Source organism: Bidens hawaiensis, unplaced genomic scaffold, assembly GCF_021521415.1.
Source record: "Bidens hawaiensis isolate Kalapana, Puna unplaced genomic scaffold, B.hawaiensis_p1.1 tig00040073_1, whole genome shotgun sequence".
NCBI classification, from domain to species: domain Eukaryota; kingdom Viridiplantae; phylum Streptophyta; class Magnoliopsida; order Asterales; family Asteraceae; genus Bidens; species Bidens hawaiensis.
Window position 1 is genome coordinate 1 of NW_027505644.1, and position 56,137 is coordinate 56,137.

Below are 56,137 nucleotides of genomic sequence, written 5' to 3' on the forward strand. Positions count from 1 at the left end.
ATCTCAAGAAATTCTTACTCTTTACCACTAAATCTATTATTATTTCTGAAATTTCGATTTTTACTCAGAAAGCTAGGGCTTTTATTTACAAAGTTTCGATTTTGATCCTATGTGTGTGAGGCCGCCAAGCAAGATTGTCCACATCTATTATTGATTTTGAATCATTGTTCTATTGATCAAGTATTATTTTAATTGGGGTTAGTGCTCTGAAGGACCTGATGGTGGAGATGGCGGTGATTTCAGGTGGCGGGGTTATTGCGGAGATCGGTTGCGTTTTAGGGGGGGGGGGGGATTATTTATTTATATGTTTAATCTTTTATTTAATTAATAAAATGTTTTTTTAATTAGATGGATAAAAAGACCAATTTGCCCTCATGTGCAAGGCGCATGACAGGACTTAACGAAAAAATATAACTGGGTTAGGGCTAAAGGATAAACGCTGTTGGATTTAACGTAAAGGATAAAACATATCAATTTTGAAGATAAAGGACAAACAATGAAATTCAGTACAAACATAAATGACAATTTCTGTAATTTTGTCTATATATAATATGTGTGTGTCAGTTGAAACTATCAAAACTTATAAATTCTATCATTTTGTTTTTGTATAGCATGGCGAGTCACCTCATGTCATTACTATTTATTCTGGTTGTGGTAAAATTATCTGATACTAACAGATTGAACTTGTTCAATTCCTTCACATCGGTTATCCAACCGAAAGCCGATAGCACGACTTGGGCCGTTCTAGTAGCCGGTTCAAATGGGTACAACTATCGTCATCAAGTTAACATCATTTACGATATTTATGTATGTGATACAAGATTTCAAAAAGTAAAAGCTAACACCTGGTATATGTTATGAATTCAGGCAAACGTTTGTCATGCGTATCAAATCCTTAAAAAAGGTGGGTTAAAGGATAAAAACATAATTGTTTTTATGTTTGATGATATTGCAAATAATCCAAGAAATTCTATGCCCGGTGTCATAATTAACAGCCCCAAAGGATCAGATGTGTACGCTGGTGTTCCAAAGGTATGAGAAAATTGTCACAATTATTTTTTTGTTATAGTTCTCAAAAGAAAGACAGTTTAATATTAACACTGACATGCTCTTTGCAATAATGAAATTATCAAACTTTTAAACCTGCTGAAGCTTTTGATAATCTATAAGTAAAATAAAAAAGAAATTAAGGAAGATGCAATAAGTGAATAAATATCTATCCTTTTGCAAAAGCTATATTATTTGCCAATGTTTAAGAGTTGGTGGTGGGAAAAAAAGCTAGCTAAAATTTGTACAATAATGTTTAATATGGTTGCTTCAAATGTGTTAGGACTATACCGGAGAAAGTGTGACCGCCGAGAATTTCTATGCGGTGCTTCTTGGCAATAGTACAGCGGTAAAAGGTGGAAGCGGGAATGTGGTGGCAAGCAAACCTAACGACAGGATCTTTGTGTACTACACAGATCATGGCGCCCCTGGATTACTTGGTACTGGGTTACAATTTTTTGTATAGTCAACCAAGATCAAAATGTCAATTTATTATATATTAATTCCTATGTCAATATATTATATTAGGTATGACATACACGCCCGTTTACGCTAATGATTTCATCCAAGTTCTGATTACAAAGCATCGAGTGGAACATATGATAAGATGGTAAGATACATTTTGCTCTTAATTGATTACTCTTAAGCTAATTTTCAGTGGTGAGAAAGGATACAGTCATTTGAATGTTAAATGCAGGTGATATACGTTGCAGCAAGTAATAGTGGAAGTATGTTTGAAGGTTTGTTACCAGACAATCTGAACATATATGTATTAACATCAGCAAATGCAAACGAGGGTAGTTATGCCACATATTGTCCGTATGATACGGAAAATCCTTCACCTCCAGATAGAGATGTTCAAAACGGTTTGGGACTAGGAACCGGAACCGGTTCCTAACCGGTTCCTATATTCAAAACCACCTTTTAAACCGGTTCCAGGCTCGAACCGGTTAGGGAACCGAACCAGTTCTCCCACCCTCGGACCCCTAACCTATCTAACCGGTTCTTACCGGTTCCTAACCCGGTTCCTGTACCGTAACCGGTCAAAAAAACGGCTATTTTTGACCCCAACCGTCAAAAAACGGCCAAAAAACGTTTAGGAACCGGTTCCGGTTCCAGAACCGGTTCCGGTTCCTACCCGCCCCCACTCAGAAATGCAAGAACCGGTCACGGATCATCGGGTTGAATCAGATAGGGTCCGGTTCCTACAAAAAACGGGTAGGAACCGGTTCGGTTCCACCGGTTCGGTTCCACCGGTTCGGTTCCAGGAACCGGTTTTTTTGATCATCTCTACCTCCAGAGCTTCACAATTGCTTAGGTGACTTGTTCAGTGTTTCATGGTTGGAAGACAGGTATTTTCTCAAGCACTACTTTTGTTTAGTGAGCGTCTTGTGTATTAAATTATTGTTTAAGCAATTGATTTAGTCACATCTTCTTAATGTTTTAGTGACTCACAAGATTTGAGGCATGAAACCTTGGAACAACAATACTCCAAGGTTGGCATCATGATTTACTTATCTTTTAGTTTTCTTGATTTAAAAGGTGTGGATTTACTAGTATTAATTAGAGGTGACAATGTGAGTGGGTTGGGTTGGGTTGGGTTGGGTTTGGGTGATGGGTCAGGATGGGTAGGTGTCAGGATGGTATGAGGTCAGGATGGATTTTTTAAATAGAGGGTTAGGATGGATATGGGTCAAGATGGGTAAAGCTAACCCATCTTGACCCAAGTGAAGGTTGAAATACAAAGTGTTTTAAAAACTCCTCAAAAAAATATTCAAAAAAACTATTAAAAAAATAATAACTCAAAATATAAATAAAAAACGCAAAATGTAAAATAACTAAAATGTTTCCCCCGTCATCCTAGTTCATTAAAAAAAAACCGTTTTGTGCCGGTTCAGGTTCGAGTTTTTCGGGGTTTTTTTTCGGTTCGGTTTTGTTTTTTTTTTTTTTTTTTCATTTCGGCCTGTTTCGGTATTTGCTCGGTTTCAATGATTTGGGTTTCGATTTCTCCGTTTTTTCGCTTTCAGTGTTGTTTTGTTTTAGTCAGTTTTTTCGGTTTCATTTCGTTTTTTTTGTTTCGTTTCGATTCATTTTCTTTTATTTTCGTCGGTTACATTTCAGTTTTTTGGTTTCGTTTTGGTAAGCTTTTTGATTGCATTTCGCTTTTATTTGTTTCGTTTTGGTCAGTTTTTCGGTGTCATATCGGTTTTTTTGTATCGTTTTGGTCGTTTTTCTATTTTGGTTGAGTTTCGTTTAAGTTTTTTTGCTTCGTTTTGGTCGGTTCGGTGTTTTTGATTCGTTTTGATCCGGTTTTTAAATTGCATTTAGTTTTTTTTTATGTTTCCTTTTGGTCAGTTTTTCAATTTCAATTATGTTTCTTTGTTTCGTTTCGGTCGTTTTTCTATTTCAGTTCAGTTTTGTTTCGGTCATTTTTCTATTTCAGTTCAGTTTCGTTTCGGTCGTTTTTCTATTTCAGTTCAGTTTCGTTCCGGTTTTTTTGTTTCGTTTTGGTCGGTTCAGTGTTTTTGTTTCGTTTTGGTCGGTTTAGTGTTTTTGTTTTGTTTTGTTTTGGTCAGCTTTTCAGTTGCATTTCGCTTTTTTTGTTTCGTTTTGGTCGTTTTCTATTTCGGTTAAGTTTCGTTTTTGTTTTTTTGTTTCGTTTTGGTCGTTTTTCTATTTTAGTTCAGTTTTATTTTGGTTTTTTTTGTTTCGTTTTGGTCGATTCAGTGTTTTTTTTTAGTCAACTTTTCATTTGCATTTCGCTTTATTTTTTTTCGTTTTGGTCTACTTTTCGGTATCATATCGGTTTTTTTGTTTCGTTTTGTTCGTTTTTCTATTTCGATTTAGTTTTGTTTCGGTGTGGTCGATTCAATGTTTTTGTTTAGTTTTGGTTAGCTTTTCGGTTGCGTTTCGCTTTTTGTTTCGTTTTGGTCGTTTTTCTATTTTGGTTCAATTTCGTTTTTTTTTCGTTTTAGTCGGTTCGGGGTTTTTGTTTCGTTTTGATCGTTTTTTGGGTTTCGGATGAGTTTTGTTTCACACGTGATAGTTTGAGTATTTTGAATTAGATAAATTTTGGATAACTTGGATATTTTGTTTTGACCCATTTTAACCTATAAATGAAACTCACTTGTATATTTCTAACCAATCCTGACCCACTTGAAGAATTGTTATGATCCATCCTAACCCATTTAACTTTTAAAGTTTATCCATCTTAACCCAAAACAATCCATTTGGGTTGGGTTTGCCACCCTTAGTATTAATTGAGAAAAACTCACCCAAAATTATTTTAGGTGAAGGAGAGGACTTTAAATAAACAACACCCGTCCAATGGATCTCATGTAATGCAATACGGTACCCTGAGCATAAGCAATGAGATCGTTTCACGTTATCAAGGTTCAGCAGCTGGGAAATATTCTACGGACCAAATTCAAACATTTGACTCCCTGGGTGTTATCGACCAAAGAGACGCGGATCTTTATTCAATGTGGCATAAGGTACTTACTCTCAGATATAATGTGACACTTGATATGATAGCATATTGATGTTATCTCATATTATGTACAGTACAAAAAATCAACAAAGGTAACACATGAAAAGGAAGAACTACTCAACGAAATCAAAGAAATAACGGCATATAGGGCACAGATAGATAGCAGTGTCGATATGATCAAACGCAATTTATTAGGTAGTGGACATGGACAAGCGAGAGATGAAGGACTCGCCCTTGTTGATGATTGGGATTGTCTGAAATTTATGGTGAAGAAGGCTCACAGTTTCTCATTTAATTAGTATATCGTAAATTTAACGCGTGAAGTTTTTTTTTTCTTTTTGATTCTTAACTTCTTAAAATTGTTAATTGATTCAGGTTCGAACATTTGAGACATACTGTGGATCCTTGACTCAATACGGCTTGAAACATACTCGAACATTTGCTAACATATGCAACAACGGTGTTACAAAGAAAGCTATGGATGAAGCTACAAAGAAGTCGTGTAGCACATTTAAAATGGGGCAATGGGATCCTGCAACGGTAGACTAGAGGAAGAAAGTACACGATAATAATCGGGATACTTTTCAAGGGAGTTATGTATTTAAAAACTTATCAAGCCCAATTTAATAGTGTTGGGAAAAAAAGTTTAAATAATAAATCAATGATTCCGTAAAACAAATCGTAATTATTATTCTCGCTTACAATATAACATCTACCTATTCAAATAAAGTAAAATAATTGTAGACACGTATCGGTTTGTTATTAATCTTCACAATTTTTCCCCTCCAAAACTAATGTATGCTATAGACCTATAATTATTCAATATCCTTTTACACACCATTTATATTATATCTATTACATGACTAAGTTATTCACTTTTATTTTTAAACTTTATTTATATTATATCTACAAACTTTTATAAAAATAAATATTTACGTATTATACTACTATACATTGTTAGAATATATTTCACAAAATACTTGGTGAAATCCAAAAATCATAGGTATATAAATAACTAATTAAACAGGGTCGAGGGATATGAAGTCCATAAATAATTTTAAGGACGATGTTCTAAAGGAAATTATATTGGGCAATTAATGTGTTTTAAATGAAATTTTTTCTATAAAAAGGAAAGTGAATTAATATGGAAAATGAAAAAAAACAGTAAACATGGCAATCACTAAAATCATGTCTTTTTTATTAATGTATTTTGGGAACTTTTAATATCACAAAACAATATATATAGAAATAAGTAAATAAATAAATCAAGGATTTTATGTTATTAACTTGTTATTATGTATTTATGTTAAGTCTTCTTTTTTTCTTTTTCCTTTTTTTTCTTTATGATCAATGATACTCAAGTTAACAACTCACAACGACAAACATTATAAATCTATACATACTATTAAAGTAGGACACAATTTCCACATGACACCATTTTAGGGTGTTCACATAGGATGTCACCTCACCTCCATGTCATCCATTTCCTTAATCATTCCAACTCAGCAATTAAACCACATTTAACCCATTAACCCATATTAGCTTAATTTCTCGCGGGTCTTCATTATCCATTAACCCATTAACCCGTAAATTCAAATACTGTATTTAAGTCTAAATTCTTCTGCTTACACTTTTCACAAACCCTAATGGCTGCTCTTAGCCTCTTATTTCTGCTTAATATTTCCGATCCAAGGTAAACTACAATAAATTAATTTCCGGCTACCTTATTATTTTTTCCGGTTATTCTTTCTTATAAGTTTTATATGTTTATTTCAGATATAACTGATTTCAAAAAAATCAGTTTAGGTTGGTGACATGATACACGGTCATGAAGATGATATGTGGACGTTTTAAGTTTTTCCGGTAAGTGTTGCCGGTTTATTTTTCCTATCATGTTTATAACGATGATTTTTTTATATTTGTTTCAATACTTCATTTAACTTTGTTAATTAATCAAAATATGAACTTTCATGATTAATAGAAGTTTCTTTCTCTTTTCTGGTATACCATGGTCATTCTTACAATATCGTTTTTCCGGTAACATCTTTTAAATTTTCCTTCTTTTAATTATTGTTTAAAAATCCATAATATATATATTAATTGTCTAATTTATTATTTCAGGATATTGTTCGACTCATCTATACTAATATCGCTTTTCCGGTATACCATGGTCATATATTAATATACTAATCAAAATCATATATTCCATTGTTTCGTTTTTCCGGTTAGTATTTCCGGTAAGTTTTTTTGGTAACTTTTTCCCTATATGAATATTAATATTCTTTTTTATTATTTTAGGTAACATTTTTCGATAACATTTTCCGGTGAGTGTCACGGCTTATACAATATTTTTTCCGGTAACGCCTTTGAATTTCGTTTTTTCGTTAACACCGTTTAAATTTTCCGGTTATTAGTTAGAATTAGAATAATCCATAATATCAATATTAATATTTTTTTTATTATTTCAGGTAAAATCCGACTCATATAATTTAATTTCACGGAATGATTATGAGTGTATAGTATGTATAGATTTTAATTTCAATGTTGATGTATATGTATATTTTATTTTGTTAATTTGTTAATATTCATGTATATTTGTTAATATTCATGTATTTTATTTTGTTAATTTGAATTATTTGAATTATCTTATTAATAACATTTATTATGTTTGACTTATTTAAATTATTTCATTAATAACATTTTTTTGTTTGACTTTCCTTAATTTTATAGTCAACGTGAATATTAATTAATTATTTTTATAATAATAATAAAATAATTTAAATGTTATATTCTTAGTTCAAATATTAAAGTTTAAACGTTAATATTAAAGTAAATAAGTAAATAAGGAAATATGTAAATCATTACACGAATTAAGGTAATTCGTTTGAATATTAAATAAGGTAATTTTTATCATAAATTTACATAGCAATAATATATCATTTCTACTATAATTTACATTAATTTGAAATCATTTCTATTTATATTATCATTACATAAATAAGTAACTAATTTGTACTATATATCATAAAAATAAGTATTCATATATTTTTGGTATATAACCATACTTCGTGGTACAAATTACAAATTACAAACTAATTAGTATATAGTCAACGTGAATATTAAATAATAATTTTCATAATAACAATAATTTTTTTGGTATATAATCATACTTCGTGGTACAAATTACAAATTTCAAAATTTTAAACTAAATAAGTAAATATAAATAAGTCGATTAATAATGAGTAAATATATAAATAATTAGACGAATTAAGGTAAGTCGTTTGAAAATATTAAATTTAATTGTATTGATTTTTAACTATATGATTTTACATAATAGGGAACTATATGATTTGTATTTATATTACAATTTTACAGTATATTATAATTTACGGATTTATTTATCATTTTCAAATTTGAATTATTGACCAATTATATTAAGTTTAACAAAATATTAACTTTATAAAAATAGTTTAGCTGTTTTGGTATATGATTTAGTGATTTTTTAAATAATTAATGATTTTACTCTAATTTTGGTAACAATGTTTACAAGATTATAATTTTAATAAGTAATAACTAATAATTTAATAATAATAATAATTAATGATTTAACTCTAATTTCGGTATATGTTTATATATTATAGTTTTACACACGGGTTGATTTAAACTTTGACTATATTTTTAAAAACCTGGTTTTAATAAATTAATCATTTAACTCAATTTCACTCAAATTCTTTTAAATTTGAACATAATTTTAACTTTAAATATTTATTCTCATTTCTATTTATATTATTTTTTACATAAATAAATTAAATACTTTATACTATATAATAAATACATTTCTTATAATTTTCTCATCACTTTATACCCTTACAACCTCCATTGTTTTTCTCCATCCCAGTTATTCTAAATTTTAACTTTTATTGTTTAATACAATCTACTCCCGTTTACATTTAGCATAATTACAGTTTTCTTAGTTTAGTAACCTTGACTAGTCTTCTAAGTTACAATTTTGTTAATATTTACAAACCGAAATTCAAAATTATCTTATAACCTATTTCAATTTTAAATTCAATATTATAATCTTTACAAAACAAAAACATATCGAAAATAAAATCTTATGAATCATTTTATATGTTATTATTATAATATGTATGTTTATTTCAACTTTTGTAATTGTTTATAACATATAAATCCATTTTGTTTATAACATATAAAATGTATTAGAGTTGTACTTTTAATTTCAAATGATACAATTACCGTTTAATTAGTATTCATGATGTAATACCTTATAATTTATCTAAAATAATCAGTTCTTATTAATATAGCATTTACAATTCATTTAAATTTAAAACACATATGTATATTTTACGTTTTTTTATAATTCCCGTTCATGTGTTACACGGGTCACTCGCTAGGTTATTTAATTCAAAATTCAAAAGTGGATTTTTTTTCAAGATGGTAATTTAGTAACTATATATATATATATATATATATATATATATATATATAATCCAGATTAACCTCTGTTAGAAATAATTCGAATTTGTAGCAGCCAAACAAGTCCAAGAGTCTCACACTACAAAGTTGATTATTCATTTCAAATTTTGTATTGTTTGAAGAAGATGAAGGTTGTGGGTTGTACTTTACTTTTAATTGGTAGTTTTGTACCATATTGTTCTTTTGCATTATTAGATTATAAATATGCTTTGGTATATTATTAGTTCAAATACTAACTGGATTATTATGGACTTGGAACTATGATCAGGGTTTGAAAAAATTAAGAATATTTTTTACAGGTTCTTATGTTATTGTTTATATATATATTCAACCGTGTGTAGCACGGGCTCTAATCTAGATATCAACAATAACAATTAAATCAATAATAATCGTCTTAAATATATTAAACTTTCATTTGTTCATTTTGTGTAAATAATAATCGTTTTACCAAAACTATTGTTATATTAAATACAATTACTTAAAAAGTATCATTTATTTATAAGTACAACATTTACATTTCATTAAATTTATATGATGTAATATATATATATATATATATATATATATATATATTATGTTCCATCATGTGTAACACGGGTACTATCCTAAATCAATATTGGAATCCAATTATCTGTTTCTTTTAAGATATTTGGATCACTTGAAGATTGCTAATGTTAGAAAAGAATGGGCACATTTAGATTTGAAAAGTGAAGTTAGTGAGAAAGTAAAATGGTTGTTAGAGTGTGAGAACTATTAGTCAAATTTTGATGATATTTCAAACTCTTTCGAATTTGAAGATGAAATTTAAGGTAACACTAATTCAATAAGTTAGTTATGTAGTTGATTACTCTAAATTTTTTATTTTCATTGTTTACTTTGTGTTTTCTGTTTAAGTTATTAGTTTAGTTCATAACTAAAAACTTCCAAAAACGTAGAATAAACTTCCATAATCGTTTATTATGATTTTGATGACCAGCTTGTTGCGTTTTTTTTAAAAGCATATGAATTTCTAAGATTGTGATTATAAAGTTATGTTAAATTTTATGATTTTTAAATGTTTTCTTATGAAATTTTATGATTGTCTATATTATATGGTAATTATTACATTCACACATTTTGTTATTAGTTTTACATAATCTTTTAGATATTAATGTTAACATAAACCCATCATGACATACATTAACATTTTAGTTTTATACATAAACAGGTTGCATGGGTTGTTTTGTTTTTCAGGTTCTATAGCAAAATGTTTTTGTTTTTGGACGAAAATTTTTTAAGTTTATGATGGGATAATACGGTTTGAATATTTTCATGACTCTGCTAATATAGACAAGTTTGTGTAATTATTAACATTTTATGTATACAACGCTATTTTCTATATCTCCAATATAGAGATATATGATATCTTTTTGGTTGTAAATTTTATGATATCTTATGGTTGTTTATATACACTTACTTACATATCAAATTTCAACCCGTGTGTAACACAGATGCTATCCTAGTTAAGAATAAAAAAGTAAAAAAACCAATAAGACATTTAATTTCTTCGTCTTTGATTAGTTTTGGTTGCGTGTTCCAGACGATTCTCCTCTTGTAGCTTTCACCACCATACATTCATACAATGTTTGGTCAAATGATTTTTTAAAGTTGTGCCAGCCATATACTTTGAGGAACACGCTAAATTAATTACTTGCAACGAGCCATTGTTATCTTGTCTGGCATTAAACATAATCATCTATTGTAATTTCCGGGGGTTTTTTCACCTTCTAGGCGCCCGTCTCTAATAAAATCTTTGTTGTTAAACCAAAAATCTTAAAGAAGTAATACCTTTTCAAGTGGTGGAATATATACAATCTTTATCAAGTTAAGCACATGTCACATACAGTAGATTATTGAAATTGTTAGTGCTGGGTCCTCAAAAACGTATGAACGATAAATAAAAGTCGTTTTGTGGTTGTTTGGCCCTGCTGCGTTTGGCCCGGTTTTAATCCGGTGTAGTTGGGTCATGTTTATAATACGTAGCCATTCAAAAAAGAAAAAAAGTCGTTTATGTTATAAATAATTATAGTGGATAAACATAATGTACCACTATTCTCCTACTTATGATGCAAAATCAGTTACATATAGTTCAACATGTTACATTTGATAAGTATGTGTAATGTATGCGACGTCGATCTAATACTATTGAACTAAAATGAATATGATGAATGATCTGTGATTAATGTTTATAATGTGATTAATGTCTGGTGTTAAACAAATGTGTCTGATAATTCATATAGTTCATACATTTAGTTGTTGATTTGTGTAAGTTGCTATAAAGACAAAACTCATAGACATACTTCAGTGGCTACAAGGTAATAATCGTCCTTATTTTAGTATTTTGTTTGTATAAGATTCAAATTTCAATTTAGTATTATGTAGTGACTGTCATTTGATATGCTAAAGATTAACCCTGGAAAACTAGGTGGGTTCGTGTGACTTGCCAAAATAGGTTCGGGTTAAGTCTTGTTATGAGTAAAAAAATATTTTGAGTCATATTGGGTTATATATGATTTCGTAACTTATATAAAATTTGTTTCTTTAAACCTTTTAGAAAAGTCTCAATTTAGTTGGGGTCAAAACTGGTTCGGACCAAATGGAGTTTCGGTCAAAACGGGTTCCGACAAAACCAAGGGAGGGCTGACGGCCACAGCCAACCCTAACAGATACATTGGGCTGAGGCCCAATTATTCAACACACAAAAAACAAGCCCACTTCAAGTTTTAATAAACAGGCTACGCCTTCCTTCGTATAATACCACTTCAAAGATTTAACAAATAAACCACTCAATAATCAATATTCCTTCCGGTGAAAAAAAAAAATAAATAAACCCGAACCTGGAACCGGACCCAATAAAAATACCCGAAACCCGTGCCCGACTCAACCCGTAGGGTACGGATAGGGTATGCATTTCAGTACCAAAACATGTACCCAGAACCAGACCTGATTTGTACCCGGTAATACCCAAAAACCATAACCGGTTCCATACCCGAACCGGATTTTACAAACACCCGATATTACCCGAAAAATACCGTAAAAAAAGCCCTAAAGGGTGCAACCTCTTAAAGAATCCAATATATATCCGAAAAATACCCGAAAAGCCAGAAAAAAACCCCTGAAAATAGGGTTTTTGAATACCCGGAAATAGGGTATTCAAATACCCTGTTCTATGCCCGACCCGAACCCAATACATAGGGTATGGTTTTTAGAGACAATAACTGGACCTGAACCCGACCCGGGTATTGTCAATACCTGATTTTCCATTACCCGGTCATACCCGAACCCGGTTACATACCCAAACCCGGGTTTTTGAAAAACCCGATTTGTGCACCTCTACTTCCAATCAAGAGATATAAGCAACTATCTATCGTAGGATCCCATCTGCCCATTTTATATGAGCTACACGACTTCCTTGTAGCTTCACCCACGACCTTGTTTGTAACACCGTATATTGTTGCACATCTTAGCAAATGTTCCCGTATGTTTCAAGCCATGCTGATTCAAGGATTCACAGTATGTATCAAATGTTCGAACCTAAATCAATTTTCAATAAGTTAACAATAAACAAAAAAGCTTAGAAAAATAAAGTTATCTTTTAATAACTAAATGAATAACTATAAGCTTTGTAATTTACAGAAGATAAATTCTCGCTCTTTGGTCGGATTTTATATTTCTTTTGACGCGAATACTTTAACTTGAAAATTAGTTCCATACATGATTCGAAAGATATACAGGAATCAACAAAAATCCAACAGGCTATGTAGTACTAATTACCTTATCTAGTACTTGTTAGTCGGTAACTCAGTGACAATTTATTTTATAGTGACTAGATGATGCTGTTGGTGACAAGAATATTGTTCACACTATAAAACCAGTCACAAAAGATGGTTTTCTTGTGTGTCCAATTTTGAATCTTCTGTCTAGCATGTATTATTTATTTAAAATTAATAGCTTTATTTTTTTATATATTTATCCTGCTTTTTTCTGTACTTTTTATTTTCTAGAAGTTGATTGATGCAAAGCATTAACAAGAAAATACTTTAGACAATGACTATTTTGTTTATTTATTCTAAATCACAACAATAACAGGCTTATTAAAATGATCTTAAGGACTAACATAGGTTGTATGTCAAATCATTATTACATACTTATTGTAAAATACCAAATTAAGTATTATATATATATATATATATATATATATATATATATATATATATATATATATTGTAAATGTTTTGGGGACCAAAGGGATAGGTAGTTTATGAAGATTCTCTTAACACATCCAAATCATAGAAATATAATAAAAGAGTATACATGGATGCATTACTTTCTTAACTTAATATCGAACGAGTCAGCTGAGAACGAAGTCTTACCACATATAGTGTATTTGGCAATCACTTCTGTATAATAAACAAAACAATATAAAATATTAGTAAACATCATTTTTTTTTGTTTTTCTTTGCAACCGAAAGCATGAGACTGATGGGACCAAACAAATATAAAGTTTATAGTCGATAAGTGATAGTTTGTTTCATTGGTACATGTTTATTCCTTGGATGTTGAAACGTGACCAGTTAAGCGTTTATGACATTTGAAGTAAACTAAAACCTACGGTTACTAATTTCATTTTGCTAATAGTTACAATATTTAGTATAGCTGGAATTGTGTCAGTTAGAGAAAAACTTATTAGTCTCGTGGTATGGTTGTCATGTTTCTACAGGGCTGTCTCAGACCCTATCTATATATACAAGGATCAACCAGCGTCTAGGACATGGTCTTGGTAAGGGCTCGGAAGATTAAAAAAAAATTATAAATATAAAGTTTTTTTTAACTTTAAGTGGTGAATTGGGCTAAAAATGACATAAAATAAATCAATAAGGGAACAACATTTTTTTAAACAAGTCTTACAAACATTAAAGAATCTAATAAAGTCTAGGCCTAGCTAGTAATGAAGTATTACAATTATCGTCAATCTTTTGGGATTTTTTTTATAAAAGGTACATTTTTAGTACTCGTCTCGGGCACTGATCAAATCTCGGAGATGGCCTTGTTTCTGCGAAGAAAGGCTGAAATAAACTTGGTTTTTATCATGACTCTCAGATTACTCCATGCATATGCTAGTAATATCTTGTAACAGTCTTTATATCACTAGCTTTCAACACCTGAAGATTTTTTATGGTTGTGTAAATGAGCTGGAACGGTGAATTTGGTTAAGTATATCATGATTAATTAAATAATTTGTAGCTTTAGGTAAATGGCATATTATATGTCCACATTCAGACCTGATACTATTGATTACCTTTGAGTTAGTTATATATACATATTCAACTCAAATTTTTTAAGAATAAGTTTTTTAATTCAGCCATTATTATTCTCTCACTTGTAAGTGATATTTAAAGCACTTGGATATAATAGAGGCTGATTGAATAATGAATGAAGGGAGTCCAGACATGAAACCAGAAAAAAAGATGTCATCGGTACCAGTCCCGGAAACAAGAAATAAAGATAATGAAGCAGATAGTGAAAATATAGCCCCATACCACAAGCTTTTTACTTTTGCGGATTCCACTGACTGTGTGCTTATGATCATTGGAATAATAGCTGCCATTGGAAACGGGATCGCCATGCCTCTTCAGTCACTGATATTCGGGGAGCTAATTGACACATTTGGTGGGAATCAAGATGACAAGGATATTGTTCATCAAGTCTCCAAGGTTTTAAAAGCCTGAATAACTTTTGAGTAATTTTTTGAATATTGAGTACTTCTATTCATTGTTTCATTACTTTTTATTAAGCAAAAGCTACAACATTTCGTGTTTTTATTTTCTTTTTCTTGTGTTTATATAATTAGGTATCACTTAAATATGTTTACTTGGCTCTGGGGACTGGTGTGGCTGCATTTTTCAGTAAGTTTGTTATTCTCATCCCACCATACACTTGCTTGATTGTGTAACCAAATTTGTAACTATGTTGTAGCTGTGGTTTGCTGGACGGTGAGTGGGGAGAGGCAGGCTGCACGAATCAGAAGTATATACTTGAGAGCGATATTGAGTCAAGAAGTGGGATATTTTGATCGGGAGAGCAAGAGCGGAGAAATTGTGGAGCGTATGTCTGGTGACACTGTCATTATTCAAGATGCAATGGGAGAGAAGGTACATAGTACATACGTTAAATATCCGCATAATTAATTTACTAGCATTTCATGATTTTGGAGTATAAAAAGTCGTATAAATATCCTGATCAAACAGGTTGGAAAATTCATACAACTGATTTCGACATTCCTTGGAGGATTCGTGATTGCTTTTTCACAAGGGTGGCTTCTTTCCCTTGTGTTATTATCGGCAATTCCTCCTCTCGTGATCTCAGCCGCCTTCATGACTGTCCTTATAGCAAAGCTAATGTCTAGGGGACAGGTGGCATATTCTGTTGGAGCAGCTGTAGTTGAACAGACAGTTAGCTCCATTAGAACCGTAAGTGAGAATTAATCAACTATTAATCAGTCGCTCTTCATAACGACTCATTAATAATTTATACAGGTTGCATCGTTCACAGGGGAGAAACAAGCTATTGCCAAGTATGAAAAGTCTCTTGAAAAAGCTTACAGGGCTGGGGTCCAAGAGGGTCTTGTCACCGGACTTGGCGGTGGCGTATTTATGTTTTGTTTCTTCTGTTGCTACTCATTGACCGTATGGTATGGTGGCAAATTAATTATTGAAAAAGGATACACCGGAGGACAGGTCATAAATATAATGACGGCTGTCATGATAAGCTCTCTGTAAGTTATAGCTGGATATATGTGTGTGTGTGTGTCGGTATGTATGTTGCATAACTGAAATACTTGCCATGATCATCAGTTCCTTAGGACAGGCTTCACCATGCTTGAGTGCTTTTGCCTCTGGAAGAGTTGCGGCTTTTAAACTATTCAAGGTAATAGATAGGAAGTCAGAAATAGATCCATATGACACGAGAGGTATGACACTCGACGACATTCGTGGGGATATTGAACTAAGGGAAGTTAGTTTTAGCTATCCAGCTAGACCAGAGGAGAAGATATTTAACCGGTTTTCTCTTGTTATACCAAGCGGTACAACCATGGCTCTAGTAGGAGAGAGCGGGAGCGGGAAATCAACTGTAATTAGCCTTATAGAGAGGTTTTATGACCCCCAAACTGGTGAAGTTTTAATCGACGACATCAATGTCAAAGATTACCAACTGAAGGGGCTCAGAGGCAAGATAGGTCTTGTCAGCCAAGAACCTGTTTTGTTCAATTCCACTATTAAAGAAAATATCGCTTATGGGAAGGATGGTGCAACACTTGACGAGATCAAATCCGTTGCTGAGCTCGCCAATGCTGCCACATTTATTGACAAATTCCCCCAGGTTTGATTTCATACTCATTTGCATATGCTAAATTAAAATCTTGATGTTCCACTTATTGTAGTGTTACCAACTTTGTTTCTGTTTGTATGTTGAGTAACCGAGTAGCCACCTATGCTTGCACTATAGAAAACCACCTATGCTTGCACAGTAGAAAGGGAAAGTTAAGGCATGTTGACCATAAAGTATCCAAAATAGGCAAGAAAATCTCACCTTTTCATATTAGTCATGGAATAAATTGGGCCAATTCAAATAAAAATACATAGGCTAGTTAGACACCATCTGGGGCACCACTAAAAATCTGATGTGATAAAACCATTATGTGGCACTAGCTTATCACGAACACGCTACAAAGAAGCCTAAAGAGGAATTATTAGAGGAAATAATTTGTGAATATTTGTATTCATTGTGTTTAAACCTTTTCCTTGTATAACGTTTGACTCTCCATAATTATAGGAGAGATTTTTGTATCTATAAATAATACTTCTCCAAATCATTGGAGGTTGATTTCTTACATGGTATCAGCCTTTTCTCTCCTCTCCTTTATTTTTTTAATTTCCTTCCTAGGACCTCCCATGGCATCCCAAATAACCGATACCACCTCAAGCCCCCACTTCTCCCCTGTCAAACTTTCATATGACTCTTTTAATGGCTCTTCACAAACTATATGCTCATATTGATGGCTCTCCCTCACCCTCTGAAACCGTAACTTCCGATAACAAAACCGAGCCCAATCCAGACTATGCCGCTTGGCTTGCTGCAGATCAAAAGGCTGCCCTTCTTCTCCTTTCTTCCTTAACTGAGGAGGCAGCCACAGAAGTACTTGGCGTAACCGGTGCTCGCCAAATCTGGATCACCCTTGAGAACACGTATAGCAACGCGTCTATTGAACGTGTTCAGTCTTTACGGGACTCCCTTCAACAACTTACCAAAGGTTCGTCCTCCGTTACGGATTTTTCCCGAAAATTCAAACTCATCTGTGAACAACTTGCTGCAATCGGTCATCCGGTTGCCGAAACGGACAAGACCCATTGGTTTCTTCGAGGACTTGGTCCCTCTTATGAGAGCTTCTCTATCGTCATTCGAAACATCAAACCAGCGCCTTTGTTTCGGGATCTCGTTGTCCAAGCGGAAAGTCACGACTCGTTCACTCAAAATCTTCATGGCACCTCAACACCCCCTGCTGCGTTTCATGTCCAAAACAAACGTGATTCTTCATCACAAAGCCGCGGTCATAGTTCGTACCGTGGTTCTTCTTCTCGGGGCAGGGGTCGTTTCTCTTCTTCTCGCGGTAACAACAATCATCAGCCCCGTTGTCAACTGTGTCGGACATACAGCCACTACGCTACGGCGTGTCCTGATCTTCGCTCGTATGCCACTCAATCTCCAGCCTTGGATGACTCCTTAGCCAAGGCATTTCATGCTAAGTGCCATGTTACAGAAGAGACTCCTGATTGGACCGGTGATACGGGAGCCACAGATCATATGACTCCAACTCCAGATTGCCTTCACCATTCCACTTCCTACAAAGGTAAGCAAGAGGTTATTTTCGGAAATGGTAAGTGTCTTCCAATAACGCACGTTGGATCCTCAAAACTTTGTGATAAGATTAATATTCGTAATGTGCTTGTTGTTCCAAATCTTACCAGAAAGTTACTATCAATAAGCAAGCTTACTGCTGAACACCCGGTTGACGTATTATTTCTTAACATTATTTTCATATCCAGGATCGGAAAACAAAACAGGTGCTTGCTCGAGGGAAATGCGTTGATGGACTTTATGTGCTTCCAAATGAACCACAAGCCTTTGTTGCGGGTGTCTCAAATAAAGCTTCTTACGAATTGTGGCATGCTCGTTTAGGTCACGCATCGTTTGATGTCATTTCTATTTTGAATAAATATGGTTTTTTGTCGGTTACTTCTTTATTACCGAAACCGGATATTTGTACTTCATGTCAACTTGCAAAAGGACAAAGATTATCTTTTATCTCAAATGAAAAACGAGCATCTTTTCCGCTAGATTTAGTTCATTGTGATCTATGGGGTCCCGCACCTATTCCCTCCACAGAGGGTTATCGTTACTATGTTGCTTTTATTGACGATTACTCAAGGTTTACGTGGCTATATCCACTTAAAACAAAAACGGGGTTTTACGCGGTTCTACCTTCTTTTATTAAACTTGTGCAAACGCAATGTTCGCGCAAAATTAAAATCTTTCAAAGCGATGGTGGAACTGAGTTTGTGAACCACACCGTTCGTAAGATTTTTGAGGAAAATGGAACATTTCATAGGTACTCATGTCCGTACATGCCTCAACAAAACGGACGTGCCGAAAGGAAACATCACCATATTGTGGAAACCGGTCTTGCAATGTTGTTCAATGCTCATGTGCCCGCTTCTCTTTGGGCCGACGCCTTTGCTTCGGCAACTTATATTATTAATCGTGTGCCTACTCCACTTCTTGAGAACAAGTCACCCTTTCAGGTTCTGTTCAATCAAGAGCCAAATTTCTCAAATTTTCGGGTTTACGGGTGTCGTGTTTTTCCGTACCTACGTGACTATGCCAAGCATAAACTCGAGCCACGAAGTCTTCCATGCATTTTTATTGGTTATTGCTCCTCTCATAAAGGCTTTCGATGCTTGGATCCTACCACCAATCGGTTATTTATATCCCGACATGCTCGTTTCAATGAGTCGTCATTTCTGTTTAAAGATTCTCATATATCCACGAACCTAAATCACCTAATGCTCACATCTTTTTGTGAGGACATACCAACCGGCCCAACAACCACTCGCCCACCACCCAGCCCATCACAAACCAAACCCCACGGCCCACCTACATCACAATGTTGTCCTATTTGCACTTCAGCTCATCAACCCGCTGAAGCCCAAAACCAACAAAATAACCATCCTCCTCCTACACAGCAACCTCAAAACTCCACCAGCTCCCAACCCGACTCCTCTGTTGCAACCGACCCACCCGAACCGTCCTCCCCTGCTGCACCCGAACCACCCGAACCGTCATCTCCTGCTGCACCTGAACCACCCTCCTCTTCCATACCCGAACCACAAATGGTTGTCCCACCTGTATCTAATTCTCATCCTATGACGACTCGAGCAAAAGCGGGAATTTTTAAACCAAAGCATCAAGCAGACCTCGCAGCTCTAAATTCTTATGCTTTACATGTGGCTTTGGCAGCCGCTACGGAGCCGCGTGGTTTCAAATCCGCCGCCAAAGATCCAAAGTGGATGGCGGCAATGGTGGAAGAAATTACGGCTCTTCATAAAAATAACACGTGGACACTTGTTCCGAGACCAACATCTGTGAATGTTGTGGGTTCTAAATGGGTGTTTCGCACGAAATATCACTCCGATGGAAAAATTGATCGGTACAAAGCGCGCTTGGTAGCGCAAGGTTTTACTCAAATTTCGGGATTGGATTATTCTCACACCTTTAGTCCGGTGGTCAAGGCATCTACAATTCGCATCGTTTTATCTCTTGCGGTTATCAACAAATGGAAATTGCATCAACTAGATGTCAAAAACACATTCCTAAACGGCGACTTAAATGAAACCGTTTTCATGGAACAACCACCCGGATTTGTGGACTCTAGTCATCCACGTTATGTTTGTAAATTATCTAAGGCTCTTTACGGTCTTAAACAAGCTCCTCGTGCTTGGTTTCAGCGTTTGAGCACATTCCTTCTATCCTACGGGTTTACATGCAGTCGTGCGGATACATCGCTTTTCATTCTTCGAAGGGATGCTCACATCATGTATCTCCTTGTCTACGTGGATGATCTTATCCTTACCGGGAATGATGAAGCCGTTTTACAATCTTTTGTCTCTCGTCTTAATCGGGAATTTGCGGTGAAGGATCTTGGAAATCTCAGTTATTTCCTCGGTTTAGAAGTTGTCCACACAGCGAATGGTTTGTTTCTTACACAAGCCAAATATGCCCAAGACATCCTTCAAAGGGCGAAACTGTATGATGCTAAACCCGTACATACTCCCCTTGCTCCGCATGAATCTTTCTCTGCCAAAGGTGTGCCGTATTCCGATCCTACATTGTATCGTTCGTTGGTTGGAGCTTTGAAATACTTAACCATAACCAGACCGGACCTCTCGTATGCCGTTAATCAGCTCTCGCAGTTTCTTCATAGCCCAACCGTTGATCACTTTCAAGCGGTTAAACGCCTCTTAAGGTATGTCAAAGGTACACTTTCCTTTGGTCTTACCTATAGTCGCTCTCATCCTCCTGACATCATTGGTTACTCGGATGCCGATTGGGCACGCTCTCTTGATACGCGACGCTCCACGTATGGATACTCGATTTTTCTTGGTGGTAACCTTGTCTCTTGGAGTGCCAAGAAACAGCCTACTGTTTCCAGATCAAGTTGCGAATCAGAATACCGAGCCATGGCTAATACGGCTGCCGAACTTGTTTGGATTACTCATCTTCTCAGAGAGTTACACGCTCTACCGCCTGACCGTCCAACGTTACTATGTGATAATAAAAGTGCCTTGTTTATGACCCAGAATCTTGTCTCTCATAAACGTGCTAAACACATTGACTTGGACTACCACTTTGTTCGTGAGCTCGTTAACTCGGGGAAACTTTACACGAAGTTTGTCCCAACCAATCTCCAGGTGGCAGACATCTTTACCAAAAGTCTTCCCCGCGCGCAATTTGATGCTTTCCGTGCAAAGCTACGTCTTGGCCCGCCACCATTCCGATTGAAGGGGGGTATTAGAGGAAATAATTTGTGACATAATTTGTGAATATTTGTATTCATTATGTTTAAACCTTTTCCTTGTATAACGTTTGACTCTCCATAATTATAGGAGAGATTTTTGTATCTTCCTCATTATAAATAATACTTCATCAATCTCTCCAAATCATTGGAGGTTGATTTCTTACAGGAATGTTTAGGCTAGGAAGGTGTCGACTCTGCTTAGGCTACTAAGGAGCTTAAACCACGAAGGGCTCTACTTTTACCGAGAACGCTTAGGCTACAATAGAATCGTTTGTTCAAGGTTTACGCTACTCTATAGCCTAAGCACAGTTGGCGCCTAATCATTCCTCTTGATCCTCCATAGTATGCTCACGACACATGTTAGATAAAGTTTCACTATGTCAGCTTTGCAAAGATTTCAGTTGCAGCCCGAATGTTGCCTAGTGGTGCCTAACCAGCTTATGTGCTATTATTTGATTGGTCATGACTAGTTTTGGCTATAGGGCTTGCTTCTATTAGACTTGGAGTTAGTCAAGGATGCCTATTTAAGAAATTAACCCCTAAAAAAAACTCATGCTTTTCAGCCTAAGGTAGCCTTCACTTTTGACCATTTCCGTTTCATGCGTTTTAAAATGCGAGATATTGTTGTTCATCTTCTAGCAAAGCTTGTTATTTACTTATCTGTCATCTTAAAAATGCATGTAGGGCCTAGATACAATCGTCGGTGATCACGGAAGTCATCTTTCTGGAGGACAGAAGCAAAGAATTGCAATAGCAAGGGCAATATTGAAAAACCCAAGGATATTGTTACTTGATGAAGCTACAAGTGCTCTTGATGCAAAATCAGAGAGGGTTGTTCAAGAGGCACTCGACAGAATCATGCTTAACCGAACAACTATAATTGTAGCCCATCGCTTGACTACCATAAAGAATTCTGATGCAATCGCCGTTATTCACAATGGCAAGATTATAGAGAAAGGTGTTTTTCTTATTCACCACGGTTTCAAGAATTCCGATGCGACTATCTAAACTAACACTAGTTGTTTTTTTGGTTTCAATAACCAGGTTCACACTCTGAGTTATTACAAGATCCTGACGGTGCATACTGTCAGCTTATAAGATTACAAAACAAAAACTTGGAAAGACCGCAAGATGGTGATCGGAATATGGATATCACTGAGGGGATTTCTATCCTAAGCCAAGAATCATCACCTTCTTATATTATTAGTAGCGACGAAAGAAAACAAGAAGATTCGTACGCGGCTACAAATGTCTCACTTGTTCGGTTGGCTTCTCTGAACAAGCCGGAAATCCCACAGCTCATACTAGGCTCTGTAGCTGCTGTGGTTAATGGCGCCATCCTACCAACATATGGTTATCTCCTTTCAACTGTGATAAAGACTTTCTTTGAACCAGCTCATGAGCTTCGTAAGGATTCGGAGTTCTGGGCATTGATGCTTTTTATACTTGGTTTGGCAAGTTTCATTGCAACACCATGTAGGACCTACTTTTTTGGTGTAGCCGGGTGTAAGTTGATACGAAGAATCCGATTAAAATGCTTTGAAAAGGTGGTTCAGATGGAAATAAGTTGGTTCGACAAGACACAAAATTCAAGTGGTATAATTGGGGCGAAGCTGTCTATGGATGCAGCATCCGTGAGAGGTTTGGTAGGGGATAATCTTTCTCTACTTGTTCAAAACGTGGCTACAGCGCTATCTGGTTTAATCATTGCATTCATGGGAAACTGGCAGTTGGCTTTTATAATTTTAATATTGATACCGCTTATAGGACTTAATGGATATTTTACTATGAGATTTGTTAATGGGTTCAGTGCTGATACAAAGGTTATAATCCACTGTATTTTTCTTGTAGAGAGATTAATATATAAATTATGCTTAATTTAAAGTTGTATGTGTTTGGTTGTTCCAGAGACAATACGAGGAAGCAAGTGAAGTTGCGAGTAATGCAGTAGGAAGCATTAGAACAATTGCTTCCTTTGGTGCAGAAGATAAGGTGATGAAGTTATATGAAAAGAAATGCGAAGGTCCTCAAAAAGCAGGAATCAAACAAGGATTAGTTAGCGGTGCTGCTTTCGGCTCCTCTTTGTTTTTGTTGTTTGTAGTTTATGCAACCAGCTTTTATGTTGGCGCTCGGTTTGTTGAAGCGGGCAAAACTTCATTCCCTAAAGTTTTCCAGGTAACTTACTCATTGTGTACGGTTTTACCGGAAGCACATTCCATTTGCTACTCTTTTTTTATTTTACGATGCTTTCGTGGTGAGTGATAGTAAATTATTCTATTTGATCTTAAGGTGTTTTTAGGCTTGAGTATGGCAGCAACGAGTGTTTCGCAATCAGGATCCTTTATGCCAGATTCTGGGAAAGCCAAGACTGCTGTTGCATCAGTTTTTGGTATCCTTGACCAGAAATCTAAAATAGACTATACCGACGAGTCTGGAACCACTTTAGAAAACATAAGGGGGGATATCGTGTTTAGTCATATTAACTTCAGGTATCCGTGTAGACCTGACATTCAGATCTTTAGGGACCTCTCTTTCGAAATTTCTTCTGGCCAGGTAATGTTTCAACTTAAAGCTAACAAAATTGTAATAAAGATTATTAAAGCTAACAATGTGGTTGATATAAAGACGGTAGCTCTTGTTGGAGAAAGTGGGAGTGGAAAATCAACTGTCGTTTCTTTGCTGCAAAGGTTCTACGACGTTGATTCAGGGCAGATAATGGTTGATGGAAATGATATCCGAAAGCTTAAAGTGAAGTGGCTAAGGCAGCAGATAGGTGTAGTGAGCCAGGAGCCGGTCTTGTTTAATGACACTATCAGAGCAAACATAACATACGGGAAGGAAGGCAATGTCACCGAGGAACAAGTCATAGAAGCATCCGAATTAGCAAATGCCCATAAATTCATCAGTGCCTTACACCAGGTATCCTAAAGTACTTTACTACTTCATATGCGCAAAGACTATTCGATTTATGTGCGGTTTCATCAGGGTTATGATACTAGTGTTGGGGAAAAAGGTATCCAATTGTCTGGAGGACAAAAGCAAAGAGTGGCAATAGCAAGAGCAATGGTAAAGGCTCCAAAGGTATTGTTACTAGATGAAGCGACTAGTGCCCTGGATGCGGAATCTGAAAAAGTGGTGCAAGATGCACTTGACCGAGTTATGGTTCACAGAACAACGATAGTGGTAGCTCACAGGCTATCCACAATCTATGGAGCAGACATTATTGCGGTCATAAAAAACGGAGTGATTGCAGAGAAAGGGAAACATGAGGCACTCGTCAACATCAAGAACGGCATCTATGCCTCCCTAGTTTCTTTACACACTACCACTTGTGTTTCCTAATGTCATCTCTTAATGCACTTTAATTTCCACTCAAAAACATTTCTTTTCCGGTTTGAATCAACGGATAGCAACCATGCGTGCATATTTTTTTACTTGCTTACTACATGCTATAATCTCCAATGTGTGAACAAAGGTAATTCATCTACTAGACATGATTATTGATGTGTGTACATTAGACAAACTCCTCAATAGCTCGACAATTTAATCTTCAAATATGTTTCCTATGGTGACAATAACTCTTAGCTTTGATAGAAAAATGTCATATTGAGCAATTAATAATCTCTTTGTCACAACACAAGGACAAGAATAAGGAAATTATTAATCAAAAACCTAACAGTTGATTACATCCAATTAATTTCAAAATTAAAGCATAAGCAAACAAACATATAAGTCTCAATTTTTATATAAAATCTAGCTAGCTATCTAAAGCTTGTACTTGATCCTAGCGTGCGCATATCAATGACTTGGTATACTTTACCAGAAAGAAATGCCAAAGACTAGCGTGAGTATATCAACTAGTTTAGAATCACAACGTGTGATTGTTTAAACATGTTGACATAAAATTTCAAATAAAACGTGATATATTTTAAGTTTGTAACCAGAATCGAAAAACACTAATACAAATTTAGATCATAAGCTCGATCTTTGTAATTCTCATTAGCTTGTAAAATTACTGCTTAATTCTTAATGATATAAGCTACAAACTCGGGTATGTATACTAATTAATATTTGAAAACCCAACTAGACTAGAATACAAAAACTCATATCATATTCAAATACTAATTGGTAAAAACAAATCTAAATAACAAGTAATAAATAAATTCATTGTTGTCCAAGTCATTGGCTTGAATTGTTCACCAAGTAATTTATTCCATGTAAATCAGGTCATAACCTCAACTTGAAAAACAAGACACCAATCCATCATAGGCTCGATGAGTCGGCCCAACCGCTTCATTGACTCGAGGATACGAATTAATTCCAGCAATATTAACAAGTCAATACAACTAAAAATTTATAAATAATAATTACTAGGTTTTATCTCATGTGTTACGAGGGTTGTTTTCATTTTCGTTTCTAATATTTATATATTTTTTTATTTCCATTCTATTTATTGTAAGAGAGTTAATACTTAATAATATACTTAGGGGTTGATGATGAAAGAGTTTCACAAATAAAAGAGATGCTATAACCCATTTAAAAACTATCTGGGTTTGGTGAGACCCATGGCCCGCTTATTTTTTTAATAAAATTGTTTCTTAATTATAAATAATATCTTTATTTTATAAAATTGAATATTTATTTTTAGTATATCTTTATTAAATATGATTTTAACATCAAATATTTGGTGAGATTAATTTTTAATATAATGAGATTGTATAACCTGTATAAGAGTTATCTGAGTTTGATGGGACCCATACCCGTGAATTCGAGTCCAATACAAACACCTCCGTTTATAAATAAAACAATCCAGTGACTTGTGGGGATGTAGGAAGCAATAGAGAGCTTTTAAAGATTTCATATATATATATATATATATATATATATATATATATATATTAACATTCTGAACTAAATAAATTATGATTTAACGTCAGTTTTATTAAACAATTAAATTAGCGAGAAAACGGGTTCATATACGTGGTGTACACATGCCAAAAACCTAACTATATAAACACTTTTTGCCCGTTCTCATTAAAAAAAAAAACTAATCTAGAAAGACTGGAAAGGGCTGGCAGCATAGTGCGGTGGCGCCACGGTAGAAACAATGTGGAAGACGGCTGCAAATCGTGGTGGTGACCTGTGAACCTGGCATGGATGAATAAATTAAAAGAACTACACAACATGTCCTATGTATTCTTCAATCTAAGATGAACTTTGAGGAAGATAAATATAAGTCAATAAACCAAAACGATGGTGGTGGTGATGACGGAGACGGTTTCATTCAATTTTGACAAATTTGAAAGTTGAGGGGTTATTTGGTCATTAAGCCAAAGTTAAAGTCTATGGTCTAGGTTTGATATGAAAATAAAGAAATTTTAGATTGAACTTATTGTTTAAAAGTTACATGAACCCGAAGTGAGGGAGGGGAGAAAGAGAAAAATTAGGGGCCCTCAACCAATCAAAATTTTTTTTTTATTATTTTGTTTTTTTCGAACTTTATTTCTTTTCTCCATAAACTGTTGCGTTTGTCATGCTCGTGAGAAAAATATGGCCAAATATGTAGGTTTGAATAGTGATATTAATGATATCATTTTTCAAGAAAGGAAAAAAGTACAACTTGTTTTTTACCCGAAACTCGTCCCGGCCCTGACCCCTCCCGATCCAAAACAAAACAACCTGTTTTTGTTTTGACCCTAACTCGTTAGATTTGTGACGCGTTCAGACCCGACCCATCTTCCATCCACCTCTAATACCCTAGTTAAGAGCATTCACTTCTCTTCCCTCATCCTCAATCTTATATTTATTATTTATCACTTTTTTGAAAATTCCTACATCTCATTTCCCATATGATTAAATCCTTTTTTTAAGAGAAAACTACAATTTGCCTCCCTGTGTAATATCGGCGCGAGCCGGATTGACCACTAAAAAAGAATTTGTGCATGTTGCGACTCTGTGTTTCTCTGGCGGGTTTTTTTGGCTCCTTCCGTCAGTTGACCAAGCGTTGACCTGTTATAAAATGTTGAAATTACGTTTTCACCCCTAAGCCTTTAATTCAGTTTAAAAATAATCATCCAAAACCATGTAAATGCCGGGATTCAAACCCGAGACCTCCAGTTTAACATCCCACCAAAACTACCAATTTAACTAAGTTAGTGTTTGGTATAGCTATACAACATAAACTATATATTATCTTTATTTAACCCATCATCTTCATCTTCATCATCACATTTAAAAATTAAAGAATACAGTTCAGAGGTTATACCAATCATTTAAAAAATCATCACATCTTTATTTAACCCATCATCTTCATCTTCACTGTCCCACCCACCACTCCTCTACTTCCACTACCACCTCTTCTTTCTCTATTATTATTATTATTATCATATCCACCATTATAATTATCATTTCTCCTATACATACCCAAACCACCCCTATCGCCGCCTCCGCTTCCGCCACTAAATCCGCCTCTAGTTCCGCCTCTAAACTACTTCTGTTATCATCATCGCTCTCATTATACACCTTTCTTTTCTTAAGCGAACCCGAATTAACCTCACTGAACCAGTCACCGAGCTCAGACTCGTCCTCAATTAAGCTCTTAGGAGCCCTAATTTCAATCCTGCTGTTGTGTTTAATTGAAAACTATAGCTCAGATTGCACTATAGCGGCCAATTTTTGAAACCCTAGGTTATTAAAAGATGAAATTGACTGTGAATTGAGTCTAGTGGAGGTTAGACGAGTGAACACATGGGATGAATTGGAAACTGGTAGGGTTTTCATGGTAATTAGGGTTACCGAAAGTGAAGAAGATTTGTACGGATGAACGTCAGGCAGTGACAGTAGTGTAGCTGGCATGCTACGGTAGTACGGCGGCGATGGTGGGCAGAGTTTGGTGTGGTGGCCGGAGATAAGAAGTGGAAAGACAAGACAGAGGGTTTAAGATGCTTGGAAATGAAAGAAAGAAAGATAAGATTAATATTATTACTATTATTATTATATTTATTATTTATTAGAAGAAGATTACCAAATGCCCTTGGCATCCGTCAGTCAACTGACGGTCAACTGATGGAAGGAGCCAAAAAAGCCCGTCTGAGTTATATAAGGGCACAACCTTTGCAAAATAATTTTCAATGGTCAATCCATCTCGTGTGTCGTGATATTCTCCAGGGAGGCAAATGGTAATTTTCTATTTTTTTATTACTCTTTTATTTTATTTTCTCACTTCACATCTACCTATAATTAAAAGGCAGTATATGCGAGACGAATAGTTAGAAGCAAAATTAAGGGATATGTTCGTTTTCTCATATATATAATAAATAACGGGATGCCGAATAGCTGATGGAGACGAGTGCTGAGATGTAGAGATGTTTACATTTTTTTTTAAGAATAAAGTTATGTAATAAGGATGTCATGTGAATGCTCCAAGCGAATGATTTTAATTACTTACACTTTTAATTATTCATATTAATATATTATTATGTAGACAATATTTTATATGATATAGTTTTCATTTTTGTATTACATGAATTGTTTTACATTATTCGTTTCTAATATTTATAGATTTTTTTGAATTTTTAAATTTGTTTATTATAAGGAAGTTAATAATATATATACTTAGGGTTTTATTTACGAAAGAGTTACACAAAAATGAGCTGTTATAACCTGTTTTAAAAGCAGTGGGTTTGGTGAGACCCATAACCCGCTTTTTTTTATTATAAAGTTGTTTCTTAATTATAAATAATGTTACGAAGTTGTTTTACATTATTCGTTTATAATATTTATATATATATATAATTTTTTTGGATTTTAATTTTATTTGATGTAAGAAAGTTAGTATATGTATTTTGAGAAATCTGCAATTTTCCTCCATGGGTTATATTGACGAAAGATGGATTAACTACTGAAAACGAATTTGCGCATGTTGCGCACCTGTGTTTCTCGGGCGGGTTTTTTTGGCTCTATGCAGTGTTTATTATGATCAGAATGCTCCCTGCAGTGTTAATAATTGGTTAAATGACCATTATACCCTTCATCTTCATCTTCATCATTAACATTCAAACACATCAAGAACATAAACCCAGAAAATCAAAAACATCAAGAACCCTAACACAAACACAAACCCAAAAAATCAAAAACATCAAGAACATCATCTCTGTCTAAGAACCCTAACCCATAAATCTTATACAAACACATAAATTATCATAATTCAAACACAAACTCATATCTTCATCTTCATCATTCATCTTCATCTTCTTCACCCGCAACCCATCACCACCGCCGTCACCACCATTCATTCGCCACACCACCACCACCGTAGCCGGAAAATCACGAACACGTTGCCGGAAATCAACATACCCACTACTCATATCTTCATCTTCATCACCACCACCCATCTTCTTCACCCGCAACCCGTCACCACCGCCAGAAATCGTATTCCGACCACCCGGTCTTTATCACCAACCACCACTACCAACGTACTCCATCATTAAACATTACAGCCGCCATCCTCTCATGCCTCTCTGCTGGAAAATCGGATTCCGGCCACCGGCTGCCGGAAAATCGGATTTCGACCCTTTTCACATCTTCAACCTCCATCATCACACCACTACTCATCAAACACCATGCGCTACCATTCTTGCTCACCAAAGTGGCATCACCATATTTATTTTCAAATCTCATCCACACCTTAGATCTAGATCTATGCTTTTTTGTTCAAATTCTTGTATAAGACCTATGTGGTTAGGGGGAATAAATCAGGATGAGGATGATGTTTAGTTTTAATGGAATGTGGTTCGTGCTTGGGTTTGGTGGTGGGAAGTTTTCCGGTGGACGACGACGGCGACAGTGGCGACGGGGGAGGGATGAGAGAGTTGAGAAGATGATGATGATGGTTGAGATGATGATGATGATGATGATGATGATGATGATGAGCTGCTCTAGTATTATTATTATTATTAGATATTATTGTTATTATTATTAGATATTATTGTTATTATTATTATTGATCTAATTACTAAAGTACCCTCAACCAGGGGCTCAACACACTCAACCAGGGGCTCATATTAAAATTATAAAAAACATATTGGTACAACCTTCGCAAATTCGTTTTCAGTGGTTAATCCATCTCCCGTCAATATAACCCAGGGAGGCAAATTGCAGATTTCTCTTGTATTTTAAATAATATTACGGAGTTGTTTTACATACACTTAGGATTTGGTGATAAAAGAGTTTCACAGATAAATGAGATGTTATAACCCAATTTAAAACTATCTGGGTTTGGTAAGACCTATAATCTGCTTATTTTTTTAATATAAAATTGTTTCTTAATTATTAATAATATTTTTTTTTTAAAAAAATAAGATATTAATTTTTAGTATATCCTTATTTTATAGGGTTTCATATATTTGGTTAGACTAATTTTTAATTCAATGAGATGTTAAAAAAGGCTATCTGGGTTTGGTGAGACTTATACGCGTAAATTCGGGTCCAATAAAAGAGAAATCTTTATTTACAGATAAAGAATATGATGAGAGAATGTACGAAATATTTCGTCCTTATTTTAATATTAAGATTATTGCTCTAAAAAGGAACGAATTTAATTAAAAAAAGTTACATCTTTGAATGGTGTGTACATGATCACATTAGATTATGTAGACAATATATATTATGTGATATATTATAACTATTTTGTGTATAATATCATGAATATAACAATATCATATCATATTATATAATCTTAATTATCTTTAAATGCATACACCACACACATGAATATATATACATGTATATTTGTGACTTGAAAGTATTGTAACTCATAAATTATATCAAGCTTTTTGTTTAGTATGGCGAGTCACCGCATGGCTTTCCATCTCATGCTGTTACTATTCGTTGTGTTTACGGTAGAGTTGTCCGACGCTTACAGGGTAAACTTGTTCAATACTTTCAAATCAATAAGCCGACCAAAAGCCGATAGCACAACATGGGCCGTTCTAGTAGCCGGTTCAAACGGGTACTTCAACTATCGTCATCAGGTTAACACTTACTGAAATTTTATTTTACCTTTTATATATGTACATGCTAAAAGGTTTCAAAAAATAGAAGCTAATTAATGTCTGGTATTATTTTACATGGATTCAGGCAGACGTTTGTCATGCGTATCAAATCCTTAAAAAGGGTGGGTTAAAGGATGAAAACATAATTGTTTTCATGTATGACGATATTGCAAATTATGCATATAATCCTAGACCCGGTGTCATAATTAACAGCCCCAATGGATCAGATGTGTACGCTGGTGTGCCAAAGGTATGAGTAAGTTATAACTAAGTTAATGTAATGTGTGTACAAATTAGTGTTTTTAATTTATTTTTATTTAGTTTATTTATTTATTTTTTAATGTAAAAAGGTCAATGAAAAGTCAAAAGTTGAACAAAAATCCATAGAATTTGTTAGTATCTTAAAAGAAAGATGTGGGCCAGTGTAGAAAAAAAACTGTTATTAAATAATTTAATATGCTATTTGTAATAATGAAATTATTTAAATTAAAAACCTGCTGGTGTTTTAGATATTCTATAAAATAAAAATAAAAAGGAAGATGCAATAAGTGAATATATATATATATATATATATATATATATATATTATATTACTGTTTCGGATACCCGCTGTCTGCGATTGCGGGTGCATATGATTGCGAGCCATCTTTTACTAGTAGGTAATCTTAGATAGTTGAGCTTGATTCATTGATTATTTTTTAAAAAATATTATTTGCCAAGATTTAAGAGGAGTGGATGGAAAGGTAAAAGGGAAATTTATGTACATATGTTTCGATTTTTTTAGAGGAGTTTCATGCATAATTTGAAAATGCACTTTGAGAAAAATCATGCATAACTTTAAAAATGCATGATTTTTTTCAAAGTGCAAGTTTTTTAACTAATGCAAAGGTTCAATCAAAAAAAATAGTAAATAAATAAATTAAATGCAAAGGTTCAATTAAAAATAATAATAAAATATAAATAAATTAAATGCAAAGCCACAAAGGTTCAATGCTCTTAAGCATTATTTAAAAAAAAACACAATTACGTAGTTAGTTCATAACATTTTTTTAAAATAAAAAGATTGAGGTCTAAGGTTTTAAAATCATATGTATGAGTAGTAAGGTTTTAATTTTATAACAATGTTATGTACTCTTTTAACTTTCCATGCCAAAATCCCAATCGACTTATCTTCGGTCCACTAATCTGATTTAAGTGCAACCATAGCTCCTTAATAATAAAATTCCAAAACACAAATATGTCAAACATAAAAAGATGATTTTGTTAACATTTAACGGAAGTTAAGGTTAGTGCCCAACATTATACTATAATATAATTAAGAAGTTTGGTGTCACAAAATGGATTCCTTTTATTTTTGTATATGTAATATTGGTTTTGTGTTTGAGCATGAATGTTTGGGTTGGTTGGATGTTTGTGTAGTTCGTGTAAAAAGTCTACCGGCTTGCAACCAGGTTTCGATCCCTACCGTGAAGCAACATTGGTGTTTTTTTTAACAAAAGTGTTATTTTATGGTAGTTTTTTTCAAGGTGGTGTTATTTTATGGTAACCTTTTTTAAGTTGTTTATGGTTTTGTTTTTTTAAGTGTATTATTTATGTTCATTTATGCGCGAAAATTGTTTTTTTTTTCAATATTAACTTTGGTGTAGGCCGGATAGTTGTGTTGTTAAGCGAAACCGACCGAATTCGCATAGAATCACCACATTTTGTTTTAGTTTTGGTACCGTAACGAACTTAACAAAACCGACATAATGCCAGTTTTGTTTTTGTTTTAGTTCTGGTACCGTAACGAAGGTGATGAGGACTGACCAAACTTTCGTAGACTCATCACCTCAACGCCCGAGTTTTACTGATCGAAGCCACCCCATCGGTCTACCTGCGTTTTATATTGTTTTGTTTTGTTTTTTGTTTCAGTTCCGATACTACAACGAACGTAACCAAAACTGACAAGTTCGCGTCGACTTACCACTTGCTTTGATTTTACCATTGTCCGGGTTTTACCAACCTGTCCTGGCGCAACACGCCGGGTAAAACACTCGTTGTTACCAAATTAGAACCTTGGTGCCGATACATGTGACTTTTAAACTTTAGTACCTAATCTTGTTGCTTTAAAGAAACACTAGGGACTAACTATGTAATTGTGTTTAAAAAGAATATATAGTGATTATGTACATTTTGAGACCGATAAATGCCATTATTCTTTTGGTCTCTTTGTTTTTAAGTCTTTTCAAACAGCAATGTTTTGGGCATGTTTGAGATTGAAATTGAAAACAACTTATTAACTTATTAGTTTTTTTAAAAAGTTATTTTGAAATGTCAAGATTTTTGAAAACAACTTTTATAATCTTTTCAAAAAGCTAAAATAAGAGGGACTTTTGTGTTTCCCAAACACTTTTTTAACTTATTGGCTGTTTAAAAAGCTAATAAGTCAATTAGTTGTTTTCAAATTTAATTTCAAACACGCTCTTATTATGATAACATCAAAATGTGTTAGGACTATACCGGAGACAGTGTGTCCCCCGAGAATTTCTTTGCTGTTCTTCTTGGCAATAAAACAGCCGTGAAAGGCGGAAGTGGGAAAGTGGTAGCGAGCAAACCTAAAGACAGGATCTTTGTGTTTTACTCCGATCATGGCGGTCCTGGAGTACTTGGTATAGGATTACCATCTTTCATATATTCGACTAAGATCAAAATGTTTAAATTCGTTACTAACTTAATTTCTTTGTCAATATATTGCAATAGGTATGCCACACGCGGCCATCTACGCTAATGATTTCATCGACGTTTTGAAAAAAAAGCATGCGAGTGGAACATATGATGAGATGGTAAGATACATTTTGCTCTAAACTGATTAGAGCAAAATTGTTATCATTGGTGAGAATGGATATATATAATCATTTGACATGTTAAATGTAGGTCATATATGTAGAAGCGTGTGAAAGTGGAAGCATTTTCGAAGGTTTGTTACCAAAAAATCTGAACATTTATGTGACAACTGCATCGAATGCGACCGAGGATAGCTATGCCACATATTGTCCACCTTTAATTGAAGAGTTTAGCACTTGCTTAGGTGACTTATATAGTGTTTCATGGATGGAAGACAGGTATATTTTTTCATGCAGTAGGTGTTTGCATAGTATATTTTGTTGGCTACTGATTTGGTCCTATTTTTGACTTTTTGGTTCTTAGTGACTCTGAAGATTTGAGGCATGAAACCTTGAAACAACAATACTTGAAGGTTGGTATCATATATGATTTTATTTTCTTGATTTGAATGTGTGTAATTACTACTATTAGGGGGTGAACTTCTCACACTACACGAAAACACGACCCGAACCTAACACAAAGTTTGCGGGTTTGGGATTGATATAAACGGGTTCGGATCAGTTTCGGGTCGAACCCATTTAGTTAAATAGGCCAGGTTCGTGGGTTGACCATTTTAACCCATTTATTTTTTATTTTAATTTCTAAAAAATCATTTTATGTAATACCTTAAATTGCTTGGTTCTCTTATACCAAAACTTAAAACTAAAAGGGAAATTGACATAAGATTTTTTTAATTAAATGTAATTGTTTTATACAAACTTGTGTTTCAAAAATGTAAATTCAAAGTACTAGTATGTGAAAAACATAATAGGTACAAATTTTTCGAGTCAAATGGGGTGTGTTCAGGTTCACGTGTTTTACATGATTTTCAAGTGCGGGTCGTTTTCGGGTTCGTGACAAATTTCCAGGTTTGTTTCGCTCGTGAACACGCCCCGTTTAACAACCCCAAGGCCCAGTCTAGTATTAATTGCGAAAATAATCATCCAAAATTCTTTTAGGTGAAGAAGAAGACTTTACATGATAAATTTCAGCCGTTCCTCGGATCACATGTAACGCAATACGGTACCCTAAGCATAAGCAACGAAACCGTTTCCCTTTATCAAGGTTCTGCAGCTAGGAAAATATCCACTGAACAGTCTCAAACATTAGACTCCATGGGCGTTATCGACCAAAGAAACGCAGATCTTTATTCGATGTGGTATGAGGTATTTATTTTCAAATATACGAAAATGCATTTGACACTTTGATATGATGGTGGATTGATGTTATTGTTATCTCATATTATATGCAGTACAATAAATCAACAGAAGAAACACAACAGAAGAAAGGACTGCTCAACCAAATCAAAGAAATAACGGCACATAGGGCGCATGTGGATAGCAGCATCGATAAGATCAAAGGGTTATTATTAGGCAATGGGCATGGACCGGTGAGAGCTGAAGGATCTGCCCTTGTGGATGACTGGGACTGTTTGAAATTTATGGTTCGAACGTTTGAGACATACTGTGGACCCTTGACTCAGTACGGCCTGAAACATACTCGAACATTTGCTAACATATGCAACAATGGTGTTACGAAGAAGGCCATGGATGATGCTACAAAGAAGTCGTGTATCTCGGTTAAATTGGGGCAATGGGATAGTACTGTGAGGGCGGGTTATAATTCTTGATCAGAAAATTAGTGGTAGATTAGAGGAAGGTATAAGTTGTCCTCTTTGTTAAAAACTAAATGGAATTTCATTTGGCAATAATAATGATCATCAACAACTAGAAAATATAAAAGTCTGAAAATAAAAATACGATAATAGTCAGGATATCTTTCAAGGAGTTCTGTATTTGCCATCAAGCCGATGGTCTGGTGTGGTCACGGGTTTGAATCTCTCGACCGTCAAACTAATAATGGCTTACCGAATAATCAAAACGACGTTAAAAAAAATCAAGCCCTGACTTGATTAAAATTTAAAACCCTTTTCAAATTAATCTGTGTGAACTCAATTTCAGTATGGGGCACACACGTTAACAGTAATAATACTAATGGCCACATCTTTTAGATAATCTTTCTTGTTTGAACTAATTAAAAGGTTCCATTTGGAAGAGCTCAAAAGGCTTAATTAAGTTCATGAAAGCAACAATTAGAACATGGGACAGTCCACAAGATTTGCATCTCTATGTGCTTGCTGTTAAATTTTTTTTTATTAATTTTTTTTTTGAACGGCAAATTAGGATTACTTATGGACCACTGGAGTATCATCGTGTCACCAGCAAAACCACGCGATCATATCCATCTCCAATAGGCAATAATGTCTAACCACCAATTCAGGAGGAAACCCAATAAATCTTGGACAAGCTAAAGAGCTACTCATCTTTTTTGCTTTTAATTTGAGTTAAAGAGTAAGTTACTTACACAACGTACATGTTATGGTTTGGTTAGTTAAACTAGCTCAATAAACAGCCAGCTAAAGAGTATGTGACACATCATTGCCATGTAGACAGTGAACTTTAACTAGCCAACTCAATAAACAAATGAAATTGAGAAAGTTAACCAAGACATTTAAAAATTTGATTATCTTAAATGGGGTAGACCGCAAAAAAAAAAATAGCTCTCTTGGGCGTGTTATCGTTTGGAGGTGGATTTTGGCTAAGGTGCCAAGTGGGTGCCCCTCTCACTTACCATAACACTAGGTCTTAGAGCATTCTTAACCCGTTCCTCATTCCCATCTTTATAATTACACTAAAAAATATTACATTTCTCTCTCTTGTTCAATTAAATAATATTTTTTATACTTTTATCATTACAGTTTTCTCTCTCATCTACTCACAAGCAATCCAACAAATATTTAAAAATAAATAGGGGAAACAATGTTTCCCCAAATTTACAAAAAATCATTACATTTCTCTCTTCACCCTATAATTTACACTCACAACCTCACCCTATAATTTGCAAACTTCCATTACATAATTATAGAATGGGATGAGAATGCTCTTATACTTTGAGTATTCGGACTTTATAACAAACAAAAGTAAAGTGTAGGTAATTGTCAGGTATAAACATATCATAGTTTACTGCTTAATTAATTTTATTATTATAACGTTCTAGATGCATAACAAATATCATTATATATCATATTTTATCATGTCCCCATCGTAAGCTTTTTATTGAAAGAAATTTAATCATAGTAATTTAATAAACAGAAAATTGTGTTCATTGATAAATTTTTTGAATTTGAAACAATACTAAAGGAACTGATTTTAAAAAGACATTTTCATTTAATCCCCTCATAATTCAATAATATCTTATCTTAAGTTATTTAATGTTTTATTTATTCACTGATATATCCATCAATTGAATTATAACTTTTTTAACTGTACCCCTCGTTAAAAGTATGAATGTAGGTCTTAAAGACGGGATCAAACAACTAGTTCTTAAATCAATCTCACTTGTATGCTGGCGAAAATCACATACAACATGGTTTGTTATTACCCGAAATGAAAAGTTAGAAAGAATAAGTAGAGAGAGATTAGGTGAGACTTGGTGACTTTACAAAAAGTTATGTTTACATGGCCATGCTTCACTATATAGGTAGTTAATTGTTTTGTAGGCTAGTATGTAAATATATAGGCTAGTATGTAAGATTACGATTTGGTAAGGTATGAGAAATTAATAACAGGGAGAGATGCTTTTGCAAGAGTTCTTCTAGTTCTAGAGTGACTTAAATCTCCTTAACGACCCTACTCAGAATGGGCCAAGCTTGGAATATGACTACCATTTACATAACTTTATTTCTAAATATAGCAAATAGTTTCTTTTTAAGTTATGTTTTATTTCTACGTTTACCATTTTAAGCTAGTGATGTACATTCATGTCGGCAAGTGGCTAGTAAATAAAGTTGATGTAAACATGCTTTTCTTAACAGCGTTTAGAACCACTCCTAATACTCGAATAAGCCCTCCAAAGATGATATGTTAACTGTCCATACTGATTTTGACGTTTCAAGCCTTACTCACCTAGGACACCATCAAATAGAAAACCCACTACTATAAGAAAATCCTCTTCATTCATGTTTCGAACCTAAGTTTTTAAAAATCTGAAGTCTTAATCATCAACCTTATACTGTTAGACTAGAAGGCCAACCCGTTGATGTAAACTTGCTAATACCATATGCTTTATGAATGAATATAAGCATGTAACAATAAAAGTGTAATTTAAATTGTAAACAATTAATGCACACTAGATAAAATTAGAAGTGATGTTAATGATTCCAAACTCTACCCCGTGACGCTTTATCAGTTCTTATTTCTTAATCATATTATTACAATAATATTAGAGGGGACATATGAGCCAAAACGCAATCATATGCATCTCATGCCATCATATTAGTATTAATATTTTGTAAAAAATGCATGCTTCTCATAAGTCATTCCAATATTGGTCTATGTAATGGAAAGCCGGTCCCAATGTAAGAAATGATTATTTTATTAATAGCCAAATGTTAGTTACTTTTCCAATGGAGCCAAAATAAAAACTTTTATTAAAATTTCATATAAAATTCAGAAATTTGACACCCTTAACCATATCTTATATTTATAAAATCCTCTCATAACAAATTTAACGGATGGGTTTTTGTGCATTCACAACTCATCCTTAATTTTTTGTTAAATGAATTTTTAAATTATAGAATATGATTAAGATAATAATTTTTTTTTGTTATTTTAAGGAAAATTGGTTTTGTCCCTACTTATTTTTAATATTTGTTGAAATTGGTTATGATTAGGAAAGAGATAAACTGTAATGATAAAGGTATAAATAATTATATAATTGAACATGAAAAAGAAATGTAATGATTTTTAATGTAATTATGGAGATAATTGAGATGAAAGACCGAATGAGAATGCTAAGTGAAATGTTTACGAAATTTCATATAACTACGGGTAACAAGCTATAAAGCTTACAAGTTAATCAAATTACACAATCAACTAACTTAATAATGTGGAAACCCTAATTTATACTAAACAAAAAAAGGATTAATTAGAAAACGATATAAAGACAAAATTATATAAGAGAGACTAACAAATGAGAGAGAATAATAAATCTTATCTTTTTCTTAAGCTTCTCATTGATATCTCTATCTCTGGCACACTACTAACCTGAGCCCAATCTTGCTGCCAACCCAATTCTTAGATCAAAAGGACCACTAAACGGGCACATCACATGGAAACCCATGGATGCTCCCACATCACTTGTATTAGACGGTTTAATCATTAAAAAGTGGCATGCATTTGGAGTGAATACACTATTCACAAACCCATTAAACTATAATGTACTACCATGTTAGCCACTAATAGTGGCTCTAATAGGTCTTGATTCTTAATCTTAAATATGCAATATGTTTCTTAACCAATGGTTCTATTCGGTGGATTTTATGAGTACTTATGTGACATTCGTTAGATCAAATTAATTACCTAGAGGATTAAGTTAAGTTTTGGTGGGTTTACTAAAATTGGTCGATGAGTAACCAACCGATATATGAAACTTTGCACGTTTTGTACGTTAAGCATCCTTTGTATAATAACATGCGCCTATATATGTGTGTCTATGTATGTATGTATGTATGTATGTATGTATGTATGTACGTAGTATGTGTGTGTGTGTGTGTGTGTGTATAGGGTAAAGATCCTAAGAGAATTCTTTGAAAAATGAGAACTTTGAAAACCATTTTGGACCACTAAAAAAATCTCTAAAAAAATTATAAAACAAAAAAAAACAAAATTTTTAAAAAAGTTAAAAAAAACCAAAATTCTTATATTTCATTTCGGTTTTATATATAAAAAAAACTTTGTACTATACACATGTGTGTAATTTCATTTAATCTCTGGTTACATAATGTACACATATATATATTATCATTTACCTTATATTTTACAGGGTCGAGATATTTTACAATAATGCCTTAACGTACGATAGGTACGCGAGACACGATCCACGAAACCTGGTTAAAATGTCTCTCTCTATATATATATATTACTCTGGTGACCTAAATAATGGGTGAAAGAAAGAGATATATTGGTGTGGTCTCTATCTGTAGCTGGTAGCGGGTGGTGGAGTATTAATATTATTATATGACCGCCACCTTTGTTCCGCATCACCTTCCTCTTATTTCAGCTGGAAGCTTTTCCAGAAATCAAGCTGTATTTACAGAAACATAACTCCACAATTAAGTAAGATACCCTCTAGCTAGCTTGTGTATTCTTCAAACCAAAACAAACAAAAAAAAACAACTGTTTTTTTTTGTTGTCATTAGCTTTAATTTCTTTGGGATCTGATATTGTTCTTTTAAACATCCAAAAAACATTCTTCTTTTCACTTCAATTCCCGAGGAAACTAAAACCTGTTTGGGTCCCAACATTCCTTTTGTTCTTTGCTTTTTCTGTTTCTTTATTGTCTCCTTTACTTGCTTAATTATTAATTGAGTAAGAGGGGATCTTAGAAGCCTTGACTTTCTGTCTCTTTGATCATCATCCACTGGTGGAAGAATAACAAGATCTATTCTATATATCTGGATCAGTAAGAAAACTTTTAGTTAAGGTTTTGTTTGTTTGTTATATATATATGCTTCATCTTCTTCATGATCTTCTTTGTTTTAAGGTTTTTTTTTTGTGTATCATTATCCTTTTGTATTCAAGGATTAATCCATGCTTTGATTTTGTTTTCCTTTAAAATATGTTGTGACATTATTTATGGAAACAAATTTGCGTTTCAATATTAACTTGTGATTGGTCTTAGATTCTACGAAGGGTTTCTTCTGTTTAGCGTCCGGATTCCGATCCCACTCATGTGACATATTATTCTCGGATTTAAGTCTGCGTGAAGCCCCACTAGATAGAGGCCTCACGAAATCGACCCCATGCCCTCTGAGTTTTCTAGGGGCTTAGCCAGTGTTCGTCGTTAATAAAAAGTTAGTCGAATTACAATATATACAAGTTCATGATCATCTGTCTACTCATATATTTTCTGATTTGACATTGATCTTTTATACTAGATCTTTGAAGACAGATGATGAAGAAATAAACAAACAAACATTTGATTGTTTCTATTTTAGGCCTCCTGTATGTTAACAATGTTAACTTGTAGGTTTTTGATTATTCATTATTAACACATATTCACTTTAGTTGAGTGGTGCAAAACTTGAGTGGCTTTTCTCAAGAAAAAGCAAACTTGAGTAGTTTTTATCTTGATCATCAAGTAATAAAAATGGTGCTTCTCACATGAGAATTCATGGCAGAAACATTGACCATACATTGATTTCATTTTCTTCACATCATTTACATTCTACCCTACGTACACCAACTTTTTTACCTATTATGCTTTGTATTTTCTTAATTCCTCTTCTATGTAGCAAGTCTATCTATGTATGTAGCTTTAAAGTAAGAACCTTTTGGTTATTTAGATTCAACTAATACATAATTGTTTTATAATTTATGTATTCAACAGAATTTACAACATATATTTTATTTAATTTCTTTTCTCGATCTTATTCTTTTTGTCTTTGTATTTTCTTTGAGTTAGTTTCTAACTAGTGCATGCATTATTATTAGAATGCCCATAAACATGGTGTTCAAATACAACGAAACACATCTTTCTGTTAATTGACTTGAGCAACCTCTTTGAACTTGATATGTATACAAGAAAACACATACAAAGCACTCATTAGCTTCATCAGTGTCTTCTGTTTTGGAGAGAAACTATCATTTTATGCCAGAAGTTCCCATCAAAGAAACTGCATTGCCTTGTTATTCTACTTGTGACATGAGCTATCATGAATAGTACTATTTCTTTTGGCTTATTAGCCAATCTTCTTGAAACTTTGAAGTACTAGACAATCTTGAACATCGAATACACTTGATTGAAGTACATGCTGGTTAAGACTATATTCACACAATACATGATATATAGATTTTTTTTCCTTTTAACGGTTAATATATAGGTATTTTGTGTAAGATCACTTACAAATGGTGCATTTACATATTGCAGGTTTTAGATCATCATATCAATAAGAGTATGGATACCTTTTCACGTGTTCCTCCCGGTTTTAGATTTCACCCGACGGATGAAGAACTTGTGGATTACTACCTTAGGAAAAAGGTTGCATCCAAAAGAATTGATCTTGATGTTATCAAAGATGTTGATCTTTATAAAATTGAACCATGGGATCTTCAAGGTAACAATTAAACCATTAACTATGTGTTTATTGTTCCACTAATGCATTACCATTTGTACTGATACTAATATGGTTTAGTGTAATACTTTTTATTCAAATATTTCCTTCAATCTTTTGTGTTATCTTGACAGAATTATGCAGGCTAGGAACTGAGGAGCAAAATGAGTGGTATTTCTTTAGCCATAAGGACAAAAAATATCCAACAGGAACTCGCACTAATAGAGCTACAAAAGTTGGCTTTTGGAAAGCCACCGGAAGAGACAAAGCCATATACTCTAAGAATAATCTGGTTGGCATGAGAAAAACCTTGGTGTTTTACAAGGGTCGAGCGCCTAACGGACAGAAGTCGGATTGGATCATGCATGAGTACAGACTAGAAACGAATGAAAACGCGATACCTCAGGCAAGTAGCATTTCTATTTCCACCCTTCTATCCGTTTTTTTCTCGATAGATTGTTATCCGAATATACCACTTTCAGGGTTGTAGCTAAAGTTCAGCTTCTATAAACCATACAAGCACAATAAAATTGAAAACCAAGTGTTTACACTTAACAGTATGAATTGAATAGAGAAATAGAGAACTGAACAAAAAGTAAATTTTGATACAACGTGAATACGATGTGTTTGTTCTTGACATCGATACATATACACACACAACGAATAGGTATGTTCGTTTAGGGTTGCAAGGTTTCCATCGCCCCTTATAGTTTGACACGTAACAGTTACAAAGTTTACATACCGACACTCTAAACCTTTGGCTTTCAATACATACGTATTTACATAATAAAGATAGTTTGAATTATTTACAATACAAACATGTGCTTCAGATGAGAGTGATTAGCACCAGAAAACCAATAAAGAGTCCTCTTGATAGACATACAAAACCAAAAACATTGTGACCCAGGTAAAAGAATTATTCGGTCCGGTACTAGACGAAACTCCTTGTTCCTTCACTTGTACATATCACTAACTTCTCCTCCAAGTACTTTTATGTTCATTAATCATGGAAACTATTATGTTCATCAATAGTGGCAAAAGCAGAGAACTTTTACGATTAAACAACACTTTAATGAGTAAAATCCATGATCAAATTAAGATGAAGAAGGATTGTGTTAATTGAAACTTAGATTTGATTCTTTTGTATTATGCTTAATTTGTCAAGAATTATGTATACTTACCTTTAAAAAAAGGTATTTGAATATAAGGCGAGTTATAATGCAAATGATTCTAAAGTATCACCTATTTTATGTTTTGTTTGGAACAGGAAGAAGGATGGGTTGTATGCAGGGTTTTCAAGAAGCGGATAACACCCGTCCGTAGAATGGATGAACATGATTCTTTGGGTTGGTATGATGACCAAGTATCGTTCATGCCCGATTATGAATCCCCGAACCAGGTATCTCATCCTTACACTTCAAATAACTCATACTAGCAAAGAACTAGTTTTGCTATTCATAAAGGGCCAGCGATGCAACTGGTCCGCCCGTTTGCCTTCTGTTTTGATGTAAACACTACTCTTTGATGAATGAGGAATTTTTGTGTTTCTTTTTATACCAGCATCAACTTCCTGCAAAATCCGAGCTTGGTGAAACTCATTACAACTTGCCTCATGAACACTTCTTCCAGCTTCCTAAACTAGAACCACTCAGATTTCCGCAACCAGCAGCCGCTGGCATAAGTGCTTCCTACACAAGCACTTTACAACCCCATACTCAACAACCAAATGTTAACTTGGTTTATTGTAATAACGACAATAATAATGGCGTACAAGATCTCCAAGTGAGTGATTGGCGAGTAGTGGATAAGTTTGTTGCATCTCAACTCAGTAATGATCAAAATGGTATCACCAAGGCAAACAATTATTTGAATCCGCCGTCACTTAAAATGGTTGAGCACGTGAACTTGCTTCTAAATGACTCTAAGAGTGATGAGATGGGTTCAGAAGGTGCCTCAATATCTACATCCACTTGCCAGATTGATCATTGGAAGTAACTAATAAAGAAGCTATATGATGAACATGTTGGTCATCAAAGGGGAAATGAGACATTAGAGTAAGTGTATAATGTATGTACAAGCATCGGACTATTGATCTAGTTGATGTACATATTAAAACAAATATTAAAGGAGCAGATTTATCAAATGTGTTGTTCTAACCTTTTATGTTATATTTTAAGACAAATTAACAAGTGAAGTACTTCTGGATCTTTATGTTTATTTTGCATATTTCCTAATCCTAAACCATCAGTTGTATGTAGTGTTGGTAATTTTAGTGTTATCAACGTGTATATTAGGTTATTGGATTAACTTGTCGGTCGAGTAAATAACGTTAGAGATTAAACGAGTTGGGTGTCACGGGAGTGCACGCCCGGTTTAATTATAGATGTTATTTGGGTTTTATTATTAAAATAATAACTTAGGCCTAATTAAATGGGTTTTGGTTTAATTCTAGATAATCTAGTTGGCTACTAATTAAATGAGTTTTGGTTTAAAACCCATGACATCAATTTAGTTAGGAGTATTGAGAATATATACATGCATTGATCGACAATATACAATACAGAACGTCGGTTACCATACAAATCCAGTTCCGGTAACAAAAGAAATCTTTGTCTTGTCCGATAAATCAAACGCGTGTAACCGGCGAAATAGGTTTATCTGAAAGTTGATTCGGAGATTAATAAAGGATGCTTATTATATATGAAGATTGAAGTCAAGATCACAGGTTTTGACTATTTATTCGAATTCATCATCCGGGTATGTTTTATAAACAACATGTATTTATATCTTTTTTGTTAGTCAGTTAGTTAGTTATCCAGTACATTTGTTTTGTTGATGATCAAACAGAAACTTGAACAATAGATGAAGAATCTAATGGATCAAGCTGATTGACGTAAACTGATAATCAGTATTTTATAGGGATTCGTCATGAAAGAATTTGTGAGGCTAGTACGGACATATAGAATCCTTGATCAATATTCTAAAATGTACCGGATAGCTTTCTGAATCGTATGTGATCACTTTTAGATTAAGGTATTTTGTGTGCACGAAATTAGTTTCTGCAAAGAACAAGAACAAATTCTCTATGATCAATGAAGTTTGAATCCATCTCTTAAACACAACAATTGAGTTATTTTATATCGGGGTTGAGCCATCACGCACAATGATTATGTTGAAATGGTGCAATCTTCTTGAAAGGGTTAATTTGACGGTTAAAGCTTCTCCAATGGGATGTTTTAGATGTTTTTAGAGGAGAGGGAATGTGAGATGGAGGATAGAAGTGGTGGAATGTTTTGGGGTGGAATAGCAAAAACCGACAATGTGAGGGGGGTAGAGGGGAGAGATGGTATACTTTTTAGAGAGAGAGAAAGATTGTGAGTGAGACAAGAAAGAGAAAGGGTGGCTAGTTGGCAAGTGTCACATAACCAACCTCTAAAACATCAAAAACCATCCTCCTATCTTATAACCACGGACTTGATAGAAACTTTATAACAGAGTTGCCACAACTCAAGTTGATACTGTTCATTGTAACCACTGACCTTAAGTTACCATTGCTCAATAGTAAGTTACTATATGAGCTTAAGTTGTCATTGCTCGGTAGTAACTTACTAATGAGCTCACTTTCCATTGATCATCCAAGTTACCATTGATGATCAGTTTCCACGTATCACCAATCGTATAGAAAAGTAGCTTCCGATGTATAATCAACAAGGAAAATAATAGTGTTAAACAAGCATTTACTCCATACCTTCTAGCTCTTAATGAATGCTATAATAATTTCTCCTTTGGTTTAAGAAAATCCGATCACTCCTTAATAATGGTATTGATAACACTAAAATCACCCATAGAGTTATACTGAACCAACCTTAGGATGGTTCACTTAAATTTCTTTGTTAGCTTAATTAGAAATCAAGAGCTGATGAAACCACGTTGAGGTTACATAAACACATGACTCAAAAGCAGAAAAACAATGTTATGGGTAATGTTCTAGTGTTCTACCTTTGAAGTCCACATGACAATATTATAAATAAATGCCCTATATATATCAAGAAACATAGAGGTTTTGTGCAAATATTGCAAATGAAATGAATAAAAAGGAAGATGATAAGCTACTTTGTAGAAAAAAAATGTAAGGCTTACCATGAAATGAAGTTCGATCAATCGATCATAGTGATATAAATATAGCGGCTTTATAGTGAATTGTGATAATGAAGTTTGATCAATGAATCGAATATGGGTAGGATCTTGTTTATAAAATCTTGAGATAATTAGAAGAGACAAAGAATGGCATGTGTTGATGATTTTGTAATGAATCTAAGGAACAAAGAAAAACTAAAATAATATCATCTTATTTTGCTTGAGGTCAATATTTTTCTTCACAAATTGTTCTCTAACTTTTAAGCAGACACCATAATGAGGCGTGCTCTTCTTGCGGTACTAATACTTTTACATGTATACAACACCCGAATACATATACACATAACCCGTTGTTGACCAAATTCAAGAAAAAATAACAAGGGTTTTTACCCACTTGCAATAGTATTAAAATCCGTGACTTGCAGCAGCGGCGTGAAAATGTACAAAAAATAAACGTCAATGACTCAATGTTGAACCACGTGTGCGGACGTTAAAACACGAAAAGGCTAAAGTCCTTGGAAGTTTATAAATAAAACCAAAATCTTTACGTAAACACAAACAGCTCAAGAAGAGTGTGTAACAAAAGTTCAAAAATAAATATAAGAATTTAAATAAAAAGAAAGTTTAGAATAAGGAAAATGAAAGTTAGAACAATAATGATGCTTGTACATATCTGCTAATTAGGAAATTAACTTGTATGTTGTCACACACAACTCCTTTTTGAACGAAATTTATATCGAAATCTATATACAAATAAGCAAATTGCAATGGTATTTATGGAAATTTATAAAAGTTAAAAATTAGAGTAACTAGTATTGGCACGTACGCGTTGCAGCGAGGGTGTCAAACCGTTTGAGAAAAAACAACTCATTTAAGCCAATTAAGGTGTCTAACCTATTCAACCCATTAAATTTTTTCTAACTAAAACTTATTAGCCTCACTATTTCTTGAATCTTGATCCACATTATTAGCTTCACTAATTCAAGAATCTTGATCCATATGAAAAGTAGACATGTCTAACCACATATGCACCATGTACAAACCAATATGCATAAGGAATTTGCTAAATTGTATTATATATAACATGTACAACCACATATATGCTATGTACAAACCAATATGCTTAAGATACTTGCTAATTGTAATATATATATATATATATATATATATATATATATATATATAATGAGAAAAGAACACCAAAATAATGTGAATGAAACAAGTAGGAATAATGTGACTAGTTAAGAAAAGGTTAAAAACACTTTTGGGTATAAATTGTAACTTTAGAAAGGACTTTCTTGTAATTGAAAACTCCATGTTTAAAGCAATGCTTTAGTCACTTACAACATACGAATAATACATTTTTGTCATAGCATTAGAATTTCATAGTCAACAGAGAACCAATTAATTATAAATATTCTTAACTTTCATGAAAGTCTGAAGTTAATTAGCTGCATAATTGCATAAACATGATTGTAGAAGTGTAAATATGAGGTTAATTTGGAAACTTCTTTTTAAAATGGAAGAATGACAAATTGATTCCAAGAGGGAATGAAAGTGTGTTCTTTTTTTGTTTATCCATCACAAAGGGATTCTGCATAATTTGCTTATTTTGAGCATTAATTCACCACACAATCCTAAGCTCGAAGCTTGATTACACGGTGGAGCAAAATTGTCTTAAAACTTATACCACTCGCCTTGAAGAATCAAGTAGAAGTAGAACACGTATAGTTTTAGATATGTACTTGCCAATCACTTTAGAACCAAAAAACCAGCATATTACTCGTATTGGATCTTAAATCCATGATTAAAAACAAAACGGTCATTCGTAATCTTCCTTAGAATAATCAAAACATCCATTAAAAACGAATATATTTTACACCGAATTTCTCTTCAACTACACAATAAATCAAGTAAAATAAAAGAATGATGGAACCCCATAACCAGCACAAGCATTTCTGGGAATGTAGCAAAATAAATCAATAATTAACAAAAAGAAAAATTTACCTCAACATAAATAAAACCACATAAATACTTTCATTTAGACCATATAATTTATTGCTTTAAAACTAAAATTGCAGCACCAGACCACTCAAAACCGCCATTAACAAGCCCAACACCGTCACCGATCCATGCAGTTTCAATGCTGAAGTATCCTGAGGTCTGCAAAATGTTATCAATTTTCATTAGTATGCTTGACTTCCAAAAGTCAAACTTTGACCCGAAGAAAGAAAGAGACGAATGCTTACTTTTGCTTATGACTGAGGGCCCCACAGAAAAGAGCATTATCGGGTATGGGCAACTCGGTTTTGTTGTTTTTCTCGGGATTGACAATCCTAACATAAGTTTCTTGACCAAGATACCACGAGTCGAGATTTTCGGTTCTCAGATTCCAAACTCCCACATTATCAAGAGAGATCAAGATTGATGTCCATGCCCCGGGATAAACCTACAAAACAAACACGAGTAACAATAAAGTTTGATAATGTTTGACTAAAAGATTTGTTGTATCGAACAGAAAGGATGATACCTGTGTGGTGGTTCGAGCAATGCCATCCCACTTATTGTAAGTTCCCCTGCTGTCGTTTGTCCACTCACCATAACCCATTCTGAGATCAAATAACATAACATTTAAGATAAATAAATTGATCACAAAACACTTTCAAGTTAAAAAAAAATAAGAAAATAATGAAAGGAGAGGTTCATTACAAAATACTAAGTTATTAGCTGGAAGAAAAAAAAGCCAAACCTATGTCATCTAATTAAAAAGTGTAATAAAACCAATTATTTTTAATTTAGAATAAAACCCCGTTTTTAATTTAAAAGTGTAATAAAACCCGGAAAAACCGAACAGAATGTATGGATTTCCATTTTTAATTTGTATGTTAACCAATTATTTTGACCCAAATTCATTATTTTGGACCATTGATTACGTAAAACCGAACCGAATCAAACTGAAAAAACCAAAACCAAATGTTATTCAAAACTACAAACCCGAATTTTTAGTTTTTGGTTCAGCTGTAGCCCAAAACCGCGACCCATACACACTGTCACATGCGCATTTGACAAAACTAGTTGATATTTTCTTTTTAAATGTCAAGAAAGACGAATAAAAATTACACTTATTTATAAACATTTAAGATTGAAAAATGAACGATTTATTTTGTTCTTAATGTTCTATGAAAAACTCTCTTCTGCCTAAAACTCTCCAGATAATTATATGAAACAGCATAATTATGTAAAATATTCTCATACCCGACAACAAAGAAGGCATATCCATCCATATGATAACTATGCATCTTGGTCTCGTTGTTTTGCAATATGACTTCCATAAATCCTCTATATGTTCCATTAATAACTGATGTTTCCATCTTAGGTGGTCCTGTGAGTGGCGCGGTTGGAAAGTCAAGTTTATATGCGCCTTTGACTTTGAACTCATCTGCAAGCCTAATCGGTGTGGCAGGATTAACAAACGATACCCCACTTAGTGTTGCCCTTTTCTTCCCATTGATTGTCACCGGTGGTATGTTTCTCAGTATGTATACGTCAGTCACGTTTATAGAACCGTATCTAAACGAACCTTGTGGGTTCGGTCGGGCCCCACTAGCCGACACATTCCACCTGCACATGTTTCATCAAATCAAGATTTTACAACGACCATTTGCTAATAGTATCCATTCTAAAAAATCAGATAAGCATTAAAAAAAACAAACGAAAAAACAAACTCAGTAAAATCATACTCATATAATAAAAAACAAAAATAAAATAAATAAACTTTCATAAATTAAATATAAATTGGTCATAAAAGAAGATTAGCAGGAACTTAGGCCTATAAATGAACCAAACTTGCGATGAACTGTTCCGCGAGAAGTTCGTTCATTTAATAAAAGAACGCACATGCACTGAAACCTTTGTACATTTAGTTAATCGAATGAACATGAACAAAAAGTTTTGTTCATTCAAAGATGTTCATGAACGTTCGTTTAGTTCGTTCATTTACACTCATTTGTTTACATTCATTTATGTTCGTTAGTTTTCCTTTTGTTTTCGTTCATTTATATATTCATTGCCCTTTACAATTTAGCCTACTCTAGTACAAATTATATATCACCCATTACAATTTAGTCTAATTTTATGATCCTTTTTAAACTCAATAAATGGGATGCTCACATTTACTTTTAATTAGTGTTTACCCGCTTATGTTTTATCATATATTTTTAGTTACATTTGTTTGTTTGTGTACGTTTACGTTCATGAACTGTTTGTTTATACTATACACAAACACGCCCATTTCCTTAACGAACGAATACGAAACCTCGTTACGTCTAGCTCCTTATGTTCAATCGTTTTTCTGGTTAAAGTTACGAACGAGCGTGTCCCGTTTGTGTTCATTCGGTTTGTTTAGCCTGATGAAGTGAATTTACCTGATGGATCTTGCTTGGTTCATGGAGAAAGTATTGTCATACTGATCTTGAGGGGGGTCTGGAAGCGGGCCAGAAGCTTTTCCTTTGGAATTCGAGTAATGCAAGATGCCAACACCAGTGACCCGTTGCCACCTGGACTCGTTTACAAATCTTGCACTAGCGACAATGTAGTAATCACTGCTTGCATTCTGATCCATGGTGATTAAAAAAGAATATGTTTGTCCCACATGGATATCTAAACTAGTATAGTTTTGTTGAACCGTATACGACCCCTCTGTTTCAGCTAAAAGCAAGTTGTGGTTTCGGATCCTGAAGTTCAAACTAGTCGACACACCGACGTTGCTAACGCGAATGCGATAAGTTTTACCTGCCAATATATTATAACAATCTTTCAGAATTGTAAACACACGAAGACTAATAAGAATGATATTACGATTATTAGCTTACCAGGTTCAACATTAATGGTTTCGTGATCAATTCCATCAGGAACAAGTGTGTCATTGTATCTGTACGGTCCTTTTCCATTAATAAGAACGCCATCAGGCATTCCAAGAGCATGTCCATCATCAAGCGCCTTTCTTAAAGCCTACAAAACCAAAGGTTTTGGGTTCGAATGTTCAATCCACAATACACAAAAAAAAATTAATGAAAATATTCATTGCGGCATCTCATCGAACACCTACCGTGTGGTTCCTTATGTACCAGTCACCAATCAAGATTGTAATATCACCAGCCGGGGTATCAAATGGGATAGGAATGACGGATCTCGGGTTGATAATAAAGCTACCAAACCCACCCGAAGCCCGTTGGAAATTGAGCGAGGGGAAGTAGAAGTAGCTTCCAATTTGATCTTTAACTTGAAAGTTGTAAGTCCAGTTCCACTTTGGGGGAATTGGACAATTGGTTCCAAGAACACCATCTTGCCAAGAACTCCTCTTTTGCTGTATACCAGCCCTGTTTCAATCAATATATACATCAATTGGATTATCCAATGTACCGCTATTAATATGGATTTGTGAGGCCTAGGGATGCAAACGAGCTGAGCCGCTCGCAGGCTACTCAAGGTCGGATCGATAAAAGCTCGAAACGAGACGAGATTTTTCAAGCTCAAACCGAGCCAGAGCATCAAATAACGCTCGTATAGGAGCTTGATCCTTGCATGGGAAGCTCGCTGAGGCTCGACACAAGCTTGAACCAAGCTCAGGCTCGTTTAAGGTTTTTCTCAAAATATATAAAATAATTAAAGACGTGTATAAATTTTTAAATTAAGAGCCAAGCCCGAGTTTGAAAAAAAACTATGCACAAGCCAAGCTCGAGCTTTCGTTAGTCAAATCGAGCCATCAGGAACAAGTGTGTCATTGTATGAGCCAAGCTCGTGATCGGCTCGTTTACAATTGCACTGAGAATTAGAGCAAATCTTACCAAGTGAGCAGAAGGTTTTCATCCAATTTGTTCCTCACATTAACAACAACATTGTTGTTAGTAGTTGAATTGATAACAGGACCTGGAAATTTGCCATTTATAGCAATAACCTACAACAATCAAATTCATATCAATACAGATCAGTGTTGTAAGAATCGCGATCAGTGATTAATCGCTACGCTTCCTAATCTATTTCACCTAATCGAACCAACAAACCAGTAATCAGTCAAAGCCAGTCAAAACCAAGCGAATTTCGGTAAAAAGTTGGTCAAAATATTTGGAAGTATTTGAAAAATTATACTTGTTAATCCAATATAATCTGATTAATAAGTTTGAAAAATTACATATAAAACGTTAAAAATTTTCGTATAAATATATATATATATATATAAGTTTGAAAAGGCTACATACAAAATTTCAATCCGATTAATCGCTAGCGCCTAGCAAGTTCTACAACACTATGCAGAGTAAGAACGCTCCAGATCTGAACCTAAAACTCTCAACATTTCACAAGCCCAAAACAAAATAATCAAATCCAACAATTATCAATCAACAATTCGTTTAACTTCGACTGTGGCATTTCATCGAACACTTATCGTGCGGCTCCTAAAATCGGACACATAATGCAATCAAAATTAGACTCTAAAATAACGGAACAACTACTTCGTAAAACTATATTAGATGCAAAGGTATGAGAGGAAGGTAGAAGTGATAAATTTCAGTCAAAAATCTTAGTAATAAGTTGGAAAAAACCATATATAAAATTTTCAAAATCTGTGTTTGCATGTGTATATATTTATAGCTTAAAAAATGGCATATAAGATTTTAATACCGCGAATTATACAACACTAATGCAGATTAATAACACAGTCCAGATCTGAAGCTAACTTGACAAATTCAAAACCAAATAATCAAATCTAACACTTCGAGTGTGGCATTTCATCGAACACTTAGCGTGCAGTTCCTAAAATCCGATTAAAAAAAACACAAATAGCAATAAATAATCTCGGAACAACTAATTAGTGAAAGTAAGGAATAAGAATACCTGCTGCGGAACGCCGAGAGGTGAGGCGGTGATGTAGGAGACTTCGAACTGGTAAGAAACAGTTGGATCTTCAGCGGAAGTGTATGATATTATTAAGAGTGTAATGCAGATGCAGCCATTGATTTATTTGGTGAAATGAATGGCATCAATAAAAGGGGGTTTGTTTGTGTGCAAACGGCTCTTTTTTATGGAAATAATAATCATCTCTTTTTTATTGGCTCGCTGTCTATGGCTATAATATAAAATTTCACTTTAAATTACTCGTTTTTATTTTTTATATTTTTATATTAACTTAAGTCTTTCAAAACCAATAAGGCTTGATGTTGTGAGCGAAGAAAATATCGTCGGGTCTTCCTCCGATTTCTTATAAAAAATATTAAATCCGTAAGAATAGAAGCTAAAGAGGATATTTATGCTCGGTGTGTCCTTTATATGGATATAAGAGGCCAGGGAGTCATTCCATTGACTCGTACTGATGAGAGTTTTACTCCACGGGAAATAGAACAAAAGGCTGCGGAATTGGCCTATTCTTGTGTGTACCAATTGAAGTATTTTAATTAGAAGTTATTTTACCGATAAATGAATGTTTTCTCAGTAGGAGGTCAAAAATGCAAGAATCCTCTTTTTCTAGAACATAACTTAATTGATGTTCCATATAGTCTGCTTTTTTATACCTGTTATATATAGTCTGCTTTAACTCTAATGATTGTTCTGAAGCGAGAGGTGAAGCAGCATGTGGACGACGGGTGGTATGGGGGTCATGGCCGCTTTCTCTCTCTCATGCACACGAGCGCTCACTATGTAAAAGGGGTCGTCAAACAACAGGGTTTTATGGAGGAGAGCTTTAATGCTCTGTTTCCTACGTGGCAGTGGCGTGAAGGGGCGATAAAGCCTCTTCACAACACAACCTGATAATATAATAACTTTGTGAATTGAGTTAGTATTTATGTTGGTTACTATATAAAATAAGGGTGTTTGATGCACCGATGGGGTACTCTTCGGCTTAACGGTACGGAACAAGTACACCACCTCTACCATCCTGGTTTCCTCCTTTGGGGTGCAATTTTGGGTTAGTGAAATTGATTTGTGTGTGCGTACATTAGTGAACTGGCTTGCATCGGGTTACTTGGCTTTCTCCCATGCCATCAAGTAGCTAATGCGCTCGGCTTCTGACATTGATTAGGTGGATCGCGAATAGGTTTGTGTTTTCAATTAGTGTCCTAAACACCCTAACTATAATATAAGTATATTTTTTATATGTTTTATATTTATTTATTTTTAAAATGTGATGATAAAAAGTTTTAAAATACCGTTTTTTCATTTTTATTTTTATTTTGAAGCACTATATTAATGAAACTTATACGGTTTTCGCAATTCTCAACAAGATTAGTTCATGAAAAAAACAATACAAAATTTGTATTATCATTCTATTCAAATACTTAATATTCATTTTCAATTTTGTATATATCAATTTTTTTATTATATATTAGAAAGTGATATGGAAAGTTATCAAGTAAATTGGTTATATTTTTTTAAAAGACAAATTTATTTTGCTTCCCTAGACTCAAACTCAAGACCGTTAGGTGTTTAAAAACTTTGTCTGACACTAGACCATATTTTTTTTAAATAAAATTGGTTGCATAGAAAAGGAAGGAAATTGAAACATAATATACAAAGTCTTACACGATTATCATACTTCCATGCATTTAACTTTCATTCTGTATTTACTACTTTTATTAGTAGGATCCAACTGGTTGTCAATTTAATATACACTTTAGGTAAAAGATAAAATGCGTTACGAATTGTGTTATGAGATTAAAACATGTATAATCGATTAGATAATAATCAATGTATTTCTTAATTCATAATTATTAAAAACCATAAAAAAACAGAGAAAAATTATTATTCATTTGGCATTATATAAAAAGAAGAAAAAACAAACTGTAAAACTGAAAAAATGGTCTGGTTTTGCTGGCATGCATGATTATTGTCCATATTGAGAGAAAAGAGTGGCTGTAGTAATTTGGGGTGGGTGTATAGCAAAATGTGAAGACAAGATAAGGTTACATTCACCACCCACTAAGTTATGAACATTGTCACATTTGACCCATGAACTTTATAGTTTCTTACGTAATAATTTCTTGTCAACTTGTTACTTGAAAAATTATTGTTGTGACTAAAGAAAATAAAAAAGTAATAAGTTTATTCATCGAAATTTTTGTACATAGTAATATACTAATATATATAGGATAATTTATTTTAGAACCAAAACTAGATGGAGAAATATCATAAAAACGGTGTAAAACTTATATATATTGCTTTGAATGTAATACATATGATGGTTATACAACTATTTGTGTTTCTCTCTCACATACACTCAAGACTTATTATTTTTTCATGTGTGGTCTAGTAGGTCTAGTGCACTTCATATATATACGTGTATTATATTTTAAAATAAGGTATTATGTGTACTTGTGGAAAGAAAACGTATTATGTAGTATGTCAACTTGTTAAGGTAAGTTATAAAGAAACATACAACACTGATATGTAATTGACACTTTATTTAAACATATATATGATGTATTGGTATGCCTGCACATATAGCCATATATGTACTGTATCAAGATGTTAAAAATATAATTAGAAAAGTAAGAGACCATGGTCGTGAGCATCTAACAACAAAAGCTCACAAACTTATTAGAAAATCAACTTAAATCAAGACCAGGTAACAAAAAGCATTAATGGTTTTCTATTAAGTTTTTCGGATTTTTACAAATCATTTGTTTCATATCAACCAGTTCGTAACTAAACGTCTA

General features: G+C 33.8%; 4 protein-coding genes and 1 pseudogene across 4 annotated transcripts; 4 read left to right on the forward strand and 1 right to left on the reverse strand.

Moving 5' to 3' along the window:
- Nucleotides 1–612: 612 nt before the first annotated feature.
- LOC143614479 (vacuolar-processing enzyme beta-isozyme-like) lies at nt 613–5,086 on the forward strand (annotated as a pseudogene).
- A 9,416-nt stretch (nt 5,087–14,502) lies between these two features.
- LOC143614476 (ABC transporter B family member 11-like) lies at nt 14,503–24,548 on the forward strand. Its single transcript, XM_077087906.1, has 12 exons — nt 14,503–14,787; nt 14,925–14,979; nt 15,050–15,225; nt 15,322–15,543; nt 15,610–15,848; nt 15,928–16,453; nt 21,891–22,164; nt 22,251–23,029; nt 23,115–23,381; nt 23,496–23,759; nt 23,832–24,125; nt 24,192–24,548. Exons 1-12 carry the CDS (start codon nt 14,503–14,505, stop codon nt 24,546–24,548), a joined length of 3,738 nt encoding a protein of 1,245 aa, XP_076944021.1.
- Nucleotides 24,549–31,048: 6,500 nt separating this feature from the next.
- On the forward strand, nt 31,049–35,893 carry LOC143614474 (legumain-like). Its single transcript, XM_077087904.1, has 8 exons — nt 31,049–31,237; nt 31,305–31,508; nt 33,750–33,906; nt 33,998–34,080; nt 34,172–34,400; nt 34,928–34,989; nt 35,080–35,286; nt 35,337–35,893. The coding sequence occupies exons 1-8, from the start codon at nt 31,049–31,051 to the stop codon at nt 35,748–35,750; spliced, it is 1,545 nt and encodes a 514-aa protein (XP_076944019.1). The 3' UTR covers nt 35,751–35,893.
- A 5,815-nt stretch (nt 35,894–41,708) lies between these two features.
- Nucleotides 41,709–44,419, forward strand: LOC143614477 (NAC domain-containing protein 7-like). Its single transcript, XM_077087907.1, has 4 exons — nt 41,709–42,296; nt 42,428–42,703; nt 43,565–43,692; nt 43,854–44,419. Exons 1-4 carry the CDS (start codon nt 42,137–42,139, stop codon nt 44,286–44,288), a joined length of 999 nt encoding a protein of 332 aa, XP_076944022.1. The 5' UTR covers nt 41,709–42,136; the 3' UTR covers nt 44,289–44,419.
- Nucleotides 44,420–48,658: 4,239 nt separating this feature from the next.
- Nucleotides 48,659–53,441, reverse strand: LOC143614475 (monocopper oxidase-like protein SKU5; the record flags this gene model as incomplete). The annotated part of the gene is made up of 8 exons (XM_077087905.1): nt 48,659–48,879; nt 48,961–49,039; nt 49,686–50,051; nt 50,855–51,221; nt 51,302–51,440; nt 51,538–51,808; nt 52,277–52,386; nt 53,322–53,441. Coding segments are annotated over 8 exons (1,656 nt in total), but the record flags the coding sequence as incomplete, so codon positions are not given.
- Nucleotides 53,442–56,137: the final 2,696 nt, after the last annotated feature.

Excerpts from the sequence above, each read along its gene's own strand:
- LOC143614477 (XM_077087907.1), top strand. The coding sequence starts at position 42,137 with ATGGATACCTTTTCACGTGTTCCTCCCGGTTTTAGATTTCACCCGACG. Across the intron at positions 42,297-42,427 it reads TGAACCATGGGATCTTCAAG|AATTATGCAGGCTAGGAACT; the intron begins GTAACAATTAAA and ends TTATCTTGACAG. Across the intron at positions 42,704-43,564 it reads AAACGCGATACCTCAGGCAA|AAGGATGGGTTGTATGCAGG; the intron begins GTAGCATTTCTA and ends TGGAACAGGAAG.
- LOC143614474 (XM_077087904.1), top strand. The coding sequence starts at position 31,049 with ATGGCGAGTCACCGCATGGCTTTCCATCTCATGCTGTTACTATTCGTT. Across the intron at positions 31,509-33,749 it reads TGTACGCTGGTGTGCCAAAG|GACTATACCGGAGACAGTGT; the intron begins GTATGAGTAAGT and ends AAAATGTGTTAG. Across the intron at positions 34,401-34,927 it reads GTGTTTGCATAGTATATTTT|GTTCACGTGTTTTACATGAT; the intron begins GTTGGCTACTGA and ends GGGTGTGTTCAG.
- LOC143614476 (XM_077087906.1), top strand. The coding sequence starts at position 14,503 with ATGAATGAAGGGAGTCCAGACATGAAACCAGAAAAAAAGATGTCATCG. Across the intron at positions 14,980-15,049 it reads TGGTGTGGCTGCATTTTTCA|CTGTGGTTTGCTGGACGGTG; the intron begins GTAAGTTTGTTA and ends ACTATGTTGTAG. Across the intron at positions 23,030-23,114 it reads GGTTCAGTGCTGATACAAAG|AGACAATACGAGGAAGCAAG; the intron begins GTTATAATCCAC and ends TGGTTGTTCCAG.